The sequence below is a fragment of the Ursus maritimus genome, unplaced genomic scaffold (assembly GCF_017311325.1).
Source record: "Ursus maritimus isolate PB19 unplaced genomic scaffold, ASM1731132v1 scaffold_19, whole genome shotgun sequence".
Classification (NCBI taxonomy): Eukaryota; Metazoa; Chordata; class Mammalia; order Carnivora; family Ursidae; genus Ursus; species Ursus maritimus.
Genome location: NW_024424341.1, coordinates 46836811 through 46900840, shown reverse-complemented (window position 1 = coordinate 46900840; position 64030 = coordinate 46836811). Strand labels below are relative to the sequence as shown.

Genomic DNA, 64030 nt, shown 5'->3' with positions numbered 1-64030 from the left:
CCGCTCTTCCGTATTGTAGCCATTGTAGGGGTGTGACCGCGTTATAGTTTTGATTCGCCTTTTCCTAATGCCTGGTGATGGTGAGCGTGTTCTCATTTGCTTATGAGCCATTCATATATCTTTGGTGACATGTCTATTCAAGTCTTTTTCCCATTTCTTTTTTAATTGGGTTGGTTTCTTCATAAGTTGTAAAAGTTCTTTGCCTATTATATACATGGAAGTGTGCTCATTTTGCCCTAATTTTTTAATGGTAGTTCTGCTGGATATAGCATTCCTGTTTGACTTTTTTTTATTCTTTCAGCACTTTGACTATTTTATTCCGTTGCCTTCATTTGTGTACTGCTGCTGATGAAGTGCCAGGCATTAGCCCTGCTGTGGTTACCATCACCGTGTTGAGTCTTTTCTCTCACTGCTTCAGGATTTTTTTCTTTGTCCTTTGCTTTCAACACTTTATGACATATCTCTTACAGCTTCTGGATTTTGAATTGTAGTTAGGAATGATCTCCTTATTTCCATATTATGGACACATTTTTATCATGTTTATGACTTATTTTTTTTTAATTTTTTTATTTAAATTCAATTTAGTTAACATATAGTGTAGTATTGGTTTCAGGGGTAGAATTTAGTCATTCATCAGTTGCATATAACACCCAGTGCTCAATGGTGCCCTCCTTAATGCCCATCACCCAGTTACCCCATCCCCCCATACACCTCCCCTCCAGCAATCCTGTTTGTTTCCTAGAGTTATGGTTCTTAGAGTTATCACTATGGTTTCCTGGAGTTTCCTTCCCTTACCCTACGTTCATCTGTTTTGTTTCTTAAATTCCATATATAAGTAAAACCATATGGTATTTGTCTTTATCTGACTGACTTATTTCACTTAGCATAATACCCTCTAGTTCCATCCACATCATTGCAAATGGCAAGATTTCATTCTTTTTGATGGCTGAGTAATATTCCATTGTGTATATACACCACATCTTCTTTATCCAGTCATCTGTCAATGGACATCTGGGCTCTTTCCATATTTTGGCTGTTGCGAACATTGCTGCTATAAACATTGGGGTGCATGTGCCCTTTGAATCACTGTTTTTGTATCCTTTGGATCAATACCTAGTAGTGCAATTGCTGGGTTGTAGGGTAGTTCTATTTTTAACTTTTTGAGGGCTTTTTTTTTTTTTTTACGTTTGCATCTCTGATCCATTTGTACTTTATTCTGATATATAATTTGAGATAGTGAATGAATTTGATCTTTCTCCAAATAAGTACTTTGTCATTCCAACATAATTTTTAAATAGTTCACTACTGATGAAGAAACAGTACACTATCTTGACTTTACCCATTCTTTTTGTTTTTATGGTTGTTGTTGTTGTTGTTGTTTAAGGTTTTAGGAGCATGTGGGTGGCTCATTCAGTTAAGCGTCTGCCTTGGGCTCCAGTCATGATCCTAGAGTCCCGGGATCAAGCCCTGTGACTGGCTCCCTGCTCAACAGGGAGTCTGCTTCTCCCCTCTGCTCCTCCCCCCACTTGTGCACGCACACTCTCTCTCTCTCTCAGTCACTCTCTCAAATAAATAAAGTCTTTTACTTAATTTATTTGAGAGAGACAAGGAGAGCACGAGCAGGGGGAGGGGCAGAGAGACAAACAGACTCCCTGCTGAGCACAGAGCCCGATATGGAAGTCAATCCCAGGACCCTGAGATCATGACCCAAGTCTAAGTCAGATGCTTCACCAACTGAGACACCCAGGTGCCCCATTGGCTTTACCCATTCTAAAGACAAAAGGAATTACAGAGAACATTTCAGATTTTCTTTAGTTACAGCACAGATACTACTATTGACATTGTTATTTTGAAAGTATTTCCTTTATATTGTAGGTAACAGGAAATAATTAGTTATAAAGTTGATGATGTGGGAAACAAGGGTAGAAGAAAAAATATTAAATTTCCTTACTATCTACAGCCCATTGACAAGTCCTTGAAACAGGCAGAGTGACATTCCTCGAGGAATTCTGCTGCCTCGATGTTAATACTTTGCTAAGGGCAAAAGGCAATCTTAGCCCAACCCCCAGGATCCTGTGAGTCTAATTTAACATATAGAAATTCCTTTGGAAACTTCTTTTATCTCTACCTCCCAAGATACATGTTGGCAATCATCCCCCAAGCATATGATCCACCAATATATACCCGGACAGTCTCATGACTCAGATTTTATTAGACAGTAATAAATGACATTTTCCCAACAACAGCTAGCCCCCTCAAGGTCCTGGAAGCCTTGCTTCCAAAAGTCCTTAGAGACCCACGCTAACCCTAACCCCCTCCCAACTTTAAAGTACATAATGGGCCACTCCTCATGATCCCAGTGCAGCTCTTTCTGCCCATGGGTCCTGTCCCCATGCTTTACTAAAACCACTTTATCGCACAAAGAGGTCTCAAGAATTCTTTCTTAGGCTTCAGCTCTGAACCCTAATGTCTTTCCTACATCAGTTGGGATTTAACAGATTGAGGGAACAATGCTATAAGGTTAAATTTGATTCGAAAATATTTGAATAGGAATGTAAGAATTATTTTCCTACTTCTGTTCACTGGAAATACATAAAAGCAGTGTCCACCCAAGAGTACAGAGTTTTTGTTCTCTACTGTCATTTCCAAGTAACAGGCATCAAGGCTTTTTGAAGAAGTGGCTAATTCTGCAACTGGGATAGAGAAAGAATAAAGTAAATCTACAAGAGCGCGCCTGGGTAGCTCAGTCGGTTAAGCTTCTGCCTTTAGCTCAGGTCATGATCCCAGGGTGCTGAGATTGAGCCCCCCACCAAGCCCCACACCAACCTCCAGGTGGGGCTCCCTGCTCCCTGCTAGTTGGAGAGCCTGCTTCTCCTTCTCCCTCTGCCCCACCCCCAACTGGTGCACGCTCTCTCTCAAATAAATAAAATCTGTATAAATAAATAAATAAATAAATAAATAAATAAATAAATAAATAAAGTGTGCCTACAAGGAAAAGCCAGAAATAACTTATCATCATTCAAGGTAGCTTTTTAAAAGACTGATTACTCTAGAAAGCATCAATTAAAGAGACAAATACGCTGTCTTTACAAGGGATCAATACTAGAGTGGAACCACATAGTCCGCCTATAGAAGGGAAAGCCTTACTTTATAGAAATATCCCAGTTAATGGTTGTAGAAGGAATGACAGAATTAGAAAAACGGGGTTGTTGGGGGTTTTTTCTTAATAATTCAAATAATGATCTGAGGGACAAGTCTCAATCACTCCCATATCAATCATTTAGCAACGAGTAACATCACATAGATGACTAGCCACCCTTACGTAAGCGGCCGAAATGCATGTTGGGAGCAGGGCCGGCCTCCCGTCCCTACGCAATTCTTTGTTCTGAACTACATTTCCCAGAAGTCTGTGAGACACAGCTCCTTGGGGGGGCCGCGTAGGGTTGCATGCCGGGGAAGTGGACCACCGCGCGTCCAGCTCCGTGTATTGCCGGGCTGTTGGACTACATTTCCCAGAGGGCCCGTGCGCCGCCTCCTCCCCAGAGTCGGAGCGCAGCGAGGTGCCTGCTGGAAGAAGCTTACTGCGCCGAGGATTGTCTGGGCTCAGCGTTCCGCCGACGCGCTCCCGAGTTGATCTCAAGCCTTGCGCCCCCTCCCGACGCCCTGTGGGTCGTGGGCCCCGAGCGGTGAGTGGTTGGCCTCCTGGCGGGGAAGGCACGCGCGCTGCGGCGGGAAGGGCGGCTAGGAGGGCGCCCCGGGAGAGGAGGCTGGAGTTTGAGCCCGGGCCCGCAGCCCCGGAGAGAAGTACGGGCGGTGCGCAGGGGTATCGGGGCCCGGGGACCCCGGGGAGGGGAGAGACTCCGGCTTCGGGGCTGTGACGCACTTCGGGGAGTGTGTGGGGGTGGGGTGGGGCGGCGCGGCTCGCAGCGACTGCGCGGCGGTGGGAGGGGCCCCTGCGCCGCCGCGGGGGTGGCCGCGGGACCCGGTGGGGGGACCGTGGGTTGGGGAGGACCGTCTAGCCTGCAGCTCTGGGGTCGCGGCTGCTCTCTCCGGCCTCGCAGGCCCACGCAGGGGCAGTGGCCCCGGAGGGAGGGCAGAGCCCGAACCCCGCAGAGAAAGTGACCAGTAGAAAGGGCGCAGGATCAGTCCTGAGGACGAGAAGCGCTCTCTTTCCAGACTCCCTGAGAGGCAGGACGGAAAGGGGGGATGCGGGCAGGGGGCTGCTGCGTATTTCAGAACCCCGCTTACTGCGGCCTAGTCCCCAGGTTCCCCCTTGTCTCCGATTGGTTTTAGTTGGGCTGTGTGGGCCTGGAGGGTGCTTTCTGATCCAGCTTGTGCTCCAGAAAGGCCCTAGTGTCTCCTCCTCTTTCCCCCAGGCCAGGCGTCCTCCGGAACAAGCATCCTGAGGAGGAAGACGACTTGTTACACATCTTAAAGTCAAGGTTCAGATGAGTTACCTTTTTGTTCAGTAAATGTCTTGTGTTTATAGGACTTCAGGATATTTGCTTTCCCTGGTCAGAAATGTTCTTCCCAGCAGTGACTCATTCTTTCCGGAGAGGTGTGATGGGGCCTTGCAGGTGTATGCGCAGAACGCATTACCGAAGAACGGTGGGGAGGTTCGTGTTGTGCTTTATTTGAACCTGGGATTTGGTCAGGAGGATACTTGTTTTAAGATGGGATCCTCGGTCTTTCGCAGAGGCCTGACTTTCAGAGCACAGTGAGAACAGAGAAGGTTTGATTGTTTCGGCCAGTAAATGACAAAGTTACCAGCTTGGTGATGCTTTAAAGGTGGGGTTTGAGGGGCGCCTGGCTGGCCCAGTCGGTAGTGTGCAACTCTTACCAAATGTGCTGAAGGAGCACTAGAGCGTGCAGCTCTTTATCCGAGGTCGTGAGTTCCAGCCCCACTTTCGCCAAGGAACCTACTTAAAATTTAAAAATACTAAAATGAAATTGAAAGGAATTGAGCCATTATTTTAATAAGAAAATAAATAAAAGTGGGGTTTGCGCAAAGGTCTTTGTCATCAGTGCAGGGAGTTTTTCTTTTTTTTTTTTCAGTGATCAGTACATAGAAATTTGTTGTATTATCCACATCTTGTTGGAGGTCTGACAGCTTCAGTCTGTTTCAGTTGCATCTTCATATGAACTGTGAGAAGCAACATGGTTTGATGTTGAGTGTGAGTTCTGAAACTAGAGCAGGGTTTGGCAGACTTTTTCTCTAAAAGGTCATGTATTGAATAGTTCATGTTTTGTGGGCCACATACGGTTCCATATTCTTCTTCTTTAATTGATCTTGTTAATTTTTAGAATGGTTTTAGATTGGCAGGGAAAAAATTGCAAGGTTAGTATGGAGAATTCCCAGGTACCCTGTACCTGCTGTCCCCTGTTGTTAACAGCTTACATTAGTGTGGGATATTATTTACATTTGGTGAGCCAGTTTTGATACGTTATCGTTAACTGAAGTCCGTGCTTTATTCAGATATCCTTAGTTTTTACATGACGTTCTTCATGTGTTCCAGGATGCCATCCCGGAGATCACGTTACATTTCATTGTCATGTGTCCTTAAGCTCCTCTTGGCTGTGACAGTTTCTCAGACTTCCCTTGTTTCTGATGACCTTGAAGGTTTTAAGAGGTACAGGTATTTGGTAGGATGCTCCTCTCTTGGAACCTGATGCTTTTCTCGTGATTGGACTGGGCGTACGGTGTTGGGGGTGGAAGATCACTGCTTTCATCATGTCATGGCAAAAACACAAACTGTCAGCATGATTTATGATTGCTGAGTGTGAACTTGGTCCTCTCGCTGAGGTGGTTTGTCCGTTTTCTCTACTGTGAAGTCACTCCTGTTTCAAAGACCAGGTCTCCCCATATGACAGCTACATGTTTCAGAAGCGCTGTTACTAGAGCCTAGTCACTCTGACCCTGCCTTGGTGGTCACATCTTTCTCTCTTCTCACCCGCTCATTTGCTTGGAAGGACCCCTGCCATTACATTGGGCCCACCTGGCATGCTTCAGGATACCTTCCTGTATTGAGGTCAGGTGACCAGCGACCCCAAGTCCACCTGCAGCCTCACTCCCCTTTGCCATGTAATGTAACATATTCACAGGCTCCAGGGTTAGGACGCGGACATGTTTGGGAGACAGTTGTCCTGCCTGCCACAGGCCTATCCGTCCACAGTTCCCCTGATGACCACAGTATACCCACTCCCCCATAACTGTGGACTTTTGCTTTGTTGATTTGTTTTAAATTTGGGACTATCTTAAATCATATTTCTTATCATGGAATTAATACAGGCCTGCAGCAAAAGGTTCAGTTTCCTAAGGAGCTCGTAAAGAAGAAACTCGAAATTACCCATAGCTGTACCACCCAGAGGTAATTGCTGTTGATATTTTGGTATGTATGTTTCCAGCCTTTCCCCCCCACCCCATGCATATGTGTGTGGTTTGTCTCTAGAGCACTGGATCCTGCTTACTGATACGTAATTGAGCCAAACACTCTCCAGATCTTAGTTTATAGAGGAATCCAACTCAGCTGTGGGTGACGTGATACCTGTGTGCGTGTGGAGGAGAGGCGTTCCAGTGACCCCCGACTGGCTTTAAAAAACCTCTCACACATTTGCACCTTGAAGGATTAGAAAGACATCATTTGAAACTAATCCCATGAACAAATGATCAGTAAAGACAGGTTTTCAGAATTTGATTTTCTCAGATGTGAATTTTTCTTTCACAGAACATGACAGGAGTCACTGACTTATTACAAATATAAACTGTACCATAACATTTCTATAGGCAGATACATGAGAAAAATGTAAGATGACAGTAGTTTAAAACGTTCACATAAACAGAGGTACCTGGATGGGTCAGTCAGTGGAGCATGTGACTCTCAATCTCAGCATCATGGGTTCAAACCTCATATTGGGTAGAGAGATTGCTTTTTAAAAAAATTAAAGTGTTCACAGAAATCTTCCATATCACATGGAATACAAGATCCGGCCACTGGCTAATGTTCTCAATTTGGCATCTTCTCAGTTTACGTTTACTTCATTTTATTAAGACAGAGAGTGCGAGCAGGGGAGGAGCAGAGGGAGAGGAAGAGAGAGAGAGAGTCTCAAGTAGACGCCACGCCCAGCATGGATCCTGATGGGGGGCTCGCTCTCACAACGCTGAGATCAAGACCTGAGTCGAAACCAAGGGTCGGACGCTTAACTGACTAAACCACCAAGGCGCCCCTCAGTTTACATTCTCTGAGCTGGATTTTCCGTGCAGATCATGTCTGTCCCTCTCTACTAGTAGAGAGGGAACATTTTCTCCATATACGCCTTAGGCTTTTTTTTTTTCCTTTTGCTAATGTCAATTTAAAGGAATTTCATTTTTAAGAGGCTCTGAAAGTTTTTAGTTACCGTGGTTTATATAGATAGCAGGTATGAGAAGCATGTTTTAGCATAAGAAGAAAGGAAAATTCAGGCTTGAGTTTTTTCTATAAAATCAGGTTAGGGGTTGTGTAACGTTACTGATTTTCAGTCATAACTGCTAACTTGTATTAAGTAACTTAATATTGTTGAGTTTTATGTAGATTATCTTTCTAAAAATTCGATGCAGTCTTACCTGGCAGGTACTACTTCTACCCCAGTCTTAACCATGGGGAACAGTGTGAGGTTAGTAATGCTCAGAGCTCAGATTTACATCCTGAAAGTCAGACCACAGGGCCTTATTCTTACTTTCACCAAGTGCTCTCCCCCCAGATAATGCATACATTATTAAACCTACGTTCTTCACTTAGGAATTCATCCTAAATTTCTTTCTCAGAGAAATAGTATAAATATCATTATTAGTAAATATATTAGATGCCATTATAGCAGACCATAATTTATTTAATCTGTCCTCTACTGTGAGATACTCCTACCCTTTTTTTTCATTTTTTAAAATGATTCTCTGGAAAATCTGAATAAAATTGCTGGATTACCTGAGTATCAATGTCCTGGTGGTTCTATTGTACTGCAGGTTTGTGATGTATTACCATTGGGGTCCACTGGGCAAAGGGCATGGGATCCCGCTGTATTATTTCTTACGACTACATGTGAATCTACACTTATCTCAAAAGATATTTTGGAACATACCCCTTGAACATTCTGATATATATTGTGCACTCCTGTACCTATTTCCTTGGGATAAGTTCCAAAAAGTAGAAGTTGCATCAAAACCTTACTTTTGTTAAGTGCCTACAATATGATAGGAGTACTTGGAACGACAGATGACTAAGAGGACATTGTTACCTGCACATTGCTTATGAGCCAGCCAGAAAGGGAAACAACGGAAGCCCAGGGCAGCCTGCTGTCAAGGCCTGTGGAGACTTCTAGGTGATTGTGCGCTGAGAGGTGCTGGGAAGGGGACATCATTCTCGCTGTGGCCACTGTTGTCAGGTCATGACCAGATAATTCTGAACACGTGGGCTCTGTGTGGAATACAGTGGAATTTGTTTTCTAAGTTTTATACCTTACATGTTTTCTCTAATGACACTGACGCAAAGTGAAGGGAACAGGGTCCGGTGGCCTAGCATTCCATAGGGCGCATGGCTGGAGGGACAAGCTCAGAAGTCAAGTTCACCCCCCACCAAGACAGCCGTCAGCATGTACAGGACGTCCCTTGGAATCTCAGTCATGTTTCCAGTCGGTGCCCCGGCATATGTGGGTATGGGTAGACATCAAAGAGTTGGTTTAGGTAGTAGGAAGCGAAAGGAAACAAAAGTTGTGTGTAAAATGATGCAAAGATATCTCACAAGGAAACTGAAGAGAAGCTCTGAGAGTCTATCATTTATGAAATGAAAAGAAACGCACACACATGTATATGTCAGGCAAATGCCTGGCTCTTGTTACACACCCAGTTCAGAGTCACCAGGACCACCACCAGGTTCCGTGATTCACTAGGTCGACGCACAGGATTCAACAGGTGGTCCTGTTCAGGGCCAGGACTTATTACAATGAAAGGATACACAGCACCATCAGCAGAGGGACAGGCACATGGGACAGACAACATTGGGAGGAAACCAGGCGCATGCTTCCCAGAGCGTTCTCCCAGTGCAGCCACAGAGGACATGCTTGATTCCTCCAGCCGCAAGTTACAGCAACACGTGCAAAGCCTTGTCCACCAGGGAAGCTCATCTGGGTCAAGAGGCCAGGGTTTTTAGGGGGTCAGTCACCGAGGCACCCTCTCTCTGCACATACCAACATTCCAGACTCAGAGGAAAGCAAGGGCTTAGCAATGTAAACCACATCGTTTATACAAACAGTTGAAGAGCAGTGAGCCTTGTCAGGGAACAGCGGAACCCTCTGGAAGTCCAGCCAAGGGCCAGTCCTGCATGCAGTTTCAAACCTGCTCGTTACTGTCTTTCTGCACAAGGGATCTATAACTTCCAGGCTTTTTCTTTCTCTATTTCTATTTTATATCTCTCTATTGGTGTTCTGGTTTGTTTCTGTCTGTGTGTCTCTTCTCTCGATCTGTCTAGATACAGCTATATGTACTCTATATACTCGCGTCCAGTGTATATATATACATATGCACACATGTTCGTATGTAGAATTTCACAAGTATATTGGTAGCCTGATTTCTCTGCTGACAGTGTATCTGAAGTGTCATTCGTGTCTTGTGAGGATGTCTTCCAACTTAGCATTTCATGGTCCTTTACTCTTTCACACCAATCTTCTGCATGTATTTCTGCAGTGAGCTCTTCTGGGCACGGGGTGCTGAATGTTGCCTGGGGCTTCCCCTCTCCACCCTGTCCACCTGCCACATCTTGACCGACCTCACCCTGCCTAGAGGCCAGGAGAGGTTCCAGTATGGATGGTGCAGCCCCTCCACCCTGGATGGTGCGGCTGGAGGGAGCGGGGTGTTGCTCAGAGTCAGACCAAGCACCCTAAACACACCCCCTCTCAGGTTCGGGATCACAGCGCCCCTGCCCAGAGTTAGCCAGACTGAGAGGTTTGGGGGCACAGTATCCACACAAGATCACCCTCAGTTCTGACACTGAAATCCATGTTCAGGACTTTCCTGAAACCACCCTCAGGACTCGAAGGATCCCTAGAACTCACTGAGAGCCGTTCTACTCAGAGTTCCAGTTAATTCCAGGGAGAAGATGCAGATTGACACCAGCCAGGGAAACAAGCACTTAAGCTAAAGTCCAGGAGTGTCCCCAGCATGAGCTTCCAGTGTCCCCTCCCCCTGGAGCTAGGACTGGATGCTCTGTTGGCATCGAGGTAGGACAATATGCATAGAGTACTGCCAACCAGGGAAGCTCACCTGAGCTTCGAGGCCCAGAGTTTGCACTGGAGCTTCAGTGCGTGGGCACAGTTGATTGATTGAATGATCGATCATCCAGACATGACTGACTCACTGTCTGCATGTCAATCTCAGTCCCCTGCCCAGTTGATATTCCATGACCCAAAGTACACACCCTGAATCACCTGGTTGGTCTTCTTGGTGTAGCCAGTTCCCGCCCTAAGACTGGTTGGGGATGGCCATCTGCACCCAAAACAAAGACATTCCTATCAGGTATAACGTAGATTACTTCTTAGAAGTTGGGGGCACACGACAAAAAAAGAATGAGATCTTGCCATTTGCAACAAGATGGATGTATCTAGAGAGTATTATGCCAAATGAAAAGAGAAAGAAAAAACCGTATGACTTCACTTATATGTGGAACCTAAATAATAAAGCATATGAACAAACAAAAACAGAAACAAACCCATAAATCCAGAGAACAGACAGACGTAGTTGCCAGAGGGGAGGGAGGCCCAGGCTTCCAGTGGTGGAGTGAGTGACGGGGAGGAAAGGCACAGCATAGGGAACACAGTCCGTGGCTCTGTGATAGCGTCACGTGGTGACAGATGGCAGCCACACATGGTGCGCACAGCATGGCGTACAGACTTGGGGAATCGCTGTGTTGTATGCCTGACACTCACGTAACATTGTGCCTGGCTGGCTCGTTTGGTGGAAAATGCAACTCAGTCTTAGGGTCGTGAGTTCAACCCCGTCTGAGGGGTGAACCTACTTTAAAAACAATTTCAAGTTAGACTGAGAAACGACAGATGAAAGTCAGTCTGACTTCAAGTTAAAAACAAATAAAAATTCTCTGTGCACAGCTGGGTTTCGTAGGGTTTCAGGGAGAGCTTTTTCGCCTTTTGTCTAGATTCCTCTTCATCCTCTCTGGATGTGGCACGTTGATGTGTGCGTGCTGTGGGAGGAAACAGCCGGGGTGGGGGAGTTTGGAAGCAAAGACGGAGCAAGAAGCTTGTATTAAGTCATTCTGGGACCAAGGTGCACTTATTTTAATGCCTCTTTTTTTCTCGTATATCTCTGGCTTCTCTGGATTTTGTGTCTTTGGTAAAAGAAACCCCAAGAGGACTGATCAGTTCTTGATTCTAAAACTATGGCGCACGTAAGTATTTCTCTTTCCTTCTTGAAATGTGATATTTAGGTCCTATGGCTATTTCTGTGAATTATCCTGAAGACTCCTGCCCAACCGAGGCCCACGTAATTACCCACGGCCCGGTTCTTCCTGTTCCAGCAAACAATAATGCCATACGGCCCTGTGCCCACCTGTGTGGCTGATGCCCACATCCCCACTGAGCTGGGGGCTCAGTGTCTCCTCTGTGCTCACCTTGTCAAGAGTCATGCTGGAGCAGTAGGGGAGGAGAGGCCCTTGAGAGAAACACTTGAGTCACGTGTGTGGTTTAGGAGTTGAAGAAGGTGGTCCCGTTTGACCACCTGCAAAAACGAAAACTCCCTGCTGTTCTCCATGGACGTTTTTTCCAGGCGGGGAGGAGGGGAATGTTCACGTTGGTCGGTCTCTGTGTCAGTGGTGAGAGCTGGAGCTCCATGAGGCTTTTGGGATTGGCTAGGGCTGTGCTTGGGGCCTGAGCACTAAGAGGCTGCGGTGTTATCAGGGGATATGAGGGGTGCGTGCTGTTGAGCACACCGTCTAGACCTCAGCGTGTGTCCATGTCATCTGACACCACTACCTAAACCAGGAGCAGAGAAAAGCCAGGGGTGGTGGGTAGTCATGGGTAAGAGGGTCACCCAGTATAGGAGTCCCAGGTGATCACATACCCCTGGAATTGGGGAAAACCTTAGATGTTTGGTTGTACCAAAGTGTACAACTCTGAGAGTTAAGTCCAGTCCGTCCCTGCGGTGGAATAAGAAAATGCTCTGGTACTTAGATAGGAAGACTGCGTAAGCCCTTGGCAAAATGATGCCCTTGAGGCTGAGAACATTCAGAGACGTAAACTCTAGTTTCAGAAGTAAAACATCTCACTTCACACGGCAGAAACAAAACCCTGGGCATTTTCCTTCCCTTGAAGGTGGAAAGGATGCCACAGGCATCCACACCTGCCGAGTTGTTACGAGGCAGGCCCGCAGTGGGCCCCGTGCTCGTGAGCAGGAGTGTTTCGTGCGTCCTGACGGCTTGGGATGACGAAGCGTTGCAAAGGTGTGGGTTTCTCTGCAGCAGCAGGCTCTTCAGGAACATGAGGGGCTCTGCTCAGTCACAGTCCCCACCGCGCCCTACACACGACACAGGCCTGTGGTCTGCTGCTGGGTCCAGCCCAACCCAGAGTGGAGCCCCTTCTGTGCCGTCCTTCGTGTCCTCAGGGACGTGTGGGTTTGTGTTTTCAGGGTTTGGTGACGTTCTCAGACGTAGCCATCGACTTCTCTCAGGAGGAGTGGGCATGCCTGGACTCCACGCAGAGGGACCTGTACTGGGACGTGATGTTGGAGAACTACAGTAACCTGGTCTCCCTGGGTGAGTTGCTGCCGCCTGGAATGCCAGCTCCCTCCACTGGCAGTGTCAGGACTGACTTCCGAGAAACGAGTTCAATTTCTGCTTCCTCTTCTCAAGAAGTGTCTTGAGCCTTGTCGCATCTGAAATGGGCATCACGCCCCTTTGTCGCCTCGTCCTCTTCCCACCTTTGTCTGGCCCTTCCTGTAGTCACCTCTCCTCCTTAGTAACCGAAGGGTGAATTCCAGTTCTGGGCTGTTCATCTCACGGCCATCTTCAGAGCGCTGAGCGTCATACTGTGCTAGTATGTTCATGCCCAGAGCGCTGCTGATGGCCTGGGGCACTCTGGGGACCCGCCTCAGGGAGCCCCATCTCTTCCAATAAACCAGCCTTTGTGCTTGATGTGGAGGTGGACTGAATGGACAGCATTCGTGTAAAACCAAAGCAAGCATTTTACATTAGCTGTGCATTGTACCTGAAGTGAGGGTAGACGTTAGGATTCCTGAATTCTGAGCTACGCGTGGGATGACAACGTCTGGTAAACGTCTCGGGCTGTGTCTTGTCTGTTAGAGAAATAACAGCCATAGTAGTAATGGCTGGTGTTGTGTTCGGCCTATACCAGGCGTCGCTGGGAGCACTGTGTGTGTGCAGATACGCTTCACCCCAGTCCCATCAGTTTATGAGGTAGGCAGGTGGCGAGGTCTAATTGGTAGGTGAGTTTACTCAGGCACGGAGTGACTTGATCAGACAGGGGAGGCAGAACCAAGAATCCACACTGCCATCTACCCTCTTGTACTTGCCTCCACGGTAAGGCCCTCAGAAGTTTAAAATAAGACTTTTCCTGTCTGGTTGCCTGTTATTTAATCCTTTCTCTTTTCTGAAGTCTTATCACTTTGACTTCCAGCTTGTCATAAACTTGACTAAGTCTCCATCAAAGGGGTTATTTTTTTAAGATTTTATTTATTCATTTGAGAGAGAGACAGAGCACACGAGTGGGGGCAGGGGGAGCAGCAGGCAGAGGGAGAAGCAGACTTCTTGCTGAGCAGGGAGCCTGACGTGGGGCTCCATCCCAAGACCCGGAGATCACGACCTGAGCCGAAGGCAGATGCTTAACCATCTGAGCCAGCCAGGTGCTCCTCCAAAGAATTTGAGCATATAATTTTTTTCTTAAATTCTACACCATGTGGCATTTCTTTTTTTGAAAGCAGGCCCTTTCATTTCTAAGCCAGATGAGACTTGCTGCTTTGGGGAACGCGGGAAAGAACCGTGATGGCTGAGGGAGACAGGTGCAGAGGAGAGTGACAGCCAGTCTGGCTGGGACAAGCCATCACTGCAGTAAGCAGCCGGGCCAGACAGGAGCAGGTGCGCCCCTGGGGTATTTGGAAAGCTCCCTATGAAGGCCACGGACAGCCTCTGGGGAAGAAGTAACCACCGTGAACCCGATCTTCGCCCCATTCCCCTCCCGCCGGTTTGCTTCTGTTTTGCTCCTGCTTCACGTGCTGCTGATGCTGCTGGTCCGTGGACCACACCGTGAATAGCAGGGGTGTAGACAACATGATCCCGTGCCCTTTGTAGCTCCTGCAAGTTGGTTGGTGTCCTGGCTTCAAGTGCTTTTTTCCTTTTATCTAATTTTTGCTAATACTTCTTCCTGGCTGCTGTTCCGTTCTAACATCACAAGACGTCTTGTGCTGTTCAGACGCACACTCGGTGCCGAGATCCACGGCTCAGCGGGCGTTCACTGTGGCAGTCTTCCATCACTGCGCCGTTTGCTCTACTAATTCTTTACAGAGAAACTGCACTCCATCCGCTCGTTGGTTATGTAGTGACACTGTTCACAGTGGATAAAAGCGTTGTTTTTAAAGGAAAAATGACTCGTTCTTATAATAAAGGCCTGGTTGGCTAGCATGCTCCACAGCTGATCGTTTGACACTTTGTACCATCAGCATGAACTCCTGAATTTAAGCGTTTCTGGGTTTTGCCTCCTGTTGGAGTTAGCGTCCTCATTGATGGTCGGACCCTCCTCAACATTCCCTCACAGGCGTTCACCGTGTTTGTTACAGTTAATCCTACACGTTGTCCCTTTTATTGCCTTTGATGGTGGGTCTTTTTGTCCAGAATCACTCTTCACTATATGACTGACAGATATATTCATTTCAGAGTATTAATTTTATACCCAGGTGACCAGCTGTATATTCTTGCTCTACACACGAGTTCTATATTTGATCTTCCTGGGTTTTCCAGGTATGTCGTCACATCATCTGCAAATCGTGCTCTTCTCCATTTTTATTTTTGAGATCTGCTCCTCCGATTGCTTTTTGCTTACTTGTGTCAGCTGACAGGAAATAGAAGAGCTAACAGGCAGTTCCTTTTCCTTGTCTGACTTTAGCAGGAGCGTCCCCAGTGTTTCCTCATTATTGTGGTGCCAGGTGTGGACTGTACGCTTAAGGAGAGCCCTAGGTGATTCATGTCCTTTCTCCTAGAGAAGGTTTATTTCTGTCAGAGAAGTTGTTCGTTTGTGGTTAGATTTGTTTGTGTTTTCATTTTCCTTAACAGGAAATAAAATGTTACTTTTTTTCCAGATTTAGAGTCACCATATGGGACCAAGAGTTTACCTACAGAAAAGGGCATTTATGAAATAAATTTGTCCAAATGGAACTCAAATGGAAAAAGTAAATCCCTTGGCCTGGACTGGATGTGTGAAGGTGAGTTTGAAGGACCGCAGGGCCCTCAAGAGGGCTGTTTCAATCAAATGGTAGTCAACTGTGAGAAAACGCCCACTTGTAGAGAAAATACCTCTGTTAGACCACATCAAAGACTGCATACTAGGGAGAATTCCTATGAATGTAAGGAATGTGGGAAGGCCTTTAGTCGTGGCTACCAGCTCACTCAGCATCAGAAAATCCACACAGGGGAGAAACCCTACGAATGTAAGGAATGTAAAAAGGCCTTTCGTTGGGGTAATCAACTCACTCAGCATCAGAAAATCCACACTGGTGAGAAACCCTATGAATGTAAGGACTGCGGGAAGGCCTTTAGATGGGGTTCAAGCCTCGTCATTCATAAGAGAATCCATACGGGTGAGAAACCCTATGAATGTAAGGACTGCGGGAAAGCCTTTAGACGTGGTGACGAGCTCACTCAGCATCAGAGATTTCACACTGGGGAGAAAGACTATGAATGCAAAGACTGTGGCAAGACCTTTAGCCGCGTGTATAAACTGATTCAGCACAAGAGAATTCATAGTGGTGAGAAACCCTATGAATGTAAGGACTGCGGGAAAGCCTTTATCTGTGGCTCAAGCCTCGTTCAGCATAAGAGAATTCATACTGGTGAGAAGCCCTATGAATGCCAGGAATGTGGGAAGGCCTTTACGCGAGTCAATTATCTCACTCAGCATCAGAAAATCCACACTGGTGAGAAACCTCACGAATGTAAGGAGTGTGGGAAGGCCTTTCGCTGGGGTTCGAGCCTTGTTAAACACGAGAGAATTCATACTGGTGAGAAGCCATATAAGTGCACAGAGTGTGGGAAGGCCTTTAACTGTGGCTACCACCTCACCCAGCATGAGAGGATCCACACGGGGGAAACGCCTTACAAGTGTAAGGAGTGTGGGAAGGCCTTCATCTATGGGTCAAGCCTTGTTAAACATGAGAGGATCCATACAGGGGAGAAACCCTATGAATGTAAAGAGTGTGGGAAGGCCTTTAGTCATGGCCATCAGCTTACACAGCATCAGAAAGTCCACACTGGTGAGAAATCCTTTGAGTGTAAGGAATGTGGGAAGGCATGTAACCACGTGAACCATCTTAGAGAACATCAGAGAGTTCACACTGCTGAAAAACCTCTTGAACAAAAAGAAGGTGCAGAAGCTTCTATACAACATGCATTCCTTCCACAGCACAAGGAGAATCCATGATACATAAGAAAGCCTTCACTGGTCACTCTCCTGCTTATAGCATCTCAGAATAGTCATGCTCGAGGAACAGAGAAATCACTTTTTCTTAGTGATCACAACACAGTGTAGACTTGTTTCTTGTTTTTTCTGTTTTGCTGAATTGGTTTAATGAGTGGATAGAAGCCTCCCGCTACCATTCAAGCTCCGTCTCACATCAGATTTGTTCTAGGGAATAACTCTGCTAATGTAACATATGCGGGAAAGCCTCCCACCGTGGTACACACCCTCCCTGTGACCATCACCATCGCCCTCTTGACTCCTGTGACACACTGGGAAAATGACCTGTTACCCCTGTGCATTGTGTGTGAAATGGGGACAGTCATGCCTGCCTAATGCTGCTGTTGTGGTGACTGAGTGTGGTACCTGTAAACACTCTGGAACATTGTGTAAGCTCAATAAATATTAGCTGTTGTTGTTCTTACCATCATTACCGGTAGTGCTGCTCTTAGTGAGTTCCTACGGGAACACCCCCTATGGGTGCAAAGAAGTTAGGAAAGACAGTCAAACTTGTAGAAGAAATACAGGAGATTACTGTCACAGTCTTGGGTGGATGGTGTTTCTTAGTACACAGAAGACGCTAAACGTGAAATAAAAAGTTTATACGTTGGACTTTATCAAAAGTACAAAGTTCTGTTCCTCAGGTGATACCATGAAGACAGAAAAAAGCAACAGGCAGACTAGGAGAAGTAATACGTATTCTCCACACACCTGATAAAGGACTCACGTAGAAAACACATTCCCCAAGTCAGTAATAAATCTGTTTTAAACGGGTGAGGGGATTTAAATAAGCACTTAGAAAAGAAGATGGCCAAATGGTCAGTGAGCGAGTGAAAACGGGCTCAACATCATTTCTCATCAAGGAAACGCAAAGTAAAGCCACCATGTGATTTCACTAGACAATCACTAGAATAGCTGACGTTAAAATCACGTATGAGCCTGGCACTTCGCTGGGTGGTCACTTGTGACCTGTTCAGAAAGGAATGGGGCCACCACACGGGACCTCCGCCAGATCCTGGAGGTCCTGCAGCAGGGGCAAAGAGGTGATGCTTAAGGAGGGCGAGTGAGTGTGTCCTGGGGGAGGAGCTAGGGCCTGGGTTCAGTCCTAGAGAGAAGGGAGTGGGTCCTTTTGTGGAAAGGACTAGAGCCCACGGGAGTTGAGTTGAGAAGCTGGGGGAGGGGCGGGAGGGGCTGGTGTGTGTGGGAGGAATGGCTAGTGCTCAGACAGGTTCAGGGAGACTCAAGGAGAGTCCAGGGGAGCCTTCAAGAGCTGGAAGACTTTACTGCTCATGTTTGTGGCCTGGGAGACCTAAGGAAAGCCTTGGCACTAGGCTGGCAGTGTGGTTAGAGCACAGAGGAGTGTCCCGCAAAGGCCGACAAGGGATCCAGAGTCTGGGATCAAAGTAGGGCTTATGTGTGTTTTGCCCCAGGGTTGGGGTGCCAGTATCCACAGACCACAGGTGTGGGTGGGTGCTGTCCTGAATAAATGGAGGAGGGAGAAGACAAGGGGAGGAGTGTGATGAGGGAGGGAGTGAGGGGACAAGTTGGAAGGGTATGGGGGGGCCATAAAGAGGAGGAACAGGGGGTCACAGTGGAGGTCACACTGACAAACTGGACGCCCCAGGGGGAGAGGCAGTACTGGTCAGGCCACAGGTGAACACTGCCTGGGTGCACAGAAGGAAGTGGAAGCATGTGTATCAGTCAAGACTCCTGGTTCAAGGAGCAAAAACCTAATTGAAAGTAGCCAAAGAGAGGAGAGTGGGGAGAATAAAAATTGACTTGTGCAGAGGAATCACTGGCTTTAGCCTCCAGTGGACCCAGGCTCTCACAAAACAAGGTATCTGCCTTGCGTCTGTGCTCTGCTTTCTTGGGTAGCTTTTATGCTGAGGCTACACACGGTGGTCCTGACCACGCCAGGACCCGTCATACTTAGGACTTGCAGTCCCAGGTAGAAAAGTCTCCCAAACACTTCCACAGGCTTTGCAGAATGGAGTCTCGCTGACTGACTGGTTCATGAGTCTGTCCTGGAAACTCTGCCCAGGGCAGGATGGACTGGGAACATCTCAGGTGCCAGCCAAGCCTTTTAACCATCCTGGAGCTCGCCTAAGGCTCTCACACAGAGACTGGGGCTGGGGATTTTAACATCAGGGACTCTCACATACCCTGACCAGATACTGGGCAGGCAGAGTCAGCCGCTGTGCACATCAGGCCAGGAACAGAACATTCCTGCAACAGGTGAGGGTGTGGATTCAGAAGACACTGACCCCCACCCCTTGCTGGTGTGTGTAGGGGCAGGGGGTGGAGGCAGCATCTCAGTGCTTCTGTCCCTCTTCAGCTTTAAGATGACCCTTACGAAGAGCAGTACAATCCTGGGTTTGGGGATGGAGGGAGGTCCATAAAATATAAGAGTTTAACTCACTAGTGGCATGGTGCAACCTTGGCCTGGCCACCTTCCCTGTTTATTAGCGCTCCAAAGTTTGCCTTAAAATTGCCTGCAATGTCCAGTTTACCACAGAACCGTTCATGTACTCCACTAGTCCATCAAGGGTTAGAAGCATATGCTATCCAAATGCCCTATATAATTTCTAACACCATACTTTATAGTTTAAGTGTCTTTCTGAACATGGGCCTCCAGCACACAGTGTCACTTCGTGAGCACATCCTCCACTCGGTTCAGCTCTTCTAGTGCTTGGCACTGCTCGCCTGAAAATCGCCAAAGTTCCCAGTATTGTGCTTCTCAGCCAGGGTTTCCATTGTTTGCCTGGTAGCCAGTCCCATCTCAGCATTTCATCCTCTACATCAGACCTCCATTCCCTTTACAACAGAGGCCCCCTTTGTTCCACAATTTCAATGTTAACCTTCAAACTGCTTTTTTTGGACTGTGTTTTTAATTAGTTTTGAAGAGAGTAGTCTCTCGGTGGTTGCCACTCTGACATCAGAGCAGTTCCGACAAGTGTTTTCTGGCTGCCCATCAAAGCGTCAGTACATAATCCTTGCTTCAGGCCCAGTTTTTGAGAGAATAAGGTTTAAAGCATCTTGACGCAGCTCTCCCCGTTACATCACTATTCATTTGCTTCTTGTGCATATCCGAAACAGAAGTTTCTACCGGTTCCCTGGTATTGTCTATGTTCTGCATTAGAGTGTGAGTTCTTGAATCCTGTGACCTTTTTTGACTTGCTCACCTCTGACTCCTCACCCCTTTGAACAGTAAGCACCATGTACGTTGTAGGCAGTCAGGAAATGTCTATTGAACAAATGAATTTGAGCCTCAATGATGCATTAATTGATGATTCCCTTCTCAAATGTATGAGCATAAGACATACTTTATCATTAAGGATACGTCTAGAAGTTGTTGCAAGGGTTCATGCGATCTCATGGTGGAGGAATGATACAAGGTGCTGAAAGAAAAGGATGCCAGCCAAGAATTCTTTACCTGTCAAAACTGTCCTTCAAAAACAAGAGAGAAATTAAGACAAAAGGTAAAGGAGTTGCTTGCCAACAGATCCGCCCTACAAGAAATGCCAAAGGGAGTCCTTCAGGCTGAACTGAAAGGACCTTGGACCATAATTTGAAGGCATGTAAAGAAACAGTAACTACACAGGTAAATACAAAAGCCAGTGAGTGATGCACCTGTTGTTTGTAATCCCTCTTATTTCCTACATGATTTAAAGGATAAATGCATGAGAAAGATCAGTCTGTTAATAGGCACAAAATGTATAAAGCTGTAACCGACCATGAACGACAGGCAGGAATTGGGTAAGAGCTCGCGGAGAGCAGTGTCTCTGTTACTTTTTCTAGGCTGGCATCAGTTCAAACTAGATTGTTATGAACTTAAGATGTCAGTCACAGTCCCCATGGTCATCATTAAGAAAATATCTTTACAAATGCAAATTCCTTCCTCATCCATTCGATAGCTGGAGTGGCTACATTAATCAGACAAAACAGGCTTCAAGTCTAAAACTTCTACAGGAAACGAAGAACATCATATATTAATAAAATTCATACACCAATTATGTACACACCAAAGGAACCTCAAAATACACGAAATGAACATTGACAACCAAAGAGAAATAGTTCTGCAGTCATAAAGATTTCAGTACCCCCACTTTCAGTCATGGTTAGAACATCTGGGCAAGAGATTGATTTGAAAAAGAGAAGACCAGCACCTGGGTGGCTCAGTTGATTAAGCACCCGACTACTGGTTTCGGCTCAGGTCACGATCTCAGAGTCATGGGATCGAGCCCAGCATCGGGCTCCACACTGAGCAGGGAGTCGGCTTAAGGATTCTCTCTCTCCTTCCCTCTGCCCTCCCTTGCTCATGCACTCACACACGTGCTCTCTCACCCCACCCCTCGTCTCTCACTAAATTTTTTTAAAAAATTCTCCCTCTGCTCCTCCCCCTGCTCACATTCTCACATAAACAAATAACTAAATCTATTTTAAAATAACAAAAAAAAAGACTACACTACAAACCCAAGCAGAACTCACAGACACCCCACCAGCAACAGAACACACAGAGAACATTCTCCAGGACGGACCATATGTTAGGCCACAAAGCAAGTCTCAACAAACCGAAAAGCACTGGATCCTAGTATCTCCTCCAACCATGATGGAATCAAACCAGAAATCAACAGAAGGAGAGGAAAATCGTATGGAAATTAAACCACACTCTACAACAAACAGGTCAAAGAAGAGCTCACAAGGAAACTGGAAAATGGGAGCGAAAATCAAAACACGTGTGGGGTGCCAGGAAAGCAGTGCTCAGAAGGACACTCAGAGCAGTAAACCCCTACATTTGAAAAGCTAGGAAGCCTGGAAAAGAAGAGCAAACGAAACCCAAAGCTAGGAGAAGGAAGAAAATAACAGGGACTGGAGTGGAGGAAAAACAAAATGGAGAATAGAAAAATGGCATAAAGGGGCACCTGGGTGGCTCAGTTGGTTGAACGTCTGGCTCTTGATCTCAGCTCACGTCTTGGTCTTGGGGTTGTGAGTTCAGGCCCTCTGTTGGGCTCCATGCTGGGCGTGGAGCCTACTTTAAAAAAGAAAGGTACAAAGAATTAATGGAACCAAAAGTTGGTTCTTTGAAAAAAATCACCAAAATTGACAAGCCTTTGGCTAGGTTGACTAAGAGAAAAAAGTAATACAGTAATTATACAAAGAAAAGCCAGAGATCACTAGCGATGCTTCCAGTCTCTTGTAGGCGTAGGTGGCGAAGGTGAATCTGAATGCATCAACACAGCAGGTGCACAGAATAAACCTGAGCACATTCCGTTCCACCAAACCCAGGGTTGCCAAGCTTTGTCTAGCAAGAACCAGATACTAAATATTTTAGGTTTTGCAGGTCACATATGCTCTGAGTCACGTATTTTTTTTTCTTTTTACAAGCTTTTAAAAAATAAAAACCACTCTTAGCCTCTAGACCGTACAAAAATAGGGCCACGAGCAATATTTGGGGCGTGGGCTATAGTTTACCTGACAGCTGCACTAAGCCAACGTGTGAGCGTGGGAGAAAATTCTAGAGCAGCATTATGCAGCATGGTAGCCAATGGCTACGTACGACTATCGGTCTCTTGAAATGTGGCTAGTTGGTAAACTAAGTGTAGGGGCGCCGGGGTGGCTCAGTCGTTAAGCATCTGCCTTTGGCTCAGGTCGTGATCCTGGAGTCCTGGGATCGAACCCCACGTCGGGCTCCCTGCTCTGCTGGAATCCTGCTTCCTCCTCTCCCACTCCCCCTGCTTGTGTTCCCTCTCTCGATGTCTCTCTCTGTCAAATAAGTGTAAAATATATACTGGGATTGGCAGACTGTCCAGAAATAAAAAAGTAAACTACCTCATTAGTAATTTTTACATTTATTACATGTTGAAATAACATTTTGGATATACTAAGCTAAATAAAATCTATTACTAAAATTAATTTCACCTGTTTTTTACTTTTTTTTTTTTTTACGTGATACTAGAACATTTTAAATTACCTATGTGACTCTCTTTATATCTGTTTGGACAGCACTAATCTCTACTGCTGCAATTTGGCAATATTTGCCAAAACTTTTAAGTGTATATGCTTTGACTCAGCATTTCCACTTAGAAGGATATATTATTTTTATGGTATTACACGTATCACCTTTCCCAGAGAACCTCCTCTTATTCGCAGAGTCTCCTTGGTGAAAATTACATTGATCACTGACTTCCCCTGGAGAGTCAGGGAAGGGGGCATCGCAGGATTGGTATGAGGGAAAGTCACAGGCAGGTCCATCAAACATTTCCACATGTTTATACCAGGTTACTTGGAAAACCTACCCTCTGTTTTTTGCTAGACAAGACTTCATACCCTTTCGACTATTACATAATAACTAGCCAACTGTGAAATTCAAATAAAGAAACAAAATTAGAGCATTTATATACGTTGACAAATCTCTAGCAAGGTTTACTAACATATCCAACAGTCCTACAGCTAAAATAGAGCCAATGAGTGGGTTCAACAGAGCTGGACACCACAGCCTGCATTTCTAACCACTGCTCTCGTCGGTGCCCAACCCAGTGCTAGGTCTTAAGAAGCCCTTAAGGGACTCCGACACTTGTCATGAATGAAGTTGCTGTGGCCGATGTCGAAGAAATTACTGCCTATGTTCTCCTCTATGATTTTGATGGATTCCTGTCTCACATCGGAGTCTTTCATCCATTTAGAGTTTATCTTTGTGTATAGTGTGAGAGAGTGGTTAAGTTCCATTCTTCTGTATCTAGCTGTCCAATTTTCCCAGCACCATTTATTGAAGAGACTGTCTTTTTTCCATTGGTTGTTTTTTTCCTGCTTCATCAATGATTAGTTGCCCATAGAGTCGAGGGTCCATTTCTGGAGTCTCTGTTCTGTTCCATTGGTCTATGTGTCTGTTTTTGTGCCAATACCATGCTGTCTTTGTGATTATCACAGCTTTGTAGTACAGCTTGAAATCAGGCAATGTGATGCCCCCAGCTTTGTTTTTCTATTTACCCCAAAGATACAGATGTAGTGAAAAGAAGGGGCACCTGCACCCCAATGTTCATAGCAGCAATGTCCACAAATGCCAAACCGTGGAAGGAGCCAAGATGCCCTTCAACAGACAAATGGATAAAGAAAATGTGGTCTATATATACAATGGAATATTACTCAGCCATCAGAAAGGATGATTACCCCCCATTTGCATCAACATGGATGGGACTGGAGAAGATTATGCTAAGTGAAATAAGTCAAACAAAAAGACAATTTTCATGTGGTTTCACTTATTTGTGGAACATAAGGAATAACAGGGAGGACATTAGGAGAAGGAAGGGAAAAATGAAGGGACATGAACCATGACCGACTGTGAACTCCGGGAAACAAACAGGGTTTCGGGGGCGGGGGGAGAGTGGGAGGATGGGTTAGACCAGTGATGGGTATTAAGGAGGGCATGTATTGCATGGATCACTGGGTGTTATACGCAAACAATGAATCATGGAACACTACATCAAAAACTAATGATGTACTGTATGGTGACTAACAACATAACAACAACAACAAAAAAAGACTGATACTTTTCTTCGCTTCTACATCAGAATAGCAGAACTGGATTGTAGAGGAGAAGATTGGGAACTCACAGCCTGGGCGGTGTTTTGGCTCAAAAAGTATGTTTTATTTGGCTGAAAGCAGCTTTTTTTTTTTTTTTAAGGTTTTATTTATTTGAGAGCACGAGTGTGAGCATGAGTCCCCGGGGTGAAGGGCCGAGGGAGAAGCAGGCTCCCTGCTCCCAACACAGGGCTCAATCCCGGGACTCCGGGACCATGATCTGAGCCAAAGCCAGTCGCCCAACCGACTCAGCCACCCAGGAGCCCCTAAAAGAAGCTTTTTAAACAAAAAATTTTTAGTTAAGAAAAATACTTTGATAGACTTGTCAAATCAGTACATTGTACACCTGAAACTAATGTCACATTGTCAACTACAATACACACACACACACACACACACACACACATACTTTGACAAGTCTGGGGTGAAATTGGACCGAATGGTCTGCAGGCAGGACCTCAGTGGGAGACAAAAAGCATGAGCGGCGGAGCGCCTCGTGCTTCCAGCCTTGCTGGTAAACCAGAGATGGGCTGCTGCAGATGGGGAGGGAGATGGAGGGAGTCTGGAATTTGAGATCTTTTCAGGACATAGAGGGGAGGCTTCACTGAGAATGTGGCTTCTGAATAAATGCTAGACAGATGCAGGGGTCCCGAGGAAAGGTTTCAGAGAACGTTTGTAGAAAGTAAAAATCCAGATACAATTTCAGTGGTAGCATCACAGTGTTGAACTTTGATAAACTGGAGATGAATCACGGCCACATGCTCCGCACGCGTCTCACCACTAGCTCTCCCAGTGGTGATCTTGAGCATGTTTTTAACGTACAGGTCAAGGGCGTTACCCACCGCTCCTGTAAGGTGGTGCTCTGCACCACCCTGGCACCAAAACCCACATTACTCATCCCTGCGACAATGTCTCTAAAACTCACATTCAATACCGACTACAATAACGCTATGACGTAGGTATCATCGTTCTTCTGATTTTCCATGAGGACACGGAGATGCAGTAAGGTTAAGTAACTTGCCCGAGGGCACACCAATACTGCGCGGTGACGCTGGACTCCAGCCCAGCCAGGCTGCCTCCGAGATCACGTCCTTAGTCATTGTGCTCAGTGACCCCCGCGAGAGCACCATGTGCCAGCCACCATGCAGGGGGCTTTGTGTGGACTAAGTCCCGAGGCAGTCCTATCTGTAGACACTCTGTCCCCACGTTCTGGTGGGGATGCCGAGGCACGGACAGGGCCAGCAGTACGCCATGAAGGGAGAGCCACATATGTCTCTGAGCATTGCACCATCAGTGGAATCCCCTACATGAAGGAAACGTATCTTGAAGCAGATGAGCGTGGCTCTCACGTCCAGCACTGCGTTCCCAGCACCATCGTGAGCAGATAACACCTGCAGAAGGGGGACTGCCGCCAGCACCGTCTGCTCCCTAGGGCTGCCTTTGTCAGCCAGCTACCCTCCACGTTCCCTTCCACGGCACCTGTGAAGTCCTCCACCCACTGCGCACGGGCTGTCGCCTGCGGAACTGCACGGAACCACAGTAGCCGGCCCGCCCACAAGGCCCCTGCGAGTAAGCACAGTATTCACGTCTGAGGAGCTTGTCACCGCTACTCTCGACACGAGACACTGTCGACCTCCAGCAACCACTTTTATAGGTCTTAGAAATTTACAATAATCAACTCTTTAATATCCTTTAAATCAAATTTGCACAACCGTCTCTCAAGGTCTTTATCGAACAGTGAACTTGTTCTGAATCGGATCCAGACAGCGCTTTCCCAACCCCTTGCCTGCGGCCCCCACAGCTGAGGTCTTTAAAGCCCATCCAAAATCTCACACATTTTAAAAACAGCCCCAATACCTCTATCAGACCCTACAAAATTGGGTGATAGACTACGACTTCTACCTGGCAAAAGACAAGGTAGACGGACCCTCCCAACGTCAGCATCTGGCTCTCATGTCTCATAAATATTCAGTCGGAAACAATCAACTCTCTGGTTTGGGTCCTTTCATTTCATTTTTCTTTTTCCTGGAGAATTGCCCACGTTCCGGTTTTGGCTGATTGCGTTTTCAGTAGCCATGTGACCCTATCCCCTATGTCTTCTACGAGCTGATGGTCCTAGAGGCTTGATGATGTTCTGATTTGCTGTCACACCCCTTTATGGGTCGCGCTCTGTTGCCTACTGCAGCCCGCTGGGATGCACGTGTTTCTGGTGGTCTCACGTTAGCAGTGACAATGATAACCTTTTCGCATCCGACTTTCCCCTTAATTTGTCCCCGTTAACTAATGCCGCCTAGCCCCGTCGTTTCGCGAGGACTTGCAAAACGGCGATAATTCTAATGCTGTCAATCCTCCTCCATCTATGTTTTTAAATTCACCGAATAACTTCGCTACTCAGTTTCTTGACCTCCATCCCTGCAATGGTCCCTCTCCTTGAGTTGTTCACCCCACAGGCAATCCTGCCCTTGGTTATCTCCGACATCTTCAGCATCTAGAATCTCAGTTTCAAGTGTTGTGTTCTGATGTCTTGACTTTTGGTTTCAACCAACGGCACCCAGGGATCAACCACCATTACTTCCCACACCGCCCCACTTCTGGCAATGATGTTTTCTTCAACTCACAACTTTTCCTCATCAACCCGACTGTGTAACTCTAAGAGTACCACGGAAACGTAAAGAAAGACGATCACTTACACAAGGTTATAAATCAATCATATCTCAATAAAGCCGGCAGGAACATAAAAACCAGTTCTCTTGGACATTATGGAATGATCCACTTCATCAGATACTATGCTCTTTCTTAGAGTCTCCTTTGTCTGATATTAACATAGCTATCCCAGCTTCCTGTGACCACTTCCAAGATGTGTCTCTTCCCTTCCAATTCTTTGGGGGCGCCTGGCTGGCTCAAGTGGGTAGAGCACACGAGTCTTGATCTTGGGGTCATGAGTTCGAGCCCCACGTTGGGGATAGAGATTATTTTTTTAATTAAATTTTAAAAAATAATAAAGTACAATTCTTGACACAATATAGAGGTGAAACGTGTGTTTTCTTCCCATGTGGCAATCTGTGTTTTCACTGCAAATAGGCACAAGAAGGCACTTCTTACGTGCAGGTGGTATCTTTTATTCCTTCCTCTGTTTGCTGGTTACATTGCTGGTACCTTGTGAAAATTCATCTTGCTGCACATTTATGAAGTATGCAATTTTTTGTATAGCATGCTTTTAAAAGTTTACTTAAAAATTAAACAAGACTAAAGGCAGCTTCGTCCCCTGGCAACGAATACAGAGCTCTAAACGCATCCCAACTTGACACTCCATAGAGGCTCAAAGTCTCCCTTTCACCAGAAGATGCCTCTAGTGCGTGGAGCAATTCTGCGCAGCATCTATTTCCTGTTAAGCTAATTCAGCACTAGGGGTGTTTTTGTCAACAGCTGGGAAGCTTGAGGCTGGTGGCTGCTGACCACTCTCCTTCTCCAAGCTGTGTCGGATCCCATATCCAAAGTATATGGCAAATCCTAGTAGAGAAATGAGACAAATGATGGAAAAGTAGGCTTTCCCCGCACTTAGAAGTGCCCAACAGGCCTTCTACTGTGGCCTCTGAGACAGTTTTGGGGAAAGGTAGTAGGAAGAGGGCTGAGTTGTAGCCCTTGAGAGCCTCTTCTCCCCAGAAAGCCACTTACCAATCAGCATCCAGATGCCGAATCGGGCCCAGGTCCCAGGGGTCATCTGCATCATCAAGTAAACATTCACAAAGATGCTTAGCAGTGGGAGCACAGGCAAAGCAGGGACCTGCGGGCAAAGTCAGTGCACCCTGAACACAGCACAGATGTCTGAAGGGGAGATCCCCACGCCACCGGGGTCCAGTCCTACGCGGCACCTTCAGGGCCTACTCCTATCCCACTGGGCGTTCCCGAGGGAGTGGGTGTTGGTCAACGGAGGTAATCAAGTACTGAGTATGGGTCAGGGAACAGTTCATTGTTTTAGCAACGGACCACCTTCTTCCCTGACCCAGCCAAGAGTGGTAGACTTCAAAGCAGACAGAGTTCATTCACTCAAGGTGCATCGTCTGGGGACACACGGTCAGTCACCTACCTTGAAGTGAAGAGGAGCGGGGTTCTGGGGCTGCCTCCAGATGACAAACGTGAGCCCAGTAATGAGCAGCAACAGCAGCACAGCCCCTGTGGTGTACGCCGGGTCCCCAAACAGCACAGGCCTGGGCCACTGGGCCAGCAGCAGGCCCAGGATGGTCAGCAGGAGAGCTGCACGGGGCAAGGTGCAGGAGAACAGGTCCAACTCCAGAAGCCAAACATGTCAAGACCTTGGGTCCCACCCCACCCCAAAACTGCCCCCGTCAAGAAGGGCCACCATCTCGTTGAGCCTCCTCCTTGGCTCCCAAAGACACAAACTCCCACCCCCTCCCACCACAGACAGAAACCCCACTGCTCACCCAGCAGTAAGGCACATGCATAGACAATGCGGCCAGATTTCAGAGTCGGGGTGGTGTTGACTGGGTTACACAGACTCGCCAGAGCCTGTGGGGGTCCAGCTTCAGGTACAGATTCCGAAGAACCTGCTTGAGGGGCAGGCTTGATCTCAGCTATTTCCACCTCTGTTTTCTCGTTCTTGCCGAAATTCTCGTCTGGCTGGTACCTGAATGAGAGGTATCGAGGCAATATGAACACCAGCCCCCACTCATCCAACATCAGGCAGCCTTCCCGCCCTGGGTGCCGCAGTACACGGAGGCAGCATGGAGCAGAAGAGGATTAGCTCCTCACCAAGCCCCATGAGTCCAAGAACCCCCAGTCAAGACGCAGTGGAGTCTCACCTGAGGACAAGAACGGAAAAGACCACCAGGGAGTAAGCAAGCAGGGTCCCAATGGACATGAGGTCCACAAGATCACTGAGCTCGAAGAGGAATGCCATGAATGCTAGAATGAGGCACAAACGAGATGGGGGAAGGGATGAGGAACCACTGGAAATATCCAAGGTAAGGAAACCGATGGAAGGAGTGGGTTTTGTTTCCTCACCTGCAAAAATTCCAGACACCATGGTGGCCATGATGGGGGTGTGTGTGCGGGGATGAATCCGGGCGAGTCCCCGGAAAAGGAGCCCATCGTCGGCCATTGCATAGATCACTCGAGGCATGGGGAACATGGTACCCAGGAGGCTGGAGGAGACAACGGGAGTGTACGTGAGCTCGTGGAGGGGCAGGACAGACCCCAGCCGGCATGGGGCCAGGTGTCTCTCCCTCTCCTCTCTCAAGCCCAAGGGCTGAGATACCTGAGAATCTCCCAGACAGGGAGAAGGCAGACACTGACCTGGATGAAAGAGCACAGAGGGTTCCAGCAGCCACGGTGTATCTGGCAGGGGCCCATCCCACATGGAGAAACGCCTGTGGCAGGGGGCTGCCGGGATGAATCTGGTAGTAGGGCATCATGAGGGTGAGTGCCGCCGAGACACCAAAATACGCCAAAAAGCAGATGAAGAGAGAGATGATGATGCTTAAGGGGATGGAACGCTGAGGATTACGGGCTTCTTCCCCTGCAGGATGGGCAGACGTTGTGGGTCAGGAAAATACGGGGGTGAAGGCACAAAATCCTCTTCCCTCTTCCACCTTCAGAAGCAGGCTACCCCCCTACCAACCCTTTGCCCGAGGGCAGCCCAACTGTGCCCACACCCTTGATGGGGCAGAACGACCGTGTCACCTGTCGTGGCAATACAATCGAAACCAATGAATGCGTAGAAACACGTCGCTGCTCCATGGAGAATCCCCTCAAAGCCAAAAGGCATAAACCCTCCAGAGCCCAGAGGGCCCAGGCTGTGGTGAGAAAGAACAAGGGAGGACACGGGGACGTGTTCAGCCATCTCTACTGACGGCTCAGTCGATACCGTAAGTCCTCCCTCACCATCTGGATCCACCAGCCCACCATACTCCGCTTGATTCCCCACCGTGTTCCCAGCTGTACTCCCCACACACTCTACCATGGCCAGGGGTGCCCGCCTAACCTAGAAGTGTCATTGGATGCAGACATGGCCAGTCTGTAGTCCTGTTCAGTGAGCTGCCAGTGGTGCAGATCTCCCTTCATGAAGCCAGACAGGATGACGAAGCTAAGAACCAAAAGGTTCACGCCCGTGAACACCTTGGTAACCAGGGCCGACTCACTAGCTCCCAGGACCAGGAGTCCTGCGGGAAAGACGGAATACGAAATATCCAAAATAACTAAACCCATACAGACGGAAAGCAGACCGGTGGTCACCAGGGGCGGGGGGGACAGGGGATGGGCAGTGCCTGCTTAGTAGCCAAGAGGGTTCCTTCTTGGGGGTACTGGTGCTTTTGGGGTTTGGAACGACATGGGGGTGCCCAACACTGTGCCCTCGAAGATGGTTAATTCCTTATCGTGGTAACCAGCCTGTGATACACACATGATGTACACCTGGAGCTTGCACGATGTCGTAGGTCAATTAAATCTCAGTAAAGCTGGCAATAAAACGAAGTGGCTGATTTGATGTGATATGAATTCCACCTCGATTAAAAAAAACTTTGGTCTCAGTACGAAGGAAGAAATCTGTCAGTCTAAGGAAATGATGCTCAGCTGGGGGTGATTTTGTTCCCCAAGGGTATTTGGCAATGTCTGGAGACATTCTGACTGTCACGATTTGGCGGGTGGGTGCCACCAGCATCTAGGGAGTGGCAGAGGCCAGGGACGCTACTCAGCATCCAGCAATGATTGAAACACACCCACACACATACGCGCACCCGTAATGCACAGGACAGCCCTCCACACCAAAGACATTGATCCAGCCCAAAATGTCAGTAACGCCCAGGGACAGAAGCAGAGGTCTAAGACTTGCCTTCCTGTCTCTCATCACAGACCCTCCCTTCCAGTGCCGCCCACCGTTCCGTGCATGGCTCCCCCGCCACCCCCCGCTCTTCCCACGCTAGACGATGCCTCACCAGTGAGCAGCAGCACCAGGCCCAGCGCGAAGAAGTCCAGGTGCGTGGCCAGCACGTGGGGGACCTGCAGAGAGAAACCTCCCTTCAGGAGCAGAGAGACCTGGTTCCCAATCAGGTCGTCGAAGGCGGAGCTCCAGGCCCTGGCCACGCTGGCGGCACCTGCGGGGGTAGGAGGAGGAATGTTCACGGGCAAACATAAACTGAACTCCTGCTATGCACCATGGGATATCTTTTTGGGGGGATGGGGGAAAGAAGCCCGACAAAATGCCTAATGTCTTAGAGTTTCTTTTCGTGGGGTGGGGAGAGCAGACACAGATGATTCATAAAATAGGTCAACTATTTAATATGGTTAGAAAGAGGTCGAGATTATGTCAGGCAAGAAAAGAGGGAAGCTGGGAGGGACGGGGAATTTGCCTTCCCAAACTTTTTTTTTTTTTTTAAGATTTTATTTATTTATTCGACAGAGATAGAGACAGCCAGCGAGAGAGGGAACACAAGCAGGGGGAGTGGGAGAGGAAGAAGCAGGCCCATAGCAGAGGAGCCTGACGTGGGGCTCGATCCCATAATGCCGGGATCACGCCCCGAGCCGAAGGCAGACGCTTAACCGCTGTGCCACCCAGGCGCCCCTGCCTTCCCAAACTTGTCTCGCTCTCTCCCACCGGAGCTCTGCCTCCCCACGTCCTACAGCCCCCATTCCTGTTGTTCTAGGAAAGCAGGACAGAGTTGAGTAGAATGAAGTTTTGGGGTTTTCCTGCGCTACAACCCACCTCCCCCCACAAGGCGAATAACAAAGTGCTCACGACAGAGAGGGAAGCCCCAAGGCCGTGCCTCTTTCCCTGACCTTGAGTCCCTCGCTCCCCCCACCTTCCCTCGCCATCTCACCAATGACATAGGACAGTATGAGGTTCCAGCCGGTGATGAAAGCACACAATTGTCCCACTGTGACATAGCTGTAGAGATACGCAGAACCGGAGCCTGGCACACGGGCCCCAAACTCCGCATAGCAGAGCCCGGACAGCACAGAAGACAGGGCGGCCACCAGGAAGCAGATGATGATGGCCGGCCCCGCTTTGTCCTTGGCCACCTCGCCCGCCAGGACATACACGCCCGCTCCCAGGGTGCTGCCCACACCCAAGGCCACTAGATCGAGGGTGCTCAGGCACCGGGCCAAGCGACTCTCAGCCCCCTCTCTCGGCCCCAGGGGCCGCCGGCGCACCAGCTTCCGGCCAAACCGGCAAACAGGCTGACACAGCATCCTCGGTGGAGTGGAGGAGTGGAGGAGGAGGCCAATATCTGCAGAGAAAACAAGAGAATACCGTCAGGAATGTCCATCCCCCGTGGCCCTGGGAGTCGTCGGATAGAAGACCGATCCCGCAAAGCATGGTGACAGGACAACCTGGGCCAGTCACCCATCTCTGCGCCTCCGTTTCCTGTTTTCTCAAACGTAAGTATGACTTTTAGTACGTCTTGAAGTTACTGGGAGGGTCACTTGAAAAGAAGCAAGCAAAAGCTCGCAGGACGGGAAAGTCATCCCTGTTAGCTGAGGGGACAAAAGCCTGACCCCGGGAGCCAGACCATCCAGGTTCTCACATCAGCCATCCAATCTCGCACGAGCTACCTCCCCTCCATAAAACAGGGAAAGATCATCATTATTGTCCCTGCTCCCTCCCTCCCTCGTTACATGGGAAGCGACGCCTGCTTTGCAGGGCTTGGCGATCCGAGAGCTCCCACTCCACACACGTCTACACCAAGGATTGTGCAACCCAACAGCTTGCCTCATCCACCTGCAGGGTAAAATGGAACTGGAGTCCTGAGTTGGGGCAGAATGAGACGGAATTTGCAGGGAGAGACGGACTAGCCTGGGTCGGGCAGAGCAGGAGACCTGAGTGACCTCCCAGTCGCCTGGAGGGAGGGAGGACCGACCTTGTCTCCGAGGCAGGAGAGACAGGCCTGCTGCTTGCTCCTTTGGGGCACGGAAGGTCTCCTCACTGCTCTGCTCTGCGGGGCAAGGCTGAGCCAGTCAACACCAGTTATGTCAGGGGCTTCTGCCGACGATAATCCAAAGTACAAGTTCGGCGTTTTGGTGAAGAGCAAGGATTCACGAGCCAGGAAGCAGATTCAAAGGATCTCGGCACCACGGTAACCAGTGTGCCACCACGTGGCCATCTACTCCTTCCTTCCCTAACGCTGCGGATGAACCCTCGTGCGCCGTTACGAGGAGCCTAAGAGGGTGCGGCTGCTGTGGGTAAGGTGTGGGTGTTCCAACCATCGAAAACGGAACTACCATATGACTCAGCAACTCCACTTCCAGGGATATATAGCCAAAAGAATGGAAAGGAGGGTCTCAAAGAGCTCTGTGTACATCCCTCTTCATAGCATTATTCACAAGAGCCAAAAGGTGGGAGCATCCCAGACGCCCACCCACCAGCAAGGGATAAACCACGTGGTGTATACATACAAAGAATTTTTTTTTTACTTTTTTTTTTTAATGTAAGCTCTACGCCCAATATGGGGCTTGAACTCACAACCCCGAGCTCAAGAGCTAGCTGCATGCTGTCCCGATGGAGCCAGCTGGGCGCCCCCAACGGAATATTACTCAGCCTTTAAAAGACAGGAAATTCTGATGCATGCTACAAAATGGATGAATCTTGGGGCACCCAGATGGCTCAGTCAGTGAAGCGTCTGCCTTCAGCTCAGGTTATGGTCCCAGGGTCCTGGGATCGAGTCCTGCATCGGGATCCTTGCTCAGAGGGGAGCCTGCTTCTCCCTCTGCCCCTACCCTTGCTTGTGCTCGCTCGCTCACTCTCTCTTTTCTCTCAGAAAAAAAAAAAAAAATGAATCTTGAAGACGTCATGGTAACTGAAACAAGCCATTCACGAAAAGGCCAATGTGAAGTTCCACTTCTAGAAGGACTGAGAGTCGTCAAATTCATGGTGACGGAAAGTGGAACCGTGGTTGCCACAGGTTACGGGGATGGGGGGGGAGGCATTGTTTAATGGGTACAGAGCTTCATTTCGCAGGATTGAAAGAGTCCTGGAGATCGGCTGCACAATGTACATTCAAGAAATGGCTTAAGGAGATAAATTTTATGTGTATTTTACCACCATTTTTTTTGAAATGCTGCCAATAGGGCGTTTATGTGGTTCAGTTGGTGAAGCGTCTGCCCTCAGCTCTGGTCATGATCTCAGGGTCCTGGGATCGAGTCCTGCATCAGGCTCCCTGCTCAGCAGGGAGTCAGCTTCTCCCTCTCCCTCTGCCCCTCCATCTGCTTGTGCTCGCTCTCTCAAACAAATAAATACAATCTAAATAAGTAAAATAATAAAATAAAATGCTGCCGGTGTTAATAATGCAAGCAGCCTCACTGCGTTGCCACCGGTACCAAACGGATGACCAAATGCGAGGCTAAGATCACAAACCCCCTGTAAGGTTTAATCTTCACTACTGTTTGAACACAAGTCAAAGAAACCGAGTCTTTGAGCCCCTGGACAATATCCAGCCTCCCCCACCCCCACCCCTTACACACAGCTCCCAGCTCCCTCTATGCAGAAGACGGGCTCTCCCATCCTCCACCCCACAATTGGGTTGCAGCTCTCTTTAGGAGTGTCTGCACTGTGCCCCCGGTCTCCTACAGAAGAGGGGTCACCCAAAGCTTACCGGGGGGTGGGAGCAGACCCTGGAGCGCGTGCGGGGTCAGTCAGCAGAGCGGAGTTCCGCCGAGCCGGGCGGGAGCTCATCCAGCTCTAACACCAAAGCTGGGAGCCCACAGGCACGCAAGGCAACTCTGACTGCTGGGTCGGTGGGGTGGGGACGGGTGGGGCAGGGCCCTTCTGCAACAATGCTGTCCGACAGGGACGCTCCCGTGGTTCCACAGAGTTTTAAGCCTTTTTTTTCAATTGCGGTCAAATACGCGTAACATAAAATTTGCCATCTAAACCATTTCTTTTTTTTTTTTTTTTTAGATTTTATTTTTATTTATTTATTTGACAGAGATAGAGACAGCCAGTGAGAAAGGGAACACAAGCAGGAGGAGTGGGAGAGGAAGAAGCAGGCTCATAGTGGAGGAGCCTGATGTGGGGCTCGATCCCATGACTCCGGGATCACACCCTGAGCCGAAGGCAGATGCTTAACCACTGTGCCACCCAGGCGCCCCTGAACCATTTCTAAGCGTAAAGTTCAGTCATATTACATACATTCATATTTTGTACAACCGTCCCCACCATCCATGTCCAGAACTCTTCATCCTGCAAAACTGAAACTCTGTCCCCATTAAGCAACAATTCACACGTCCCCCTCCCCCAGCCCCTGGCTGTCAGCCTTCAACTTATTCAAGTTTCTGTTCTATGAGGTTGACCTCTAGGCACTTCACAGAAGTGGAATCAGGCAACAGCCGTCCTGTCGTGTCTGGCCTCTTTCACTTAGTAGAATGTCCTCAAGGTTCATGCGTGTTTTACCGTGTGTTAGGTGTTCCTTCCTTTTCAGTGCTGTGTAATACTCCTTTGTGTGTGCATACCACATTTTGCTTATCCATTCAACGGTCCATGGGCGTGTGAGGAGCTTTCGTGTTTTAGCTACTGTCAATAATGCTACTATGAACTCAAGTGTACAGATAACTTTTCCAGACCCTGATTTCCATTCTTTAAGATATGTAACCAGAAGTGGAATTCCTGGGTCATAGTGTTGGGGAGCAAGAACTCCTGTCCCCTTCAAGGGTCCTTCTAGCTGGATGCAGAACCAAATTGACATGAGACAGATTAACAGGACAAAATCAAATTTAATAGGGTATGTCTGGGGAATCCACATACACGTGGAAATTCCAAAGACAGTCCGGCAAGATGAGGCATATGTGTCATCCTGAATGAAGGAGAACGGGGTTGGAGTCTGGGATTTCAGAGGGAAGGGATATAGTTCACAGGGCAATATGAGCAGATGTTTTGGGGTGCCTGGGTGGCTCAGTCGGTTAAGCACCTGACTCTTGATATCGGCTCAGGTCATGATCTCGGAGTCATGAAATCGAGCCCTGCACTGGGCTCCACACTGAGCAGGGAGTCTGCTTAAGACTCTCTCTCTCTGGGGCGCCTGGGTGGCACAGCGGTTAAGCGCCTGCCTTCAGCTCAGGGCGTGATCCTGGCATTATGGGATCGAGCCCCACATCAGGCTCCTCCGCTATGAGCCTGCTTCTTCCTCTCCCACTCCCCCTGCTTGTGTTCCCTCTCTTGCTGGCTGTCTCTATCTCTGTCAAATAAATAAATAAAATCTTTAAAAAAAAAAAAAAAGACTCTCTTTCTCTCTGCCCCGACCCTGCTCACACGTGCTCTTTCTCCCCTGCCCCCCCCCCCGAAAAAAAAGCTGGTAACTAAATGTTTGCCTTGCCATCCAGCTGGATCACTCAGACAAAATTTATCTTTGCTAATAACCTTTACTCTAGAAAGACCCTCCGGAGTGCGTGGGTGGCTCAGTCAGTGAAGTGTCTGCATTCAGCTCAGGTTGTGATCCTGGAGTCCTGGGATTGAGTCCCCCAATGGGCTGCCTGCTGCTTCTCCCTCTATCTATGTCTCATGAATAAATAAAATCTTAAAAAAAAAATACCCTCCAATTTAGATTCTTCTATGTAGTTAAGGGAAGGGTAAAAGTTTCTCTTGAGCCCTCAGGGTCTCAACTGCCTTTAGCTTAAAATCTACACACAATATGGCACATTTGGCTAGGGTGGGGGGTGCTGTCCTGGACCCCTTCAATATATTCCTAAGATGTTTAAATGCTTGAATCCATTTGATCATCAAAGCCCCTGAGAAGTAGCAGCTATATAACATGGGACCCACTCACAACCCTCCTCCCTCCCAGTCTTCTTAGGCTCCTTGACTGTCCACCGTCTGCCCATGCCTGGGACACTCGAGTGCAGGAGACCTCCAAGCCGAGCTGGGCTCCGACCAGAAGAAGGGGAGCTCTGATGTTTGTTAATTCATACAACCAAAGCATGTAATGAGCATCGCTCACCTAGCACGTGGGGACGGGAAAAGACAGATGAGGGTGACCCAATCCCGTTCTTCAAGGAGCTCAGTTTGCTGGGAAAGCAGAGCATACAGAGCATCCAGACCGAGAAAGAAGGAGAGACCTGGGTGCAGGAAGGGTCACGGTGCAGCCGACACTGCTGGTGAAGGACTGACAGACCAGATTACGACATCCCCAACGTGTTGAAAAATCAAATCCCCAACATGCTGAAATGCAGGGTACGAGTCACCAAAATGGGATTTAAATGCAGTAACTCTTCCACTAACTTTCAAAAAGCCAGCCATACAAGCTGTTGTGGAGAGTTGTGCTTGGTTGTGTGGAAACCAACTCAGAAGCCCAGGGTCAGGGATTATTTTAAAGGGAAGCCTTCTGAGACTCAGCAGACGCAGAAAGAAGGCTTCTTGGCACTTGCCTTATCTGACTCAACGCAGAACACTCTATAATATAACGCTCTTCTGGTATGGTACCATTGGGTAAACTTGTTATCCTCGTACAAGATCCAAAGATGCTTCCAACGACCTCCAATTGCTGAGCAATGAGGATCAGTTTGGATAGAGATCGGGGAGTGGCTATAACAGGTCCTTGATGTGTGCCATGACATGGAGTTTACACCCCAAGATCACGGGCAAGTCTTTCACGCATATACAAAAAGAAAGGTTTATGATACTCAGGACAGCTGTGTAAGTGGTACTGAAAGAGATATTTTTAGATTACTGTAGGCTTTCCCAGGTTGGGTTCCATGGGAGTGGTTCTGAATGGTGTTAGTCAAATGACACACACTTTCCTCATTCAGAAAAGCTTAGCACCCACTGTATACAATTCCCATTTAATTCCTGAAATTCTCTTAAATACCTACAGTGGTTGGTCTTGGGCAATTTTTGTTCTCATTTTTTACTGTGATATAACTTACACATTAGCATTGTGTGAATTTGAGGTGTGCAATTTCAGGTGTTGATCTGATCCATCTGTATACTGCAATCTTGAATTCTTTATCGGGGGGTCACAGAATTCTGCACCCTGGAGCTCAGATACACGGCTTTCGCTGCCGTAATGCCATGATGCCACCCACTCTTGCCTTCTTTTTCTCTGCCCATGTCTTTCGCTCATTCTTGTACTGAATTACCTTTTCTTTTTCTGTACTGATTTGCAAGGCTTTTTTTAAAGATTTTATTTATTTGACAGAGAGAAAGAGGCAGGCAGAGGGAGAGGGAGAAGCAGGCTCCCCGCCGAGCCCGGGATGTGGGACTCAATCCCAGGACCCTGGGATCACGACCCAAGCTGAAGGCAGACACTTAGCCGACTGAGCCACCCAGGCACCCCATTTGCAAGTTCTTTATATGCTGTTGCCTATGTTTTCCCACGCCGTGGACTGCCTTTCCCCTTTCTCAAGGTTGGTTGTTTTTTTTTTTTTTTAAGAACAGAAGTCCTTAATATAGTCTAATTAATGTATCTTCACTATAAAACTCTGTTATGTCCTTTTCAGTAAATCTTAGCTTACTCCTAGATGAGCAAAATGTTCTTGTATGTTGTCTTCTAAAAACATACTGTCCTGCCCTCTGACTTTAGGTTTGTAAACCATTCATATTGGATTATTGTGTATGGGGAAAGATAGGGTCAAGATCCCTCTGTTATGCCCTAACGTGTGGCAATGGGTGATTTTATTTGTTCTGTTGATCTGATTTTTAAAGGATGCATGGAGATTCAGAATTATGCTATAGGGAATGTCTTAAATAGTCTTGATTAACACAAATCCTTAATTTTAATATAAGAAAATATTTCAGTCTTTTTCCTTTATGGTTAATATTTTTGTCTTCCGTTTAAGAGAGGATTTCCTAGTCTGGAAGTCATGATGATCTTCTGTAAGCTTTCATGCCCTGCCTTTCACATTTAAGTCCTACAACCAACTAGAATTAATGCTGTGTATAGGGTGAGGTAGAGGTCCAAAACCTTCCCCCCTCCCCGTATGCATATTCAGTGGTCCCAGCGCCACTTACTGGAAAGACAGTCCTTCCCCACTCCGGCAGTGGTTGTCAAACTGCTCACCATGACAAATTAGTGGATGATGAAATCAGCGTGTTATATTCAGATTTTTTAAAACACAGACCAAGAGCCAATCAGAAACATCAAAGCACAATTGTCCAAATGGGTGGTTATGCATACGTCTGTGTACTGGGTCATGTTGGAAAGCCACTGATATATAGACCCACCAGTTATGTGTTCTGTGCTCCCGTGGAATCTATTCAACCAGGTGCTTCCAACGACCAAGATGCTTTCTTGAGTACAGAACCCGTCCCCACTATGGGTCTATTGAATGCACTCTTGACCCCAACCCAGGGATTTCCTCAGCGTCTCCAAGGCCCAAAAACCCTTTAAGATAATCCCTGAGGACCCATACTCCAGATCATATTCAGAGTTCTCTAAGCTGGATCTTGCTGACCACACCACAAGGCCCTTATGGAACTCCGCAGAAGAGCCTCCAGGATGGATTCATTCCTTTCCACCCTCTGCAGAGCTCCTGATCTTTCCTCTTTCTTGCAATCTCTTCACTTCTACTTCACGTCTCCTTTACTCCATCTGGAAATACCTAGCTAGGAGCAAATGTGGGGGGTCCTCTTCATTTCATCTGGGATGAAGAGATGTGCACCAAATGTCAGTGCCCGGAGGCAGCAGCTGCCTCCTGAAGGATGAGGAGAACTCTCCAGGTGCAGCCCACCCTCCGCACATTCTCCAGTCCTGGTCTAAGAGGGGACGGACTCCATCCAGATAGACAAAAGTTGTCGCAGGAAGAACAGCAGTAAACTCTTAGATGGTAAGTCAAGGCCAGTATGACCAAGATCGAGGCAAATCTTTCACCCACGTAGTCTACACCTCCTGCCCCCGAAACATCCCCCCGCCACACATTCTGTTCCACGTGCACACATGCCTTTTCTGCCTCCCCTTCTGTGGACGCTGCAGTCTGTTTCGTGGCCACGGGATCCCTGCAGGCCAGCCTGGGAACTACCAGAGCTCACGTTTGGTTCCCAGTTCCAAGGTATGTCACACCCTAGCCCTGGCTTTTTTTTTTTTTTCATTTTTATTTTCTAATTATTATTATTTTCTTTCAGCCCTGGCACTTTGAACTCCCAAGTTCTACTACTGACTTGCGACCTCACCCATGAACTGCATAGTCTTGGATCGGAACAGGGATCACCACAGATAGGTTTTCCTGAACTGACTTGCAGAAGGACGTGGGACGACCTGGGGTCACTGGAGGGACTTATTTCCAAATGAGCAGCTCTTGTCTTCACCATATACACGTCGATAGACTTCTGATGCACCAAACCTTTCCCCTAGAGGAATTATTTTAAGTGTAGTGTAAGAATTTGGAGGCGGTATGAACTGGGGAGAGAGAAAAGAGTTGCAAAAGCAATGGCACTAACATTTCTTTACGTTTTTCTGTCCCTGAGTCTTTTGTACTCTCGTGATTTTATCCATAACTGACTTTTTTTAAGGGAGATGGAGATCTTTCACTTCTGCCTCTTTGCCTTAATCTGGATTCCCCAGATCAGAGCCTGATACAGGGACTTGAGTTCAAGATGTCTGTTTGGAAAATGATCCCCCCCAAACGAGGAGGAGGTAGCAAGGAGAGTAAGATGGGGGCAGGAAGGGAGCCGACATAAGGGTAAGTGACTGGGATCCATGGTGTGAGCGATGCTGGGCGGTTCTTGCCTTTGAACTCTACTGAGGAGCATACATGATGCCTCGTATAATCCCCTGCAGGAAAGATGGGGGCTTGGGGTATTTATGTACCAAGTTTAACCCCTCCCCCACTGGCTAGTTTTCCTCAGAGGCACCGACGTCCTGCAGTTCTGGGTTAATATTTTCTATGGGGTAAAGAGCCCCAGAGAAGACGCCGGGGATGAACACAGAAGGATGAATGGCCCAGGCTTGAGGTAAGATTATGGCAGAATAAGGGGAGTCCGTGTTTGCATGAGACTGCACATCGAAGCCCAGACCGACGTTCCAGGTGCACCAAGGGGATACGATGCGACGTGAGCGACTGCACAAGCCTTGCACTTCTCAAGTATACTCCTTCCCACCTTAAGCCCACACAGTCGTCGAGTCCTTTGGGATCCGGCCACAGACTACACGGAATTCCTACTTCAACATGCTTAGTGGAACACGCCACAGTTCCCACCGCACCTTGGACCCCAGACCACTAGGGTTACTCACCTCTCTCTTTTGTGGTGGGTCAGCACTGTATTTTTGTCTAAGTCGTTTGGTGGGGTGATTTGGGCCTTCCTTTTTTTTTTTAATTTGATGTTATTTATTTAATTATTTTATTTGGTTTAAATTCAATTAATTAACATGTAGCGTATTATTAGTTTCAGGGGTAGAGGTCAGTGATTCATCTGTTACATATAACAACTAGTGCTCATTCCGTCACGTGCTCTCCTTAATGCCCATCACCCAGGTACCCCACCTCCCCACCCCAATTCCCCTCCAGCAAGCCTCAATTTGTTTCCTATAGGTAAGAGTCCCTTATGGTTTGTTTCCCTCTGATTTTGTCTTATTTTTCCTTCCCTTTCCCTATGATCCTGTTTTGTTTCTTAAATTCCACATATGAGTGAGATCATATAATTGGAGTAATGTTCCATTGTGCATACACATCTTTATCCATTCATCTGTCGATGGATTATCTGGGCTCTTTCCGTAGTTTGGCTATGGGCCTTCCTTTCTGAAAGGTCTGAATCGTGGGCTGCTAGAAATGAGAGTTAGCAGCTGGTCTATAATCCACTCTTCCTATCCTGGCTTGTAAACACACTAATTAGACCTTCTCGTGGTATCCGAGGAAACCAAACTAGATTCCTTATCTATGAAATGCTTTTCACAGGACATACCTGGGCTTTCTAGACACATAGTAAACACACCCAGGATGTGTGGGTTTACAAGGGCAGCGATCTTTGGAAAATGTGCTCCAATTTAATTATCAGAGAATGGGAGCAGCGGGAGAGAAAGTCATTAATCAAAGGAACTCCTCTGTGTACGTGAGGCCCCAATACACATCACTTACATGAGGACCTCCTATCTTAAATCGAGGGTCGTTCTAATGTGACGACGAAGGGTCAGAGCAGCCGTGTTGGTGACCTCTGACTTTCTCCATGCTTTGCTTATGTCTTGCAATTATCTGTACCCTTGGAATTATTAATAAAGTTTGATGCCGGGTATCAAAAATCCCTGATTCGACTGAGTCTTATTTCACCATCCCTCGGGGTTATCTCAGTAACTCTGCTTTTATTGGGTCGCAGACGTGCAGTTTCCTTGTCCCCATGACTGTAGGGCACAGGGCATCCTCTGGGTGCCAGACACAGGAGCTCCTGACCCCATTATGTAGCAGTAACCCTAGTCCCCGGTAGTCCTCATGGTTCACTATCCATGCCCGTCAGGTAACTCATTTCTCTGCTCACTGGTTAATTAGCACAGAAAGCCCAGAGTAACCAGGCAGGAACCTTCCTGGTTCCCAGTAGAAGTGTCGCCCTTCTGAAAATGAAGACACCTCAAAACCAACAGCTGCTGAGGTTGAGGGACAGGAAGCACAAATTCTTCAAGTGAGTCCTCAGAAATGACAGTGATGAAAGCCAATCCCATCGTCACCCCTCGAGGGTGAGAGTCGTGTGTTCCAGCTACTAGGGACACAGCACCTTACACTGAGCCTTGTCGGTTCGAGGCCCGGCGCACCCCACCCCCACGGGATGTCATCCAGAGCCCTTCACGGGCCACCCCGCTGTGGCAGCTGGCTCTGCAGAACGCACTCCAGGATACGAAGGGATTCGCAGTCACGCGCGGACCGACGCCCTCTGCAGCACAACACGAACCCTCGGTGTGAGCTGGTGGTTTATAAGAGCCCACGTCAGGGCTCAAGACGCAAGCACGGCTCTGAGACCTCACGTCCACTAGACAGAGCACCTCTACCTAGCTGGCGAGGGCCTTCTCTGTGCTGAATGCTCCCTGAAGGGCATGCACAGCAGACACAAAGTTCTACACGCTCGGTGTGCTTTTTCACTGGGCACGGAGCTGCCTTGTCCACACATCGCTCTGACGCCCATCTTTCAACCTTCTTCCTTTCCCTAATAAGCCACTCAATTTTCCAGGCCCCAGAAGTCCATATACAACCTGATTTCAGGCCAGGTCTCCCTCCGTGCAGAGTGGGAAGCCGTGGGTACCGCTCACAGCTCTGGTCGCTGGGACGACCAGAATTCCCAATCGCGACGACCGCAGGGCCACCTCTGAGGAGCACCCGCGTGGACCCATGGACCCTGTGAGCCAGGCTGCAGGTCTCCCCTCTCTCAGCTGCCCTCAAGAAACCCCGGGAGACCGTGGTGTGCCCTAAGGAAGAAGCACCAATGAAACTGCGTTGGAAACACCGGGATCCGATGCCAGTTTTTCGTGTGACTCACCCGTGCTCTCTGGACCGGATTCTCAGCTCAGTTCCTCCAGGCACGTCTTCCACACGCAAGCAACAGCTGCCGCGCCCATCCCGGTATGGGACCCAGTCCTCGGGGTTCTAACCGCACCCCAATCATGATGGGCATTGCTGTCTGGGTGGCCCCTTGATGTCCCACGTTCAGAGGCGCAAGACTGATCAGGACTCAGCATTCCAGGAGCCGCGTCCCCAACAGTAAGCAGTTCCGTCGTGGAAGGCGTGGCCTTGCTGCGGAACCTAGAATTCCTGTGTAAGCGCTCTGTAACCGACGCTTGCCAGAGAGGCCGGGAGTGTCCTCACGACCACAGACACCACTGGACGTGGCTGGGGCTGCTGGAGCACAGAAGCAGCAAGGAGCTCGTACCACCAGCCGGGACACTGGGCAGCGTCCGCCCAAAACCAGCAGCCTTTGCGTCACCCTGGAAATGAATTGGGGGAGACTTTCCAAATGGAACCATCTTGAGGGGTCTTTCGAGACAATTATTTGGGGAAGATTAGGACCCTCGTATATGCATCGGGATATATCCTTCTCAACCTTCGATTCCCTCCCGTGAAAATGAGGGGCGTCCTTGATGAGAGCAGAATACTGCTCTGACCCCGCACTCCTCCCCGGGCATACTCCATAGCTTCATCCTGCTCTGTTCCCTCCGGCACTCATTGCTTTCTCAAAATATGAACTGCCCTACGTTTGTTAACTTATCAGCAGAGTGCCCCGCCGGGAAATAAAAAGCCTCCATGAGGGCAATGACTCTGATCCTTCCTGTCTCCCTAGATACTTGCATCTGGAGCTCCTTCATTACTGAAGAGCACATGGACCGTTAACTGACTGCTTGATCAGCTCAGAACATTCCGGTCCTTTAGCTGCACTCTCCCCTAAAACATGATGCAATCTCCTTCAACCATAAACGGATGTGGGTTTGTCTGTACGTCCTGGATCTCTGGTGTCTACAACAGTGACTGGTATCATCAGCCAGTTAATACCTGTTGAGCAAATTGGTGAATCCAGTGGGGAACGACAGAAGCCCTGATTTCATAGATATTACGTTCAGGTAAAGAAGAGAGGCAATGAAGAGAGAGGAAATGTAATGCCAAGAAATGATAAGTGTGCTAAAGAAAAATGAGGCAGTGCGGAGGGATGAAGCCTGATGGATGCCGTTAAGATAGGATACGTAGGGACAGCATTTACTTGTTTTAATTTTGAGATGGAGGGGGATCTGTTGTGCTTATTTCTACTTTGCGGAGGTGACAGAGATTTAGAGGAAGGTGAAGGAAGCCATGTGACTCTCCGGTAGAACATTCTAGTCTTCAGTCTACAGACAGGGGGAATCAAGACGAGGCTAGATAACCTCACTAAGGAATTACAGCGGATGGGACAGTCTAAGGCAGGGTTTCTCAACCTTGTTACTCCTGACGCTTGGGGACTGATGAGTGTTCCCCATGGGGGCTGTACTGTGCCCTGCGGGACTTTTCGCATCATCCTTGGCTTCTAACCCACTAGATGGCAGTCGAATCCTCCCCTCCCTGGGCGTCACAGCCAAACATGTCTCCAGACATCACCAAAGGTCTATCCAAGGACAAGACCTAGTCAAGAGGCATGGGTCTAGGCAGCAGACGCTGCATCTAATGGATGTTTCAAATTCATGTCTCTGTTTAAGGACGAAGGGTGAACAATAGTCAACGTTCAGCACTGAAGAGCAGTGAATACATATCCCACCCACCAACGGGATGTGGATGGGTAAATACCCTCCACTCACGCGGGAGGGAAAACCAAATCCTCAGGAATTTTAGAGCAAGAGTGTGAAAGATTAGTCAGAGAAGAGCACTGAAAAATGCCAGCGGCTGGGGCGCCTGGGTGGCACAGCGGTTAGGCGCCTGTCTTCGGCTCAGGGCGTGATCCCAGCGTTCTGGGATCGAGCCCCACATCAGGCTCCTCTGCTATGAGCCTGCTTCTTCCTCTCCCACTCCCCCTGCTTGTGTTCCCTCTCTCACTGGCTGTCTCTATCTCTGTCAAATAAATAAATAAAATCTTTAAAAAAAAAGAAAAGAAAAGAAAAAGAAAAATGCCAGCGGGAGTAGCTGAAGTCAGACCGCTGATTCCAGCAGGAGCGGGAAAACGGTTTACAGGGAAAGGTGGGCCGGGGATTGCCTCAGATTATAAAAGATCTGAGAGCCATGATAAGATTAGAGGCTGAGCCAGGCACTGATAAGAGGTTAATCCCATTGATTTGGGGGGGTAGTGTCCAGCCTCCTTTCCTGGGACTGGCAATAAGTGTTAGCTAGGGGGACGCCTGCGTGGCTCAGTCGGTTAAGCGTAGGCCTTTGCCTCAGGTCATGATCCCAGGGTGCTGGGATCGAGTCCCACATGGGCTCCTTGCTCAGCGGGAAGCCTGCTTCTCCCTCTGCCTGCTGCTCCCCCTGCTTGTGTTCCCTCTCTCGCTGTGTCTCTCTCTGTCCAATAAATAAATAAAATCTTTAAAAAAAAATTAAAAAACAAAAATGAGTGTTAGCTAAAGAGTGCTGCTGTCACCGGATGTCCCGAGTACTCTGCGGCACACCTGATCCCCCAGGCTCCAAGGTGAATTCCTGGAGACACCAGCTTAATAATTCTGATGATGAAGCAATTTCCAGCCCCACCTGGGCTCTAGAACGGCTGGAAGACTGCAGGCAAATCTTTATGCTCAGGCCCCACCTGCAGAGATTGGGTTACTGACCTGCGGTGGAGCCCCAGGCATTTTTTAAAAGTCCACAGAGGCTGACGATATACAGGCATGGGTGAAAACACCACTAACTCCACGTCATTAATGTCTTCCTGTCCCCCCTGAAGCTGCAGGCTTATCCTTGAGGGGTGCTTTTTCGGACTCAGGTGGAATTTCTGAAACCACTGAATTTTAAAAGTTTAGGCCGGCCCTTTGCTCCTCCCATTCGACAGGCCACCAGATCTTCTTGTGTTGTCAGTGGCCGTCTCTGAGACGTGTGACTTTTGCACAATGGTGAAGGTCAGAGTACATGGATTTGACCGTATTGGGTGTCTGGTCACCAGCTCTGCTCTTAACTCTGGCAAGGGGGATACCGTCACCACCAGTGACCCCTTCACTGACCCCAGCTACACGGGCCACACATTGCACTGTGATTCCACCCACCACAAGCTCAATGGCACAGTCAAGGCTTCTCATCAATGAACAGCCCATCTTCATCTTCCAGGATCAAGGGCACCACGTGGGGTGAATCTGAGGCCGAACAAATTGTGGAGTCGGCCAGAGTCCTCACTGCCCTGGAGAAGGCTGGGGCTCACTTGAAGTGTGCAGCCAAGAGGCTCATCCTCTCTCATCCTCTGCCCCATCTGCTGATGCCCCATGTTGGTGATGGGCGTGAACCGTGAGAAGTAGGACAGCTCCCTGAGGACTGTCAGCAATGCCTCCTGCACCAACAAGTTGGCCCCCCAGGCCAACATCATCCATGACAACTCTGCATCACGGCAGGACTCGACTGACCACGGTCTATGCCATCACTGCCACCCAGAAGACCGTGGATGGCCCCTCAGGGAAGCTGCGTGCATAAGGAGCAAAGGGCTCCCCAGAATACCCTCCTGTGTCCACCAGCACTGCCAAGGCTGTTGGCAAGGTCATCCCTGAGTTGAATGGGACGCTGGCTCATGGCCAGTCAACATGGGTCCTGGATCTGCCCTGCCATCTGAAGAAAGAAGGTGGTGGGCTCAGCATCAGCAAGCCCCCGCAGGGGCATCCTGGGTCACACGGAGGACCAGCTGGTCTCCTGCGTCTTTAACAGGGACGCCCACTCTTCCGCATCTGCGGCCGGGTCTGGCACCTGTTAAGCTCATTTCCTGGTATGACAACGAATTTGACTACAGTGTGGCCTCCAAGGCGTAAGAGCCCCGCACCACTGGCCCTAGCAAGAGCTCAAAAGGAAGACAGAGGCCCTCGGCTGCTGGGAAGTCCTTGGCCCAGTTCAGTCCCCAACACACAGAGAATCTCCATCCTTGACCGCGCCCATGCCAGACTCCCTGGAGCGGGGGAGGGCTTAGGGAGTGGCACCTTGTCACTGCCGTCAATAAAGTGCATGGTACGCAGCCCAAGTAAATAAACCAAACACAAAATTAAAATACAAAATTTTTTTAAATATAAAAGACAATAAATAAAATAGAAAATTAAATTCAAGATAAAACAAAATTTAAAATACCATAAATAAAATATAAAATACGAAGTGAAATAAATAAAAAGGGCAGTGAAACCTTGGAAAAGAGGAGTGAACCACTTCAAGAAAAACTTGGAATATAAAGATTATCTTTTGTCTTTTTTTTTTTTAATTTATTTTTTTTTAAGATTTTATTTATTTATTCGACAGAGAGAGACAGCCAGCGAGAGAGGGAACACAAGCAGGGGGAGTGGGAGAGGAAGAAGCAGGCTCATAGCGGAAGAGCCTGATGTGGGGCTCGATCCTGTAACGCCGGGATCACGCCCTGAGCCGAAGGCAGACGATTAACCGCTGTGCCACCCAGGCGCCCCTGTCTTTTTTTTTTTTTAAGTTTATGTTTTCAGTAATCTCTACAGCTAACGTGGGGCTCAAATTCACAACCCTGAGATCATGAGTTGCATGCTTTTCTGACTGAGTCAGTCAGGCGCCCCTTTCCTTTTTTTAAAAAAGCAAGTTTTCTATACCATTTAGGTTCTCCTGAGGCCAACCTACAGCAATTGGTCCTTTCCCAAGAAAGGGGGAGAAACTTTACCCAAAGACAGAAACAAGCAAGCCATGGGTTTAGCCCCTTTGGACTGATGGTAACAGCTTGAGGGAAAGCAGGCCTTTGTACCTCCAATAACTGGACTTGATGTGACACTTTTTTTTTTTTTGGTTTATTAATTTAAGTAATCTCTACACCTGACATGGGGCTTGAACTCACGACCCCAAGATCGAGCAGCACACCCCTCCAACTGACACAGCCAGCCATCCCTAAGGGACACTTTCTTAGTGGCTTTTTTCATGGAGGTGAACCGCACTTAAAGTAAAATTAACCATTTTATTTTTTTCTAAGATTTTATTTATTTATTTGAGAGAGACCGCCAGCGAGAGAGGGAACACAATCAGGGGGAGTGGGTGAGGAAGAAGCAGGCTCATAGTGGAAGAGCCTGATGTGGGGCTCGATCCCAGAACACCAGGACCACGCCCTGAGCCGAAGGCAAACGCTTAACAACTGCGCCACCCAGGCGCCCCTAACCATTTTATTTTAAAGATTTTATTTATTTATTTGAAAGAGAGCACGAGGTGGGAGGGACGGCAGAGGGAGAGGGACAAGCAGACTCCTGGCTGAGCAGGGAGCCCCAACTCTGGGCTCAATCCTAAGACCTGGAGATCACGACCCAAGCCAAAGGCAGACATTTAACTGACTGAGCCATCCAGGTGCCCCCAAGTTAACCATTTCATTAATTTTTTTAATGACTTTTTGAGATTTTATTTATTTATTTGACAGAGAGAGAGAGAGCACGAGCAGGGTGGAGGGGCAGAGGGAAAGGGACAAGCAGACTCCCCACTGAGCAGGGAGCCCGATGCGGGACTCGATCCCAGGACCCCGGGATCATGACCTGAGCCACAGGCAGACGCTTAACCAACGGAGCCACCCAGGCGCCCCCAAGTTAACCATTTTAAAGTCACAATTCAGCAGCATTTAGTGCAAGCACCTATATCCAGCTTGAAAATGCTTTCACTACCCCAAAAGAATCCATGTGCTCGTTAAGCAGGTACAGCCCATCCATCAACAGATGAATAAAGAAGCAAATTATGGTCGATCCATACAACGGAGTATAATTCAGCCCCAAAAAGGAATGAAGGATTCCCCTTGAAAACAGTATGCCCAGTGAAAGCCAGGACGCAAGAGGTCACATGCTGTCCGATCCCATTTATGCGAAATACCCCTAACAGGTAAATCCAGAAAAACAAAGCAGAATGGTGGCTCTTTTAAAATTGGTGTAACACGACCAGAAGATGAAATTATGGCTCATACACTGTTGCTTGGTGCGTCTGATTCTCCACTAAAGAGGTTTTCATTGCCTCTCAGATACATTATTCGTTAATCCGGTTAACAGCAGATGAGGCTAATTTTCTGACGGTGATAACAGTGTGATTGTTTCTCATTGTCCGATCATCATGTCTCATTATGCGATTATTTTTTACTTGCTGAGATGATAAGTGAACTGTCCAGATGCTTTCTGGTCTAAAACACGAAGCCCAAGACAGAAGGGAGGCAGAAATCTAGTTACAAGAAGAAGGCTTACTAGAAATGCTATTTCTAACATGTCTTCAGCGCCTTTATTTTAGCGTGTTTCCTTCCATGCAATTATGCGTGTTAAATCACTGTTCTTTGCTTACTTGTGGGTCCCCCGGCTCCCCCAACTCAACTTAGGGGCAATAGCACCTCAGCGATTAAAGCAGGGTGACCAGAGCAAGGTGGCCTGGGAAAAATACTGCCTCTGTCATTTAGTGGTTATGGGACACTGGCCAAGTCAATTAAATTTACCTTTTTATCAGTTTCCTCCTCTGCAAAATGCGATTTCAGTGGATTAAATAAATTCATACCTGTAGGTGCTTAGAGCAATGTCAGGCATACACTAAGCACTCCGCATGCTGCCCGAGTGACTCTGTTATTGACAGCCACCCAACCAGTCCCCATCACTGAGCCCCATCACCTGGGACCTCCTCAGGTAGCATAATCCTCAGGCCCCAGCAACCCGTGTTTCAGCGAGCACTCCAGGTGATCCTGAGCTCCCTGCCGCTCTGAGGCCCTGACCTGAGGCAGGGCCATGCTGCTCAGTCTCTGCTGGGCACTCCAACCACCTGGGCTCTTGGGAAAGGCCGACTCAGTCTCAGCAGCTCTGTGCAATCTGCATTTGTTTCCGGTTGCAGTGAGATGTGATCTAACACATATACAAGTTGCAACAAGTTGCCACGTGAGAGCTTAGCCATCCTAGCAGCTAAACCCTCCATCCCTTCACATACCACTTCTTTTTTTGCAGTGGGAACATTTAAGATCTATCTACTGGTTCAGCAACTATCAAGTCTATAATACAACATTACTAGCTCTAGTCACCATGCTGTGCATTAGATTACCAGAACTTGTCCATCTTATAACGGGAAGTTTGCACCCTTTGACCAGTACGTGGAGATTCTGCATTTAGCAAACGCCCAGGTGACACTGACGCTGCTGGGTGTGGACTTCACATCAGACAAATAGCAGACAACCAGGGGCTTGAGGACCCAGGGATCAGATTAATGGATTGGGGAAAACAAAACAAAACAAAACAAAAGGCGGAGGGGTGGGACTGGGTGTGGCTGCCGAGGGATGTTTTTAAGTTGTGATGCCACCTTCGCCCGCTCTTGACCCAGGACCAGCCAGATCTCAGGATGTCAGGCGCAGGGGACCTTCCTAAAGGTAAGCCCAGGGATGGGAACTGAAGGACATCATGTGAAGGCGTGGAGAGCCGCTGATGCAGGTGGTGGAGACGAGGCTGTCCTCCAAGGGCAAACCCAGTAGAGGGAAACCCAATTCTGTCTTTGAATTCCAAATCTTCCCCTTGTTAGCTGTGTCACATTTCCACTGATCTTCAGAAATGGGGCCTCTGATCCCTATGGGGTGATTAAGTCATAGAATGGAGGCTTAACCAAGAAATCTGGTTAAGATTTCTGGAAATCTTATCATTTCACCAAGCACATACCTGATTCCCAGGCTCGTGCTAAACCACTTTCACACAATCAACCGTTAAAACCCTTTAAAGTGGGGGCGCCTGGGTGGCACAGTGGTTGGGCGTCTGCCTTCGGCCCGGGGCGTGATCCCGGCGTTGTGGGATCGAGCCCCACATCAGGCTCCTCCGCTGTGAGCCTGCTTCTTCCTCTCCCACTCCCCCTGCTTGTGTTCCCTCTCTTGCTGGCTGTCTCTGTCGAATAAATAAATAAAATCTTTAAAAAAAAAACAAAACCCTTTAAAGTGGTTACAACTAGGGGCCCCTGGCTGGCTCGGTCCGTGCAGCGGAGCGTGCGACTCTTGATCTCAGGGTCACGAGTTCCAGCCCCACGCTGGGTGTAGAGATTACTTGCAAATAAAATATTTTTTAAAATAATAAAGCAGTTATGGCCGGAAGTCTCAATTTTACAGAGAACATTGAGGGAGATGATGTGCTTGCCCCAAAGCCACACAGCAGGTAAACAGGAACGCTAGGACTCGGTCATGAACCCTGGAGCCCAGTTCAATAAACTACACTGTTAAGTATGGGTGGGCCACTGGTTCCCGAGAGATGGGCCATAGCACAGCCTCAAACCCGTCACTTAATCTCCCCGTGCCTCAGTTTACACATCTGTACCAACCCCATGGGGAACGATGAGAATTGAGTCAGTAAATATTCACAAAGCTCTTAGAAAAGTGCCCAGCATGAGCGAAGCTTTGGATCTCTTTTTCAGGAATAATGGACGTATAACACTGTATAAGTTTAAGGTATACAATGCATTGATTTGATACGTTTATATATTTGATATGATTACCACCACCTCAGGTTAGCAACACCTCTATCCCAACACATAATTACCCTTTTTTGAGGGGGTGAGAACATTTCAGATCTAGTCACTTAGCAATTCTGAAGTTTATACTAGAGTATTGTTGACTATAATCACTGTACTGGGCATTCGATCTCCAGGACTCATCTCCTAGTTGCCAGTCTGTACCCTGTTACAACACCACCCACCACCCCCTGTGCCTGGGAACCCCCATTCCGTTTCTACAAGTTCGGCTTTTTTAGATCCCGTGTATAAGTCGTACCATACAGTATTTTGTCTTTCTGATTTACTTCACTTAGCATAATGCCCTCAAGATCCATTCGTGTTGTTGCAAATGGCGGGATTTCCTCCTTTCTCTTGGACGAATACTTCATTCCATTGATGCGTTGTATATACATATTCATATACCTCTGTATCCGTGTATCTGTCGACACACTTAGGTTGTTTCCGTGTCTTGACCGCGTGAATAAGGCTGCAGTGAACACGGGGTGCAGACTTCTCTCTGACATGGTGTCTCTTTCCCTCGGAGATATTCGTAGAAGTTCAACAGCTGGGTATCGCAGTTCTATTTTTTATTTTTCTGAGGAAACTCCTGCCTTTTTCTCACAGATTCACACGTCTGGTTTCACTCACAAGACCACAGCTAAGATAGCTTTGTTAGTTCTACTCATTACAAGATCTTCCAGTTTGTTTTGCTCCCTTAAGGAAACTTGGAAGAGAATTTCTTAATTATAAGGCAGTCAAATGTATCCTTTTCTCTTCCATGGTTTGCTCACATTGTGTCTAATTTCAAAACCCTTCCCTAGTCAGAGGTCATAAAGATGTTATCCAAAAAGATGTCCTCGAACGGTTTTAAGCTGTGACTTTCTCACTGAAGCCCCTGGGGTCTTCGGTCCTCTTGGTTAATTTCATTCGTAGATATCTTGGAGTTTTGTGAATGTCTCTTTTCTTCTTTTCTTTCTAGTTAACATGGCTTGTACAGAGAAATGTAGGTGTTACAACTAGCAAAACTGCTTACCTCTCAATAGTTCTAATGGATCTTCTAATAATCATATTATCTATAAGGAATCCATTTTATCTCTTCCCTCCTGATCTTAATACATTTTTTCTTTCTTTATAGTGGAATTACATTACACTGTGAGGGTGCTTATGAATATCCCTTTCCTGCTTCTGACGCGAAAAGAAAAGCACATGTTTTTTCCATTAGCTATAATGTTTGCTAAAGGGATTTTGTATATAACTTTCAAAGCATGGCAAGATGCTTTACTCCTTGATTTGTTAAGATTTTCTTTTTCCAGGTTAAAAAAAAAATCAACTCTATTGATGTGTAATTTATAATAGTCTTATAATAGAGTCTACCCATTTTCAGTATACACTTCAGTAAGTTTTGACAAGTGTCTATACCTATGAATCACCACCCCAGTGGAAACAGAACATCTCCATCACCTAAAAAAAGCTCACATCCCAGAGCAGCCATCACCCCCATCCCAACACACAGCACACCACCTCTACACTGGCCCCAGGCACTATCTCATCTGCTTTCTTGCACCTACAGATTACTTTTGCCTGCCTAGGACTGCATGTAAATCAATATATAGAGTATATGCTCTTTTGCGTTTGCCTTCTTTGGCTCAGCACATTTTGGGGATACATTTCTGTTTTGTGTAGCCGCGGCTCATTCCTTTCTAATAGGTGAGTCCTATTCCATTGTAGGAATACAACACAATTTGGCTAGCCATTCCTTGCTGATGACTACGGGATCTTTTCTTCCAAATTTTTGGCTACTATGAATAAAACCGGTAGAACATTCACATACAAACCTTTGTGTGGACGTTTTTACTTCTCTTATGTAACTAGGTGTGTATCTAAGACTTGTGAGGTCATAGGATTATTTGTATATTCTGGACACAAATTTGTCTGATATATGTTATGAATATTTTCTTCCATTATGTGCTTGCCTCTTTGTTTTCTTAAAGCAGTCTTTTGAAGAACAGACGTTTTATATTTGATAAACCCAGTTCATCCATTTTTACTTTTATACTTTGTGCTCTTGACAGCTTTGCCTGACCCAAGGTCTCAGAGATTTTCTCTGATGTTTTCTTTCCCACATGGATATCCAGTTGCTCCAACACCATTTATTTCTTCCTTGTCACATGTTTGATTCAGAAATGTGTTTAATCTCCAGACACCGGGGGAGAGATGTGAATTTAACTTCTGCCGTTGCAGAATATATTATTTATATAAATATAAATAATCAAGCTGGCTCATAAGATTGGCTCATAAGATTTTTCATAAAATTTCCCTAGTCTCAGGGATCACAGCCCTGCACGTCTGAAAACTTTCCTACATTTGTCCAATTTTGCTTTTTAAAATCATAAATAGGTGGTGAATCTTCACAGAAAAAAAATTTTGCATTGATCACGATAATTAATTTTATGTTTTAATTTATTAACACGGAGAATTATTTTCTGATATTTCTTTCTGATATTAAATATCCTTTCCCTTCTGAGATAAAATTTACTTGCTCTTGATATATTAATTTTAAAAACAATGTTGGGTTCAATTAACATAGTTTAAGGACTTTTGAAACTATTTTCGTAAGTGAAATTGGCCTATATTCATCTTTTCCCTTTTCCTGTTCTTTATTTCTTTATCTTTCCTTATTGTCCTTAACTGGTAGGGAGTCAAGGCCACCCTGACCTGAGAATATCAGGTGGATGACTTTGAAACGGATCAGAGGAAACTGGTGATAGATGGGTATAGCCATTGTCTCGATTGTGGAGATGATTTCATGAGTGTGTCAATATACATATAACACCAAAATTTAATGAGACTGCACACTTTAAATATGGAGTTTATTATATGTCAACTAAAATCATTAATAAATAATTTTCTCAATAAAATCAATTATCTCAATACAATCATTAAAAATGCACGGCGGAGTTCAGTTCAGGGTCTCATGCGGTTGCCAAAAAGCCGTCAACAAGGAATGCAGTCAGCTAAGGGTGAACTGAGCCTGGACGACTGATCCACTTCCAAGATGGCTCATTCACAAAGTTGTTGGCTAGGGGCCTCAGTTCCTCACTGACGTTAGACCTCAGGTCCTTGCCAAGAGGGCCTTGCTGTAGGGATGGTCAACATGGTTTCCCCTGGAGCAAGTGATCCAAAAGAGTGGAAGTGTTCAAGACAGAAGGATCAGAAGCGACATCCCACAGGCTTTTCTGTACTCTACGGGCTCCCCAGACCAAGTCGGGTACCATGCTGGATGGAAGGGCACCTCCCCTATGCGATAGTATTCGTCTCTCTATTGTTCCTCGGGGATTCTGCATTTCCCTTCCTGACGATAAGCACAAGGCTCACTCCCTCATTCCTCCAGAAAGACCTTCACTCATAGGTCATTAACCAAAAATCCCCTACCCAAATTCCTTATCCCCTCCCTGTCCCTAATTTTTTTTCTCTATAGAGTACTTAGCACTACATAATGTACTGTGTGTATGTATGTCTTCGCTAAATGATACCCATGACAGCAATGATTTATCATTAATGCAGTTCCTTACACTCCGCCCCCACCACACACACACACACACACACACACACACAGAATCTAAGAGTGGACACACAGGATCCTTATGTAAATAACCCTTTCCTGGGGCACCTGGCTGGTTTAGTTGGCAGAATATGTGACTCTCGATCTCAGCATTGTAAGTTCAAGCCCCAGGTTGGGTATAGAGATTACTTAAAATATTTTAAATACATTAAATAAATACAATCATACATACATACATACATAACCCTTTCCTATGCTGAATAGATGGGAGAGTAACACAATGAGGCTTAGGAAACCTGGCAGGAAAGTCATCCAGGCCGTGCCTAAGTATCTGGGAATCTTTGTCACTTGATGGCCAAGCTTGGCCTCTGTGAAGAGGGAGGGGAGTTCGGGTTTTGGGGGATGGAACGGTCTTAGCACCTCATCTGTGCCCTTCTCTCCTTCCCAGGAACACACCAGAAACATTCACAAAGGAAACGAACCATGTTCACTGAGAAACAACTGGCAGATTTGGAATTCTTGTTCAGCAAGAACCCATACCCCGCTCCCAGCCTTCAGAAAGAAATGGCCTCAAAACTGGAGATACATCCCACCGTACTGCAGGTTGGAAAACTAAAGCCCCATCTTGCCAGGCCACCTCCCCAGAAGACCCTACGCTCAGAGACCCTGGGACAATTCCTGAAGCTTCATACTACTCCAGTCCCCAAGACTCCAAAGACCCAGACTCCTACCCTAAAACCCTCTCCCTGACCCCTACAGCAAGGATCAGCAAACTTTCCCTGGAAAGGACCAGGCAGTACATATTTTAGGCTTTGTGGGCCATAGGGTCTCTGCCAAAATTAGTCAACTCTGCAGGGATAGCATGAAAGCAGCCATGCAAAGAAATGGGTGTGCCTGCTGCATCCCGATAAAACCTTACACACATCTGAAGTTCATGTAACTTTCACATGCCATATGTTCTTATTGTGCGTTTTCTTTTTTCCTCAACCATTTAAAAATGTAAAACCTGTTGTTTGGGGCTGGATCAGTCAGAAGAGCATGCAACTCTTGATCTCAGGGTCCAAGCCCCATTGGTAGGTGTAGACATTAATAAATAAAAACTTTAGAAAACAGAACAAAAAAGACCCATCTGTTCTTAGTTCACGGGCCATACGAAATCACAGTTGCAGATCCGATGTGGGCATGAGCCTAAGTGTCCTGACATCAGTCTCTCCTGCTCTGGGGATTCTGATCCCAGCCTCCCTTTCTGTCCACACCACCTCCCATTTCCGCTCCCTCCTGGGCATCGGCTGGGAGAGTTTCCAGCAACAGGATCTGAGAGGCAAAGAAGTGAACGGTCCTCACCAAGCAGTATCCAGGGTATCAGGTAAAATGAAAACATCTGGAACCTCATTTGGATTCATCAACCCGTTGCTCCTCTCTTGTCTCCTTAGGTTTGGTTCAAGAACCACAGAGCGAAAGTCAAGAAAGCCAAACAACAGCAATTGGCTGGGGTGGACGTCAAGACCAGCTCTTCCAAGAGGAACGTGGCTGCAGCTCCAGGACCCCCCGACGGTGCCTGCCCTGCTTCCCTGGTTTATACAGATCACCCGATACCTTCCTTCCAACTCAGCATATGCTCCAATTTTAAGGCTCTCCCAGACCATTCTGTTGGCCACAAAATAGTCCATTTTGGCTGCTGCCAAGATCCTAACATCTACTCCCTCCGTCCCATTACGGAATCTCCGATTCATTCCACAAGCTTCACTGCTAACTCTCTTGGTTCTTCATTTCCACAAAGAACTTAGCGAAGCCAGGCACAAAAAGTCACATACGGTAACAATTCGAGATGATTCCCACAGGAGAGACAGATACGAAAGCTACGCAACATGGATGCACTTCAGAAACATGCTCGGTGAAAGAAAAGAGACACCCGAGTGCCCATGTGGTGGAACTGAGTGGAAAGAGCGATGGGGATGTTGCCTGTTGTAATTATGATGGCAGGAAGCTGCACATATAAATTCATCCAAAGACACAGAACTGTCATACTGTATTACATACACCACCAAACACAACCACGTGACAGGATGAAGCTGTCGCTAATGCCATGGCGGTAACCATTCTGCAACATATAAATGTATCAAATCAACACACTGTACACCCTACGCTTGTAACGCAAGAAAGCTGGGGAAATTTTTAAATTATATCTTAATAAACATATACAATGAAACTACTTATATCTTAATAAATATATACAATGAAACTACTAAGGACAGGTTCTTTTTCCTGCTTCTTTGTCTTGATTTTGTTTTTTCTTCACTATTGTTCAGTTAAAAAGACAGTCAATGTTGGTAAATGGGCAGTTACCTTATTTTTCTTTTTCTTTCTTTTTTTTTTTTGGTCACTTCCCCAGCCATCATTTTATGTCCTGATCACCCAAATATCTCCATTCCCTCAATCCTCCCATTTCTTTCCTTTTTTTTTCCAGCTTCCCCCTCTATTTTTTTTAAGATTTTTTTTTTAAATATTTTATTTATTTGACACAGAGACAGCCAGTGAGAGAGAGACAAGCAGGGGGAGTGGGAGAGGAAGAAGCAGGCTCCCAGCAGAGGAGCCCGATGTGGGGCTCGATCCCGGGACGCCGGGATCATGCCCTGAGCCGAAGGCAGACGCTTAACGACTGCGCTACCCAGGTGCCCCTTTTTTAAAGATTTTAATTTGTCAGAAAGAGACAAAGCACAAGAAGGGGGAGCAGCAGGCAGAGGGAGAAGCAGACTCCCCACTGAGCAAGGAGCACAATGTGGGGCTTAATCCCAGGACCCCAAGATCATGACATGAACCAAAGGCAGACGCTTAACGGACTAAGCCACCCAGGCGTCCCTCCTCTATTCTTAGACAATGGAAACACCCCAAGCCCTTCCAAAGAACCCCTTCTGCTTCCTTCCTAACCCCTACCCCCCCACCCCCGTGCTTATAGCATCTACAAATGAGCCAAAAGTGGTACGTTAACCGTGAGCTCTGTCAGAACGTGGGATTTGGAGGCTGCAGGATCATGCACCTGTTAACATGTCAGACCTGGCCTTAGGCTCACATGCAGGAGATGCCCGTAAGGCTGCCCACCCGTCCACAAAGGTACCCTCCAGCTGTTGGCAGCAGTGCTGAAGTGTTAGCATCTGCAGTCCACCCTGAACTTCAGAACCCGGGTGTGGCCCTAGGGTTGGCCAGAAGCCAACCGCTCCCCACCTTCCAACCCTTTTCTCAGTGTGTGCTCCCCACCAGCCCGCCCTGTGTAGACACCTGTCATGCTCCGGGGGCAGATGCAGCTTTAGAAGGATTACAGTTTCTCTCCCTCTCATTGCCCCCCCGCGAGAGACAAGCATTCCAACACGCGTCGTGTGTCTCGCCCCGTGACCTGGGCTCTTCCACACCAGCCTCTCCTAAGCCCTCTATGGCAGCCCCACCCCAGAAGGAACTGCTTTGACTTCTGCCCCTTCAGAGATTCCACATGACTGAATCCTTCTGCGGGAACCCTTCCATGTGGCTTCCATCACATACACATCATAAATGAAATCCCTGCATATTGTGGACAGTACAGGGTTAACACGAGGATTCCTGGTCTAACTCAGTGGTTCTCCACCAGGGGTGGGGTGACATCTGGCATCGCCAGGAGACATTTGGGTTGTCGCACTGGGGGAAGGAGCGGCACCCTCTGGCCTATATCCAAAAGGATGCTAAGCATCTCACAATTCAGAAGTTGGTCCCCCCACCACAGTTACCCACCCCCAAGTGTCGCCAGTGCCAGGCTGAGAAGCTCTGGTGTCGCCCGACAGACTGGGTATGCAAATGAACAGGAGCCAGAACAGATCTGAGAACTCTGACCCATAACCCCTATAGCCATCAGCCCAAAGGGGCCCCAAACCGCCAGGACCAAGTCCACGACGGAGAGCCTCCCTAATGTTCACCCCTACCCTCACTCTCACCATAGCCAGAAAATGCCAGATATGTCCCCCTAACCAATCACATAGGGTGCCCCTAAGCAATTAGGTAATTAGGGTGTTACTAATTCCACTACTCCTCCGACAATCAGCAGAGGTACTACTACTTGTGGGACATTTCTCATCAATTATCACACGTAAAATAATGATAGCTGATGGAGAAGTGGGATCCATACAGAACTACAGGTTAAAAACGTAATTCTTCTTTTCTAAGATTTTATTTATTTATTTATTTATTTGAGAGACAGACAGAGAGAGCACAAGCCAGGGAGAGCAGCAGAGGGACAGGGAGAAGCAGGCTCCCCGCTGAGCAGAGAGCCCAACTCGGAGCTCTCGGAGCTTGATCCCGAGACCCTGAGATTATGACCTGAGCCGAACGCAGGCACCTAACCCATGGAGCCACCCAGGCACCCCCAAAACCTTAATTCCTTCTTGGTTACAGTGAAGAACTCTACGTCCTTGTTTATTCCAATAATGAAAAATGAGTTCAACTTTTCTTTTTTGGGTTAATTTTTTTTTCCAGTTTCATTTGGAGCCCATGATGTTTATATGTTCTTTGAGGGCAGGTATGCACTGACTGCCTGGGACCTCACTCCAGAGAGCACGCTGACCATGAGAGCGAGCTTCCTCCCACTTCCCGCCCTAGCCCAGTCTGAACGACAGAGCCTGCCACCGTGTAGGCTTACAAACTGTTTTTGAAAGAAAGAAAACAGAAGAGGGAGACTGGTCGATGCAATGAGTGACTTTCTAGCGCCTTTAGGTCCTTCCTTGTATCAAATCCCTCCCACCACCTACCAGCCCGGCTCAGCCCAAGCTTGCTGCTGTGATAAGAAACACCTGAGGAGCTTTCAAAGCCCAGACTGCAGGAATGGAAAAGCGTGGTCCCCGGAGGTGGGCGCAAGTTTACCTGGGACTGTGTTTAAATGAGGGTCCAAAGTCAAGAGACGTACCAAAGCCTGAATGGTCCAGAGAAATGTGCCTCTTGAGAAGAATTAGAGACATTGCCGGAGGAAGTCCCCACGGTGAGTGGGAGGGGAGGCCGGCCCACCAGGTGGGTGAGAGGCTGGGACCCCCGGGGTTGGGGGGCTCAGTGCCAGACGCCTTTCGCAGCCCCAAGGGTGGGAACACTTGGAGACCCCGATGCTGGGCTTGCACCCTGCCTTCTAACCCGTGGCAAACGATGAGTGGAGGAGACCGTCTCCACTGTGGGGATTTGCTTCCCCGATTGTAGGCGTTTGCATAAAATGTGCGCTAGATGGCATCCCCATCACCCAGATGGAGCCACTCTTCATCTCCACTCCTTGCTTGCTTTGCCTGCGGCTGACCTTGCAAAAAACCGAACCACAACATGAACTCGTGTGTGTGTGTGTGTGTGTGTGTGTGTTCTTTCTTTCACTCACCACCTCACTGGTGAGACTCATGTTAGACTGAGGACAGTACTTAGAAGAATTTTTTAAAAAGAGCCCGTGGTAGGGGCGCCTGGCTGGCTCAGTCGGTAGAGCATGTGACTCTTGATCTCAGGGTTGTGAGTTCAAGCCCCATGCTGGGTGTAGAGTTTACTTAAAAAGAAGAAAAAATTAAAATCTTTAAAAAAATAAAAAGAGCTCTTGGTAAATCTAATGCCAGGTGATTTTCAGATTTCCCTGATGGTCCCCCAAAGCAACTTCTTAAAGCTGGTGTGGGTCTTTGGTTTTGTTTGTTTTTTGTTTTGGTGCAAAAAGGTGGTTTTATTAAAGCACGGGGACAGGACCCGTGGGCAGAAAGAGCAGCCAAAGCTGGTTGTTTGAATCAACATGCAAGTAATACTGTGTCAGGGCTTACAGATACATGGAAACAAATCCAATCATTCCTTCCACAATTAACTAGATAGATAGCTTCTGCTTGTAAGAACCTTTCCTCATCAATTACCACTAATAGCAATAATTGATGAGGCCATAGAATTCGCCCGGGAAATACCATGTCTGTCACAAAGTAAGGTTTCCAGTAATATTCTAAAAGGAAGGAAAGGTTTCCCAGCATCCTCAGAATGAGAGCTTTTTTTCTTTTTTTTTTTTTTTTACATCAAATTCTGCTCCGTCCCTCTCTACCACCTTCTAATGCCGTCTTCTCAAAACTGCCTGATGATGAGAATCACCTAGAGAGCTTCCGAAACCAGACTCCGGGGTGTCTCACCTGCAGGGGGGCTCCGAGTGTGTGTTATGTGTCTGTGTGTGTGTGTGTGTATACACGTAGACACACAGGTGCCGGAACTCTCAGAAGCTCTTGTTAAAATACGGGCCACCCATGTTGTCACTTGCTTCACAAGCATACTGAGCTCTGTCCAGGTTTTTCCTATCGCCCCACACTCCCTTCTCACAGAAGACCCCCTCCTCTCTGCCTGTTCAGTAGAAACAGTGGCCAGCCTCACCTCCCTGATTGCACCTGCTGATGAAGGATAGTTGGAAGGCGGGCAGGCAGGGACAAGGGACCTCACCCTAAGAGGAAACCTCCCTTAAAAGGATTCTGCACCACCCTGGAAGGAGCTCTCCACCCTTTCCCACGTGATAGATAGATGACAAAAATCTGATTGGAAATCTGATTGAATGACAGGCGCAGGGAAGGTTAATCATATTAAAACAGACCATAAAAATCCCTAGACTTAGACACTCCAGCAGTAACCCCTTCGGGTCCCCTCCCTCCTCGGGAGCTTTGTGCCATCACTTTGCTGTCGCTCAATAAACCTTGCTTTGCTGCCCACCACTCTGTCTGGTCTACCTCTTCATTCTTGGAACTGGTGTGACCAAGAAAATCCTGTAACAATCGCTGTGTTTGAACCGTGTTTATATCGGGTGGGCTGGAGAGGGGAAATTCGCGGAGCAAGTCATCAGGGTGAGCGGGACTGGGGGCGATCAGGATGGAGAGAACTCTGGGCAGGTGTGGACCATGAACCTGGGGCTGGTGTACTCAGTCCTGGGTCCCCAAGGCTCCCAGCAGACAGGTATAATCATGGCGAGCAGTCCCCATGTCTGAGTCCAGCACCCCTCCCATAGGATTTAAGCTTTCTTTACCCGACTTTTCTCACCTGATAAATGGGAATAATGATGCCCACTGGGAGGACAGACTTGGACCAGCTTTAGGCTAACAACAGAAGGATAGTGTGGAGTCTTAATGAGAAGCACCGATTAACATCCCCACGCAAGGAGGAACTAAAGCTCAGGAAGGTGACTATGATCCAAGGACACGGAACTGGTGGGTGCTGGATTCCTCAGGCTCTGTCCCTGCTGCTCCTTAAAGGAGCCACAAAGTCAACAGCCTGTCTGTCCCACAGGCCAGTCGCACGCCATCCAGTCCTCGAGGACACCTGCCCTGCTGGAAGTCTATCGCAATGGCCCCACTGACCCCCGCTGGTTCTGTGGCTCCCAGGGCAACCCCAGCCGGAAAGCCCTCCCATCCTTCCAGTGAGTCTGAGCCACCCTGGCTTCTGTGCTCTGTTCCCCCCAGCCACAGGTGGGGCTCCAACTCCAACCTCGAGGGCGGTAAGAGCATGAGCTGGCAAGAATTCTACACAGTCAGATGGTAGATATTTTAATCTTTCTCTGCTATATGTAATCTGTCCCATATTCTTATTACCTTCTTCAATCCTCCTCCTCGTCCCCCAGTCTGTTCCCCCCCACCCGACCCTCATCACCACCTTCACCCTTCCCTTAACACTCCCCCAGACCCCACCCCACCCCTGCCCTCATCCTCCCTACTCACCCTCCTTCTCTAAACCTCTACAAAATGCAAAAACCAGTCTTCACTTACTGGCCACACAACAGACCAAGAAGAGAATTTGTCAACCTTTGGTCTAGAAACTGGTGACTCACTGTCCCAGTTTGTACCTAAAAGGTTTTCCAAATGCAGCCCTTTCTGTGCTAAAACCAAGAAGCCACCCACCCACCCACTCCCCAGCAAATCAGGATGCATTAGTTATCCTATCTAGAAGGGTTGAGGACACTTCTCTTCCAAAACGGCATCTATCAAAGTAAAAATGAGATTGGGAAGGAATAATCTTGTTATCTCTTGTTTCTTACTATCCTTCCTCATTTTGTTATGTAACTTCTCTGCCTCAACTTCCTAATCTGAAACTGGGAACAGGAATGGTGGCTGTCTATAAATCTGTTACAAGAGTTTAAATGCAGTGATGTGGGAAGGAGGTCAGATGGTGCCTAGACATGGCTAGCTCGTACTTTTCTTCTCCCCACTGGAATCAGAGGCAGACAGG

At 47.7% G+C, this 64030-nt stretch overlaps 2 protein-coding genes across 11 annotated transcripts; one reads left to right on the top strand and one right to left on the bottom strand.

Moving 5' to 3' along the window:
• Positions 1–3548: 3548 nt before the first annotated feature.
• On the top strand, positions 3549–16886 carry ZNF331 (zinc finger protein 331). Of its 10 annotated transcripts, none has more exons than XM_040632951.1 (7): positions 3549–3686; positions 4377–4442; positions 5517–5630; positions 6290–6368; positions 11379–11426; positions 12662–12788; positions 15344–16886. In XM_040632951.1, exons 5-7 carry the CDS (start codon positions 11418–11420, stop codon positions 16678–16680), a joined length of 1473 nt encoding a protein of 490 aa, XP_040488885.1. In that variant the 5' UTR covers positions 3549–3686; positions 4377–4442; positions 5517–5630; positions 6290–6368; positions 11379–11417; the 3' UTR covers positions 16681–16886. The 10 variants fall into 10 exon arrangements, with proteins under 10 accessions (XP_040488885.1, XP_040488886.1, XP_040488888.1 ...); XM_040632952.1 differs by having other exon boundaries at positions 6290–6389; XM_040632953.1 differs by having other exon boundaries at positions 3670–3804.
• Positions 16887–27682: 10796 nt separating this feature from the next.
• On the bottom strand, positions 27683–32546 carry LOC103672916 (cationic amino acid transporter 3-like). Its single transcript, XM_008701619.1, has 11 exons — positions 32127–32546; positions 31245–31403; positions 30296–30473; positions 29995–30107; positions 29608–29830; positions 29317–29456; positions 29115–29217; positions 28737–28939; positions 28382–28548; positions 27970–28078; positions 27683–27804 (listed from the first exon to the last, which is right to left on the bottom strand). Exons 1-11 carry the CDS (start codon positions 32497–32499, stop codon positions 27683–27685), a joined length of 1890 nt encoding a protein of 629 aa, XP_008699841.1. The 5' UTR covers positions 32500–32546.
• Positions 32547–64030: the final 31484 nt, after the last annotated feature.

Coding starts and splice junctions, on each gene's coding strand:
- ZNF331 (XM_040632954.1), top strand. Junction 12,789..15,343: donor CAGTAACCTGGTCTCCCTGG/GTGAGTTGCTGC, acceptor CTTTTTTTCCAG/ATTTAGAGTCACCATATGGG.
- LOC103672916 (XM_008701619.1), bottom strand. CDS start 32,499: ATGCTGTGTCAGCCTGTTTGCCGGTTTGGCCGGAAGCTGGTGCGCCGG. Junction 30,474..31,244: donor CCTGGTGCTGCTGCTCACTG/GTGAGGCATCGT, acceptor TCTTTCCCGCAG/GACTCCTGGTCCTGGGAGCT. Junction 27,805..27,969: donor CGGCATCTGGATGCTGATTG/GTAAGTGGCTTT, acceptor TTTCTCTACTAG/GATTTGCCATATACTTTGGA.